The sequence below is a fragment of the Protomyctophum parallelum genome, assembly GCF_964188405.1.
Source record: "Protomyctophum parallelum genome assembly, chromosome: 18".
Classification (NCBI taxonomy): Eukaryota; Metazoa; Chordata; class Actinopteri; order Myctophiformes; family Myctophidae; genus Protomyctophum; species Protomyctophum parallelum.
The window spans coordinates 6,524,682-6,596,770 of NC_139716.1; positions in this window are offsets into that span (position 1 = coordinate 6,524,682).

Consider the following 72,089-nt stretch of genomic DNA (forward strand, 5'->3'; position numbering starts at 1 on the left):
AGCTTCATTGGCATGAGAAAGCATATGTTTGCAATGCCAAAGAAAGTGTGAAAATATAACTAAATACAGTTGACAATGGGGTAAGTTGGAGGGGGAACAGTGACCCATCATGATGGTAGAAGCTTACTGTAAAGTCGGGCCCTATGTCCCATGATGATGGTACTTAAAAGTAGACGGCCTAACAGAAAATTAATTTATTGATCTTCTGGTTGACATGGTACAAATGTAATTTACCCATTGTGCAACGTGAAAGGTTTTAACCCTGTTTTAAACATAGAATGGATGAGTTGTGTAATGTGGTTAAACATGATATATTAATCGTAGCCTTTGAGAGTAGTCATACGGTAATAATGCACAATGAATGGACTGATTGCTAGTAGTATGTTCAGAGCTACTTCCTCATTACAAAGTATGGACAGACAGACAGACAAACAGACAGACAGACAGACAGACAGACAGACAGACAGACAGACAGACAGACAGACAGACAGACAGACAGACAGACAGACAGACAGACAGACAGACAGACAGACAGACAGACAGACAGACAGACAGACAGACAGACAGACAGACAGACAATGAATTCAGGATACAAAGAAATCACAGCACAATACATACACAATACATAGAGAGATCACACCATACATTGACAATACTACACAGCTCCTCTTACAGAGAGCATGATGGAATAGGCTACCAGCCACAGTTCAACAGTCATCACATTACACATGTTATGCACAGAACTGAGATGTGGCCTGTTTGTTCACATCTTGTGTGGACAAATCACGTTGAAATGCTTTTTCAGGATTTCTCACTGACAGTATAGTGACCATTGCCAACCATTACTCTAAGTGACATTCACATGAATCACTAGTTGTTTCCACTCACTTTCATGTTAAGACTATACTTTCAGGGATCATTTCTATAGTTTTCAACTTGAGAGATGAGTTTCTAAAGTGTTTGGTCTCGCTGACCACAATGAAGAGTTGTGATATTCCCTTCTGAGCGTGAAGTTGGCAGTGAAAAATGATTTATTTCATATGTTTGCTGCCATTGATGACTGTTCTTAGCTTCCCAGTGTAGCCTTGAGTAAGGTAATGTTGTCAGAGTGGATCTCTAAAGACATGTCAAGCATGAAAACCGTGCAGGATCAGTTCATCTATGTTTTAATGTAAGGTAATCTGGGCTGCTGTCATGAAACATCCTATAGCATACACATAAAGTGTATTATTATCCAATTAAATTCAAATGAGCTTCATTGGCATGAGAAAGCATATGTTTGCAATGCCAAAGAAAGTGTGAAAATATAACTAAATACAGTTGACAATGGGGTAAGTTGGAGGGGGAACAGCGACCCATCATGATGGTAGAAGCTTACTGTAAAGTCGGGCCCTATGTCCCATGATGATGGTACTTAAAAGTAGACGGCCTAACAGATAATGAATTTATTGATCTTCTGGTTGACATTGTACAAATGTAATTTACCCATTGTGCAACGTGAAAGGTTTTAACCCTGTTTTAAACATAGAATGGATGAGTTGTGTAATGTGGTTAAACATGATATATTAATCGTAGCCTTTGAGAGTAGTCATACGGTAATAATGCACAATGAATGGACTGATTGCTAGTAGTATGTTCAGAGCTATTACACATTACACATGTTATGCACAGAACTGAGATGTGGCCTGTTTGTTCACATCTTGTGTGGACAAATCACGTTGAAATGCTTTTTCAGGATTTCTCACTGACAGTATAGTGACCATTGCCAACCATTACTCTAAGTGACATTCACATGAATCACTAGTTGTTTCCACTCACTTTTATGTTAAGACTATACTTTCAGGGATCATTTCTATAGTTTTCAACTTGAGAGATGAGTTTCTAAAGTGTTTGGTCTCGCTGACCACGATGAAGAGTTGTAATATTCCCTTCTGAGCGTGAAGCTGGCAGTGAAAAATGATTTATTTCATATGTTTGCTGCCATTGATGACTGTTCTTAGCTTCCCAGTGGAGCGTTGAGGAAGGGAATGTTGTCAGAGTGGATCTCTAAAGACATGTCAAACATGAAAGCCGTGCAGGATCAGTTCATCTATGTTTTAATGTAAAGTAATCTGGGCTGCTGTCATGAAACATGCTATAGCATACACATAAAGTGTATTATCATTATCCAATTAAATTCAAATGAGCTTCATTGGCATGAGAAAGCATATGTTTGCAATGCCAAAGAAAGTGTGAAAATATAACTAAATACAGTTGACAATGGGGTAAGTTGGAGGGGGAACAGCGACCCATCATGATGGTAGAAGCTTACTGTAAAGTAGGGCCCTATGTCCCATGATGATGATGGTACTTAAAAGTAGACGGCCTAACAGATAATGAATTTATTGATCTTCTGGTTGACATTGTACAAATGTAATTTACCCATTGTGCAACGTGAAAGTTTTTAACCCTGTTTTAAACATAGAATGGATGAGTTGTGTAATGTGGTTAAACATTATATATTAATCGTAGCCTTTGAGAGTAGTCATACGGTAATAATGCACAATGAATGGACTGATTGCTAGTAGTATGTTCAGAGCTATTACACATTACACATGTTATGCACAGAACTGAGATGTGGCCTGTTTGTTCACATCTTGTGTGGACAAATCACGTTGAAATGCTTTTTCAGGATTTCTCACTGACAGTATAGTGACCATTGCCAACCATTACTCTAAGTGACATTCACATGAATCACTAGTTGTTTCCACTCACTTTCATGTTAAGACTATATTTTCAGTGATCATTTCTATAGTTTTCAACTTGAGAGATGAGTTTCTAAAGTGTTTGGTCTCGCTAACCACAATGAAGAGTTGTGATATTCCCTTCTGAGTGTGAAGCTGGCAGTGAAAAATGATTTATTTCATTATGTTTGCTTCCATTGATGACTGTTCTTAGCTTCCCAGTGGAGCGTTGAGGAAGGGAATGTTGTCAGATTGGATCTCTAAAGACATGTCAAACATGAAAACCGTGCAGGATCAGTTCATCTATGTTTTAATGTAAAGTAATCTGGGCTGCTGTCATGAAACATCCTATAGCATACACATAAAGTGTATTATTATCCAATTAAATTCAAATGAGCTTCATTGGCATGATTAAGCATATGTTTGCAATGCCAAAGAAAGTGTGAAAATATAACTAAATACAGTTGACAATGGGGTAAGTTGGAGGGGGAACAGCGACCCATCATGATGGTAGAAGCTTACTGTAAAGTCGGGCCCTATGCCCCATGGTGATGGTACTTAAAAGTAGACGGCCTAACAGATAATGCATTTATTGATCTTCTGGTTGACATTGTACAAATGTAATTTACCCATTGTGCAACGTGAAAGGTTTTAACCCTGTTTTAAACATAGAATGGATGAGTTGTGTAATGTGGTTAAACATGATATATTAATCGTAGCCTTTGAGAGTAGTCATACGGTAATAATGCACAATGAATTGACTGATTGCTAGTAGTATGTTCAGAGCTACTTCCTCATTACAAATTATGGACAGACAGACAGACAGACAGACAGACAGACAGACAGACAGACAGACAGACAGACAGACAGACAGACAGACAGACAGACAGACAGACAGACAATGAATTCAGGATACAAAGAAATCACAGCACAATAAATACACAATACATAGAGAGATCACACCATACATTTGTAACCGGATTGAGCTCTGCGTTGTGTTTACATGGACAAGAGGACTCGGGATCGCTCTTTAGCCTTTGGCATATTTATTTCTGCACAGAAACAGAAAGACACACAGAATGCAGCAGGCATTAGTACAGCACACCTCTGCAACACCACACCAACTCTCTCAGAGCTGGCATCTAGCAAGAGCGCGTCAGCTAACAATGACTTACAGAGTTACACAAAACATACACAATACATCACAATTACAAATACACTTGAAATTAAATACACCATTGGCTAAACAGTATTTTCTATAAAAGTAAATAAAACACACTTAATACAGCATACAATAAATAATGGGAGCAACAAAAACATACCTGCACAGAAACAGAAAGACACACAGAATGCAGCAGGCATTAGTACAGCACACCTCTGCAACACCACACCAACTGCAATGAAGGACAATTGACAAATTGGCAATCAGCTGCCATGCTGCAGTCACTGATGTGTGTGTGTGTGTGTAAGAGTGCAGAGTCCTCACAAGTGCTGTTAAACAGAACTTCACTAAACAGTACATTAAAACACTTAAACCTTTGCAAAACAAACATATAGTAACATACAAAACTGAATTACAACATAGTTTTACCGTTTGCACTGGTTAAATGCACTTAAAACAACTTTAATGCAAAAATCTACTAAGAGCAGAAAACCAACCCACCTCTCTCAGAGCTGGCATCTAGCAAGAGAGAGAGGAGGAAGCAAACGCAGGTGAATGACGTCACAGCAGGAAGGAGTGAGGACTTCAAAATAAAACATTACATAGCTCCCAAAATGATAAATTGCACAAAACATTACAAAATAAAAGTGTCAATAAATAATATGGCATGTGAGGGATCTTTGGTGGAATGCATCCACTTGTATATCTTATATACCTGCTACATTCACCCCTCCTGAATTCCACCAAAATCCCGAGCGACTGACAGGACATACCACTGTTAGGGACAACACTTTGACAAAACTGGCACGGGTACACACAAAGATCAAATCCTCACTCAGCTAAAAGCTACCTGATGAACAGGTTCGGAGAAGGGTTGGCCAACCAGACCCTCCTAGAAATGCTCGGTGCCGTGTACACCAAGCTACCCGGCCTACTTGAGTCCCAAACCATACCGGTGAGCACATTCAGTAAGTACACCATACTACAATGACACAATGCAGAAGGAAAGAAAAAGAAAAAAAAAAACAGAGAAAAAGACAAGCAACATCTCATCTCAATGAAACAAAAATAACAAAATAAAACCCCTCTAGAACAGGGCAAGTGACTGGGAACCCTAACTGAATCAGTAGGCGAACCCCCCCATGCTAAGTGGTTTCTGAACCATTGTTTCTACCAACCGGTTGACTTTCTTAACAACCCTGCCAGCACGTGTCCTAACCACACCCTGAGTGTCTCCTTGTGTGGGTGCCTGCCTGACTCGACCCTGCTTTTTCTCAACTCTTGGTAGTGTGTCAGGAATAACTGGTGGAGGGTGGGCTGTGTGAACACTCGACACTGTGTCTGATATGTCAACTGCTGGCACTGTGACTGGTCTAAATGACTGGACACTACTTGCTTCAACCACTGATGCTGCATCAGGGGCAACTGACTGGTCTGACTCTGCGTCCGCATCAGACTCATCTTCGTCCGTATCAGCTTCATCACAGGATCGGTGACTGGCATTGTCTTCTGCCCCACTGAGTACCCATGCGCTCGTCCTATCCTTTGAATCCTCCTCCTCCAAAGAGTTGATGGAATCCTCCACTTGAGACTCGTCCTCTGAATCATCAAAACTGATCTCAGTATCCGACATGCCTCCATCAGCAGACTCTACAGGCAGGAAGCTGATATCCAGTATAAGGTTGCGATGTACCACCTTTCTTTTCCCGTTGTTATCCTCCAACTTGTAGATATGAGTCTGCGGATTGCTGTCCACGACAGTATAGACCGTCGGTTCCCACTTGTCTGCAAGTTTCTTCTTTCCCCTCTCGCCTTTGTTGGCGAGGAGTACTCTGTCTCCCACATTCAAACAAGTGCCCTTGACCTTCCGATTGTAACCCCTGGCTTGCTTGTCTTGCTCTTTGATGGCATGCCTCTGAGCGACATCCGCTGCCTCATGGAGGTAGGACATAAGCGTTGTCACATAGCTGCCATAGTCAACAACCACTGGGTCATGTAGAACCTGTTTGAACATCACATCAATGGGAAGTCTTGGAACCCGACCAAACATTAGGTGGAAAGGCGCGTATCCAGTTGTCTCATGCACCGTTGCATTGTATGCAAATGTCAGGGTCTGGATTTGCTGGGGCCACTTGGCCTTCTCTCTCAGCGGCAGTGAACGGAGCATGCTCCCCAAAGTTCTGTTAAATCTCTCAGTTCCTCCGTTCCCCATAGGGTGGTACGCTGTAGTGTGTGACTTGGAGACTCCTGATAGTTTGAGCAGTTCTGCAATGAGCTCACTCTCAAAATTGGCTCCCTGATCTGTGTGAATTCGTCCTGGAAATCCATACACACAGAAGACGTTATCCCACAACTTCTTAGCAACTTGCTTCGCCTGTTGATTGTTGCAGGGAAAGGCGTGAGCCAACTTTGTGAAGTGATCTGTTAGGACAAGAACATCTACTGAACGTTGCTTGTTATCCTCCGCACTCCAGAAATCCAAACACACTAGTTCCATAGGAGCGGAAGTCCTGATACTTTCAAGCGGAGCTCTGGCAGAAGGGTCCGGTGTCTTGGCCAGAATGCACCTTTGACAGCACTTCACATAGTCTTTGATCTGATGCTCCATCCTGGGCCAAAAGAACCGCTGTCTTGCCAGGTGAATCGTTCTTGCCTGTCCTTGATGTCCGGCCAAATCATGCACACCACGTAAGGCCTTTCCGATCAGATTCAGGGGCAAGACAAACTGGTGTCTCTTCTGTTTGCTCAAAGGGTCCTTGGCGACTCTATACAGCACTCCATCGATGACCTTAAGTCTCTCCCACTGCTTGATAAGCGCCAGAGCACATCTGTCTAGACCGTCTTTCTCTCGCCTTGAGGGTCTCCTCTGTCGACTCAGAAAAGGCATGACTTTAGAGATGCCAGGGTCAAGCTCTTGGCTTTGCCGGAGCTCTTCCAGGGAGAAGGCAGGAAGCAGATCTTGCCCAGGTGGAACAAGGTGTTGAATGGACTGAATCAGTTCTGTTGCCCTGGATTCTGCAGCTGCATTCCAGTGGTCATGAGAATCAAGGACAGCTTTCACCATGTCTTTACACAAGGGCTGGGGACAATGAGACATAGCACCCTGTTTTGTCTTCTTTGTCCGGTGACACTGGACTTTCAAACGAAAGGCATCCTGAACTCCATTCACGCCAACTCCATCAGACTCTGCAAGCAGATTGTTGTACGACTCTGAGACGAGTCTATGCCCAACTGTCTTGGCAAACGGGTCCCTACTGAGAGCATCAGCCACGACGTTCTTGGTTCCTGCTATGTGCTTCAGGCTGAAAGTGTAAGGAGCGAGCTTTGCGACCCATCGTTGTTCGCAGGCGTCGAGTTTGGGCTTAGTCATTATGTATGTGAGTGGATTGTTGTCCGTCCATACTGTGAAAGAAGTGCCTTTCAGCCAATGGCTGAACTTGTCACACACACTCCATTTCAGCGCCAAGAATTCAAGCCGATGAGCTGGATAATTCTTCTGAGAGCTGCTCAGGGTCTTACTTGCGAATGCTATGGGCCGTGCTTTACTTTCACCAGCTGGTATCTGTGACAACACTGCACCGAGCCCGTCCAAGGAAGCATCAGTTGACAGAATCAGGGGATGTGAGAAGTCGGGATGTGCAAGGACCACGCAGTTCAGCAGACTCTCTTTAAGACTGACGAAGGCAGTGTCACACTCTGGAGTCCAATCATCAGGTATGAGTTTCCTGAATGTTCCTGCCTTGACATTCACTTTCTTCTTCCCTCTTCTCTTTTGACCAGCAGTTAGAGCAAAGAGTGGCTTGGCGATGGCAGAGCAGTTAGGGATGAAGTGCTGGTAGAAAAACACCATACCCAAATACGATCTGATCCTCCGCACTGAGGGTGTACACCCGTCATCTTCCATGAGATCAGACTTCGACATATTGGATATCACTTCCACCTTCGCAGGATCCACAGCCACACCGCTGCCATCTATGATGTGTCCCAGAAACTTGACGGACGATCGCATCAGGTGACACTTTTTGGGACTCAACTTCAAGTTGTGGTCTCGCAGACGCTGGAAGACGACCTCTAGCCTCTGTAGGGCCTCCTCTTCAGATGATGCAAGAACAAGTAAATCGTCCAAGTAACATAACAGGCTGCTGAAGTTCAAATCTCCAAATATACTCAGCATCATGCGCATAAATGAAGCAGGACTATTGCACAGCCCCTGCGGCATCCTGTTATACTCATGCAGGCCCAGTGGTGTGGTGAAGGCTGTGTATTTTTTGTCATCTTCAGCCATGGGGATGTTATAGAAACCAGACGTTAAGTCCATCGTGCTGAAGTAGGTGTTCCCTCCCAAAGCAGCCAAGCAGTCTGACTGGTGTGGAAGAGGATGGGCATCCTTGAGTGTTCTCGCATTCAACCAACGGAAATCGGTGCAGATCCTCAGGTTTCCGTCCTTTTTCCATACCATCACCAGCGGTGAGGCATAATCACTCACAGACTTCCGAATTATCCCTTGCTCTTCCATGTCTGTCAGGACTTGGCGTAGTTTCTGGTAGTGAGCAGGGGGTACTCTTCGGTACGGAAGGCGGAACGGGCGTTCATCGGTCAGTCGAATGCGATGGACAAAGCCCTTTGCCTCACCGCAGTCCATTTCATGCTTGGAGAATACATCGTTGTAACGCTCGAGCAGCTGAACTAACTTCTCCTTCCCTGTTTGGCTAGTAAGACAAGGTCGTATGTCAAGTTTGTCAAGGCCGACATCCAGCAGTCTCTGTTCGAGATCTGAAGGACTGGTAGACGCCTGGTGCTTGGCTGGAACAGCCTTGTCGATCTGACTAGAGCCTTGAAGCAGCTCAAAATCTTCCACGGCCAAACAGGGGGACACATCTGCCAGCTTACAGTTCCTCTTCAGCGTAACTGGTCTATCAGACAGATTGGTGACCTTCATGGGGATCCACCTATCACCCCACAGAGGTGTCACGATACGGCCAACCATGATGTTACGTGGCTTGGACTTGGATGAGGTTGGTTCCACTATCACGGTGCTTCCTGGTGACATGGGAGTATCGTTAGGTAGCTTTCCCCAAACGAGGTACTCTTGCATAGCTAGAAGAGTGACCGACTGCTTGAGCTTGACTGTGCCGATTTTGTCCGGTAGCTCCTCACCCCTCCAACGGGATGTGTTTGCCATGAGTTCCAAGAACTGTTCACATTCTGGGGATGAAGACAGGCTGCAAACCGAGATAAGGCGCCAGTAATCATCACTGTTCTTCAACTTGTGCATGAGAAACTTGATGACATTTGTGCCAATAATTAGATCATCTCGCTGGCCTGGCACCACAAGGACTGGAACGATGCAGCTCTCCCCATACACCTTCAGTTCAACCTCGTACATGCACTTTGGTTTAGTAAGTTTTCCTCCACAGCCCACCAAAACCACTTCCTGAGTCATCGGTCTTCGTTCTGACAGTACTTTCTCACTCAGCATCTTTTCCTCTGCTTCTTCACTGAAAGTACAGGCCATGGAACCTGAATCAAGCATCCCCTGCATCTGGAATGCGTTATTCACATTGACTGGAGCATAGAATAACTCATCGTATGGCTCAATTCTCTGTGTGTTCTGTGCTATCACTTTCACACCAGCCGGTGCTGCACTGCACATTTTCACATAACACTGTTCAATTTCACTGTCACTTCTGAGGGTTTGTTTGTCCTCACCCGCACATTCCCTCTCCCAATGCGGGCCAGTCAGTTTAAAGGCTGCTGCTCACGAGGTGGATGTGTGGCCTGGTCCTCCCGTCCGGGAGTGTAACTAGGACAGAGTCTCTTGATATGTCCTGGCCTGTAGCAAGACAAACATAGGCGGTCCCGCCTGCAGTGTGCTAGAGTGGAGTGTTCCATAGACTTGCAAACCTTGCATTGTTTCCTCTGTGACTGGTCAGACGAATGCTGTCTATACATTGGCTGATTATTCTGAGCCATCGCCTGGCTGTTCTGAATGAGTGTGCGGTCAAGGAGACCAATCAGAGTCCTTAGACAATTATCATCAAACTGAGGAGCAGATGTGACACTGGCTTCAGCCTGGGCAGGGGGCATTGCAGGCTGGCTGGGCATAGATGCCTCCTCAGAAACGGATGCTTGAGTATGAGCGGTGACATGCCTCACTGGACCAGGACGGTTTTGTCTGGTGTTCAGCTGTTCTCTCGTCTCGATCTGATAACGGTCAACATGCTCCTGTATTTCACCAGCCGTCCATTTCTCTGGCGCTTTGAACCGCAGCACTGCAGCAAGGGAAGGATCAGGACAATATTTGACAAACATCATGGTCACCTCTCGACAGGGATCATCAATATGCCGCCCCTGTCTGCTCAGGCCCTCTTCAGCTGCATCAACAGCCTTGTTAAGGCGGATCCAGTACTCAACTGGGTTCTCTCCTGCTACAGGCACAGTGCTATAGAAGTCTGCAAGAGGCATACTGGAACATGACACATCGCTGAAATGCTGTTTCAGTATGTCAGTAATAACTTTTGGGTTCTCATGAGGCTTCAGCGATGGGTTACTACGAAGCGTAATCCTCACAATGTCTTTGGCTTTGCCCATTAGTCTAGACAACATTTCCTGATATTGCTCTCTCAGCTGTACGCTCCTCTTCCTCAAGTAGGTGTCCATGAGCTCCTCCCACTCATGCACTGAAAGCTTGTCAGACCCATCTCCTCTGTACACAGGGGGCTCTCTCACATCGGACTGCATGACTAACTTCACACCAGTCAGGTTAAGTGTAGAATCAACAAGTGACTGGCCTGCACCTGGGTTCTGAACCCGTACTTGACTGCCTTCATTTGTCTGACTCTCTACCTTTAACTGAGCTGATATAGAATGTCCTACTTCTAGGGCGATGTGTTTGATGAGATCACTCAAAGCTGTGCTACTCATGTCTGGAATGGCTGACAGTGAATCAGTAGATGTGGTTGTAATGGGTGGGTGGCTAGATAGACGGGTGGAGGTTAAAACTGGGGAACCTACATTGTCTGGAACACTAACTGGATGGGCAGATCTGGGTGCTCGTGACCTCACATCACCTGGTTTTGCATCTGGGGAATTAAACAGCTGTGCCCCTCTCCCAAGACCAGCAACCGAAGAGTTAAATAGCTGTGACCCCCTCCCGAAAGAGTTAAACAGCCGGGCGCCCCTCCCCAAACCAGAAACTGGAGTGTCAAATAACTGATCCCCTCTCCCTGAACCAGAACCAACAGTATGAACAGATTTCCCATTTACAACATTGGAATCCATATTTTTTTTGGTTTTCTTTCAAACAACTTGGTCAATGTAAGAAAAAAAAAAAAAAAAAAAATACTGATTCACAATAAACAATGAAAGTTACTTCCTTTCACTTCACACTTCACATTTCCGTTTCCAGGAAAAATAAATAAAAAAGAATAACCAAATCCCACAATGTCCTTATAACTGTGACAAAGTCACTTCAAAGTAACCTTCTTAAGGGAACCGTTAGTTTGTTGTTTTCGGATGACCCCTGGCGACCAAGCTGGCGTCGATCTTGATGCATCCGGGTCACGGCACCAATGTAACCGGATTGAGCTCTGCGTTGTGTTTACATGGACAAGAGGACTCGGGATCGCTCTTTAGCCTTTGGCATATTTATTTCTGCACAGAAACAGAAAGACACACAGAATGCAGCAGGCATTAGTACAGCACACCTCTGCAACACCACACCAACTCTCTCAGAGCTGGCATCTAGCAAGAGCGCGTCAGCTAACAATGACTTACAGAGTTACACAAAACATACACAATACATCACAATTACAAATACACTTGAAATTAAATACACCATTGGCTAAACAGTATTTTCTATAAAAGTAAATAAAACACACTTAATACAGCATACAATAAATAATGGGAGCAACAAAAACATACCTGCACAGAAACAGAAAGACACACAGAATGCAGCAGGCATTAGTACAGCACACCTCTGCAACACCACACCAACTGCAATGAAGGACAATTGACAAATTGGCAATCAGCTGCCATGCTGCAGTCACTGATGTGTGTGTGTGTGTGTGTAAGAGTGCAGAGTCCTCACAAGTGCTGTTAAACAGAACTTCACTAAACAGTACATTAAAACACTTAAACCTTTGCAAAACAAACATATAGTAACATACAAAACTGAATTACAACATAGTTTTACCGTTTGCACTGGTTAAATGCACTTAAAACAACTTTAATGCAAAAATCTACTAAGAGCAGAAAACCAACCCACCTCTCTCAGAGCTGGCATCTAGCAAGAGAGAGAGGAGGAAGCAAACGCAGGTGAATGACGTCACAGCAGGAAGGAGTGAGGACTTCAAAATAAAACATTACATAGCTCCCAAAATGATAAATTGCACAAAACATTACAAAATAAAAGTGTCAATAAATAATATGGCATGTGAGGGATCTTTGGTGGAATGCATCCACTTGTATATCTTATATACCTGCTACACATTGACAATACTACACAGCTCCTCTTACAGAGAGCATGATGGAATAGGCTACCAGCCACAGTTCAAGAGTCATCACATTACACATGTTATGCACAGAACTGAGATGTGGCCTGTTTGTTCACATCTTGTGTGGACAAATCACGTTGAAATGCTTTTTCAGGATTTCTCACTGACATTATAGTGACCATTGCCAACCATTACTCTAAGTGACATTCACATGAATCACTAGTTGTTTCCACTCACTTTCATGTTAAGACTATACTTTCAGGGATAATTTATATAGTTTTCAACTTGAGAGATGAGTTTCTAAAGTGTTTGGTCTCGCTGACCACAATGAAGAGTTGTGATATTCCCTTCTGAGCGTGAAGCTGGCAGTGAAAAATGATTTATTTCATATGTTTGCTGCCATTGATGACTGTTCTTAGCTTCCCAGTGGAGCCTTGAGTAAGGTAATGTTGTCAGAGTGGATCTCTAAAGACATGTCAAGCATGAAAACCGTGCAGGATCAGTTCATCTATGTTTTAATGTAAAGTAATCTGGGCTGCTGTCATGAAACATCCTATAGCATACACATAAAGTGTATTATTATCCAATTAAATTCAAATGAGCTTCATTGGCATGAGAAAGCATATGTTTGCAATGCCAAAGAAAGTGTGAAAATATAACTAAATACAGTTGACAATGGGGTAAGTTGGAGGGGGAACAGCGACCCATCATGATGGTAGAAGCTTACTGTAAAGTCGGGCCCTATGTCCCATGATGATGGTACTTAAAAGTAGACGGCCTAACAGATAATGAATTTATTGATCTTCTGGTTGACATTGTACAAATGTAATTTACCCATTGTGCAACGTGAAAGGTTTTAACCCTGTTTTAAACATAGAATGGATGAGTTGTGTAATGTGGTTAAACATGATATATTAATCGTAGCCTTTGAGAGTAGTCATACGGTAATAATGCACAATGAATGGACTGATTGCTAGTAGTATGTTCAGAGCTATTACACATTACACATGTTATGCACAGAACTGAGATGTGGCCTGTTTGTTCACATCTTGTGTGGACAAATCACGTTGAAATGCTTTTTCAGGATTTCTCACTGACAGTATAGTGACCATTGCCAACCATTACTCTAAGTGACATTCACATGAATCACTAGTTGTTTCCACTCACTTTTATGTTAAGACTATACTTTCAGGGATCATTTCTATAGTTTTCAACTTGAGAGATGAGTTTCTAAAGTGTTTGGTCTCGCTGACCACGATGAAGAGTTGTAATATTCCCTTCTGAGCGTGAAGCTGGCAGTGAAAAATGATTTATTTCATATGTTTGCTGCCATTGATGACTGTTCTTAGCTTCCCAGTGGAGCCTTGAGGAAGGGAATGTTTTCAGAGTGGATCTCTAAAGACATGTCAAACATGAAAGCCGTGCAGGATCAGTTCATCTATGTTTTAATGTAAAGTAATCTGGGCTGCTGTCATGAAACATGCTATAGCATACACATAAAGTGTATTGTCATTATCCAATTAAATTCAAATGAGCTTCATTGGCATGAGAAAGCATATGTTTGCAATGCCAAAGAAAGTGTGAAAATATAACTAAATACAGTTGACAATGGGGTAAGTTGGAGGGGGAACAGCGACCCATCATGATGGTAGAAGCTTACTGTAAAGTCGGGCCCTATGTCCCATGATGATGATGGTACTTAAAAGTAGACGGCCTAACAGATAATGAATTTATTGATCTTCTGGTTGACATTGTACAAATGTAATTTACCCATTGTGCAACGTGAAAGTTTTTAACCCTGTTTTAAACATAGAATGGATGAGTTGTGTAATGTGGTTAAACATTATATATTAATCGTAGCCTTTGAGAGTAGTCATACGGTAATAATGCACAATGAATGGACTGATTGCTAGTAGTATGTTCAGAGCTATTACACATTACACATGTTATGCACAGAACTGAGATGTGGCCTGTTTGTTCACATCTTGTGTGGACAAATCACGTTGAAATGCTTTTTCAGGATTTCTCACTGACAGTATAGTGACCATTGCCAACCATTACTCTAAGTGACATTCACATGAATCACTAGTTGTTTCCACTCACTTTCATGTTAAGACTATACTTTCAGTGATCATTTCTATAGTTTTCAACTTGGGAGATGAGTTTCTAAAGTGTTTGGTCTCGCTAACCACAATGAAGAGTTGTGATATTCCCTTCTGAGCGTGAAGCTGGCAGTGAAACATGATTTATTTCATTATGTTTGTGGCGCTGATTATGGCTCAGCGTTGGATTCCTATTAACACTAGCAAGGCTGAAAAAAAATCACTCCTACTCAGTCTGACTATATCGGCCCATTCGACCGCTCTCCCCCTTTATCCCCCCCACCCCCGCACCACTCGTTCACACCTCTGGAGCTGGAGACGTCATTGTTGCCTACACGCACTCACTTTTATTTTTTATTTTCTTCCCTCTCTTATGAATACATTATTATACACCCAATGAAAATGTACACTTCACGGATTATATATTTGGAATTAGGACAATCGGTAGAAAATTGGCCGAGAATAGCACAATAGCACATTAATTGTTGCCTAAATGTATACGCACTTTTCTGAAAATGGTTAATCTGCAAGCTGCCCCATTTCCTTTTCAACTTGATATGTTTCGTAGAGAGGGCATACACAAGCCAGAATTCCGTGGTTTACATGAGCAAAAAATAAGCGAGTTATGTAAAGAGGGGTGGAGGGAAAAAGGCGATTATTTGGCACAATCAATCAAATATATATTAATTACATCGCGTAGCCTATAATGTTTCCCCCTCTATATAATAGAGGGGGACAATATATAACTCTAATGTCGTATTTCGTCATGTATGTGAACTATATGCTGCTTGTAATACTGTTGGTCAAAGTAACTAGTAGTTGGACAGGCTAAATATAATAGTAGGCTATAAGCCCGTTTTCAGCTAAATGCTTTTTGTTCTCTTTTCTCCAGGCTCATACCCGCATCGAGATGAGCTAGCTCTGCGACAGCCGTGCTGTTTTCAATTAAATTACTTGCAGTATAATATTAATAAATACTACATCCTATATATATTGTTTGTCTGTCTAATCATTCAAATGTTTTTCTGCATGCATATTGCATAGTTTATGTAAGCCTGAATTAAAGTCTGATTACGGAGGCTTTTTCCCCGTCTCACAAACAACGAAGCCTATAAATATTGTCTGAGAAGTTGAGAATTGGTGTCATGCACATATATATGCACCACACATTCCTGCACCACGCGGTAAATAATGAATACTTTGTGTTAATTCAACCATGTTTATTTTTTCTTATTGTTCACAATATCAGAAAGCATGAAAGAAAGCAAATATAAAGCGGAATAAAATCAGGGAAAACACAAATCCTACGCATTAGTTTCTGTTGCTATACTTAGAGACACTTGACACATGTCATTGTAAATGTTCCCGTACATGTACCACATTGGCCATGTATTGCGTAAATCCACATCTTGCCTTGGATGGGAAGAGTTGCTCATCGACCGTGATGTTTCCTCCAGGCACATAGCAAGATATGCAGTTATCTGTGAACTGATTCCAAATGTCCGTTATTGCAGCAAACTTGTCTGTTTCTTTGCGTGCTTCTCTGGTGTCCTTGTCGTCAAATCGCAGGTATCGCATTATGGATTTGAAACGGTCACGAGACATTGTTTCTCTCACCGTCTCATTCCCCCATGCCCCTTTCGCCCACAGTTGATTCAATGGATAACCAGATGTCGACATCGCACGAATGAAAAACACGCTGATGAATGCTTTCAGTTCAGTAACAGACAGATCCCATTCTTGATTCTGTCCATCACTGCGGGCAAACTTCACTGTGCAGTCTTTGACGTTTTCCAACATGTCGGGGTCAAACATACACAAAAAACTGCTCAACTCGTCGTGGATTCTGACTTTGGCAAAAGCAGTAGGACCTGGCCTGGCATTTCCCCTCACTGTATATGTATCTTTATTCTTTTCCCTTTTTGCTTCCTATATGATTAATTCCTGTTCTACTGGCTGGTAGCCTATGTCTTGTATAGGGCCTTGTATATCTGTTTATTTTAAGCATGCCGCCGCATTCTGTCAGAGCAGAGACATATTTATTTAAAATAATCCTGTCTCGCACGGCACAGCGGCACGCCATCACTATATATACAAATGACAGGGAGAAGGTGTAATGGTTATTACAACGCAAAAATATATACATAATAGGCTTTGATGTAAAGACATTTTAAATGATTATTGATTATTAGAAAAGGAAAATAAATCACCTGCTGCGGTACTGGCCCTTTCCAAGGTATGGAAATCCATTCAGGAAGTATTTGCTGTCCAGGTCGGCAGCAATCCAGAACTTAATTCCAACAGCATGCAGGATGCATAATTCTCAACTTCTCAATATTTGCCTATATTTTACAGAACATAACTTAACATTAAATGCAGTCTATTAGTATTGACTATGCATAGTATATAACTTATAACGTAAGCCTAAAACGAATCTATAAACGAAAAATAAAATAAAGAAAGAAAACCTGCACTCTCAATGGGCACTATTTGGTCACATTCGATCATAAAAACATTTAGGCCTACATGGGACAAGCTATATATATATATATATATATTTCCCTATTTGTCTATTGGTATGTCTCTAAATGTTTTGATGAATTGAACAATGTGGACCCTGTTGTAAACAAGTGTAATGCTTCATTGGGTTAATATAGTATGTTTTTGAACGAATATTTGGGCCTAAGCAGTTTTTTGTGTGTGTGTGTGACCAGTGTTAGTCGACTCGGAATTGCAGCCATCCGTAGGTGCCCTTTGTGTCAGTGTGCGCCTGCCCAACCCCCCCAACCCCTGATGTGTGGCACCTATACGGATGGCTGCAATTCGAAGTGGCCTCTGTAAAACCTGAATCCCCCCCCCCCACCCCATTTCCCGAGTCGACGAGCAACACTGGTCACACACACACACACAAAAAACTGCTTAGGCCCAAATATTCGTTCAAAAACATACTATATTAACCCAATGAAGCATTACACTTGTTTACAACAGGGTCCACATTGTTCAATTCATCAAAACATTTAGAGACATACCAATAGACAAATAGGGAAATATATATATATATATATATATATATAGCTTGTCCCATGTAGGCCTAAATGTAGGCCCCCCCCCACCCCATTTCCCCTCACTGTATATGTATCTTTTCCCTTTTTGCTTCCTATATGATGAATTCCTGTTCTGTTATAGCGCATCATTATATCAAAACCAGGCCTATACTGAATGTATTACTTTTGTTTAAATCAACTGAACTAGACCAATAAAATAGTAGGCTAGTATTTATGTTTTTCGTTAATAATAATACATGCTGAGGGAATGTGCTCCGTTCATTGGCTCTATATAGGCCGTGCGAGACAGGATTATTTTAAATAAATATGTCTCTGCTCTGACAGAATGCGGCGGCATGCTTAAAATAAAAAGATATACAAGGCCCTATACAAGACATAGGCTACCAGCCAGTAGAACAGGAATTCATCATATAGGAAGCAAAAAGGGAAAAGAATAAAGATACATATACAGTGAGGGGAAATGCCAGGCCAGGTCCTACTGCTTTTGCCAAAGTCAGAATCCACGACGAGTTGAGCAGTTTTTTGTGTATGTTTGACCCCGACATGTTGGAAAACGTCAAAGACTGCACAGTGAAGTTTGCCCGCAGTGATGGACAGAATCAAGAATGGGATCTGTCTGTTACTGAACTGAAAGCATTCATCAGCGTGTTTTTCATTCGTGCGATGTCGACATCTGGTTATCCATTGAATCAACTGTGGGCGAAAGGGGCATGGGGGAATGAGACGGTGAGAGAAACAATGTCTCGTGACCGTTTCAAATCCATAATGCGATACCTGCGATTTGACGACAAGGACACCAGAGAAGCACGCAAAGAAACAGACAAGTTTGCTGCAATAACGGACATTTGGAATCAGTTCACAGATAACTGCATATCTTGCTATGTGCCTGGAGGAAACATCACGGTCGATGAGCAACTCTTCCCATCCAAGGCAAGATGTGGATTTACGCAATACATGGCCAATGTGGTACATGTACGGGAACATTTACAATGACATGTGTCAAGTGTCTCTAAGTATAGCAACAGAAACTAATGCGTAGGATTTGTGTTTTCCCTGATTTTATTCCGCTTTATATTTGCTTTCTTTCATGCTTTCTGATATTGTGAACAATAAGAAAAAATAAACATGGTTGAATTAACACAAAGTATTCATTATTCACCGCGTGGTGACAACAGCAGGAATGTGTGGTGCATATATATGTGCATGACACCAATTCTCAACTTCTCAGACAATATTTATAGGCTTCGTTGTTTGTGAGACGGGGAAAAAGCCTCCGTAATCAGACTTTAATTCAGGCTTACATAAACTATGCAATATGCATGCAGAAAAACATTTGAATGATTAGACAGACAAACAATATATATAGGATGTAGTATTTATTAATATTATACTGCAAGTAATTTAATTGAAAACAGCACGGCTGTCGCAGAGCTAGCTCATCTCGATGCGGGTATGAGCCTGGAGAAAAGAGAACAAAAAGCATTTAGCTGAAAACGGGCTTATAGCCTACTATTATATTTAGCCTGTCCAACTACTAGTTACTTTGACCAACAGTATTACAAGCAGCATATACTTCACATACATGACGAAATACGACATTAGAGTTATATATTGTCCCCCTCTATTATATAGAGGGGGAAACATTATAGGCTACGCGATGTAATTAATATATATTTGATTGATTGTGCCAAATAATCGCCTTTTTCCCTCCACCCCTCTTTACATAACTCGCTTATTTTTTGCTCATGTAAACCACGGAATTCTGGCTTGTGTATGCCCTCTCTACGAAACATATCAAGTTGAAAAGGAAATGGGGCAGCTTGCAGATTAACCATTTTCAGAAAAGTGCGTATACATTTAGGCAACAATTAATGTGCTATTGTGCTATTCTCGGCCAATTTTCTACCGATTGTCCTAATTCCAAATATATAATCCGTGAAGTGTACATTTTCATTGGGTGTATAATAATGTATTCATAAGAGAGGGAAGAAAATAAAAAATAAAAGTGAGTGCGTGTAGGCAACAATGACGTCTCCAGCTCCAGAGGTGTGAACGAGTGGTGCGGGGGTGGAGGGATAAAGGGGGAGAGCGGTCGAATGGGCCGATATAGTCAGACTGAGTAAGAGATATATGCCTAAAATCATATTTACAAAACGTTTCAAATGGGGAAAAAAACAGAGATGATTTCAATCGAATATTTAGACAAAGTCATGCAAGGGGAACTTTCTCTGGACTCCATGGGCTGAGAAAATAAACATTGAAATCTCAAATTCGGTCAGAACGGCTGCTCAGACTTCCTAGTGTTAATAAGATGTGCATTGCAAAATGTACCAATACATACTGTCACTTGTGATCCATATCCCAGAGCCCTGACCTGCTGAGTTAACATAGAGGTGTGAAGTGTAGGCACTTCTCTCTCTCAAAGGGAAGACAGTATACCAACTGTCGGTACACCAACTATTTCTACTACTAACAAGTTATAATAATCACTGGAATGTAATTATTGTAAAGCAGTAATGTCATGGGTTGAACTGCTTTTAATAGTGGAGTAAAGTCATACAGAGACTAGAGGTTATAATGTCCTGTCCCAACCCTGACACAGCAGGAGATCTGATAAGGTACCATCCTTTCAACTCACAGCGGGGGATGAGCACAAGAGCGCATGTTGAGCACACGGCGACCACATGTGTGCTCAATTCACTTCCTGGTATACCTCAGCCAAACGCTTCCTGGAGCTGCAAACAGCCAATCACAGGAAGAGCTGATGGCCGAAGGGGGTGGACACCCTGGAGGTAGGGCTAACAAAACAGAGGTTTTAAATAGCCTAGCCTGTGTTTTCTTGGGTCAGATTCTGTAAACCAACTAAGAGAATCCACATGCCTCGTGTACCTGCACGAAGAACCAAACCTGTGTATCAACAATGCACAGCAACTAAGCAGCCTCACACTGACCAATGGTAAATATGAATTCATGCAATATGAATAATGCTATCTGTGTGTTATGCTGTAAACCTGTAATGTACAATGACGAATGTATTATGTGTATTTGTCTCATATACAGGTTTTTTACCTAATCTAATAATGGTTACTAATCTAATCAAGGCCTGAACAAGGGCTAACAACTAACCCGATTTAAGACAGCTAGGCTCGTTGTGTTAAATGTATGTATGAAATCATATAATAAAAATATATATAATACAAGGAGTTACGTTATTTTAGATTGCGAATGGCCGAGATTCGAGTAAATACTTTGACCCTATGTGAAGCTGTAATCCTTTCAGAGGGGCTAGATAGCACGGTTAATGTTAAAACTAACTAGGAAACTGTAGCAAACTATAAATCTGAACAGTAAAAAACCAGCGGCGTAATTATTATCATGATTACGGTCGACTGTAACAAAACTCCATATAGTGGGGTTCCGTCTCCATGTTAAATTTAGTTGTCATTTACAACTCATGTAAAAGTTTCACTTTCAGTACTAATTTGAAGGTGAGGGTCTATAGAACCATTTTGGTTCGAGTGGCAATCACCAAAATAAAATAATTGGCCTATAGGGGGCGTAGTCAGGTGCCAACCCCCATCAGCCCTACCAAGATATGTAAACTGTTGTAACTTTTGATTACATTATCCAATCTGAACATATGAGATATGTATGGGTTCACAAGCAGGAGTAGCATTTGGTACTTAAACCTTATTACACAAATAATATTTATTTCCACCCAGTATTGGTGTATATCCACAAAAATAGCAGGAAAAACGAGCTAAAAACTAGTAATGGGGTCCCTAGACTGACCGTCATTTACAACTCAACAAAAGCTTAACTTTCACTTCTAATTTGTAGAGAATGACCTATAGAACAATTTTAGTTCGAGTGGCAAGTCTACAAATTAAAGAAATATATATTTTTGCCAAATTTCCAAAATGGCCAAAATCGGAATTATGTTTATTTGAAAAATGTCTTAATTTTCTTATATTGCTGTTTTTTCTTTGTTTTTCTTGCTATATCAAGTTACTCCTGTGTGAGGAATGAACTGGATTTCAAACATTAATGTTTTGAATAATCTGATATAGAAACAAAATAAAGATGGCTGCCAATGTACATTGAATTACTACATTACGCCTAACTTCTATCCTGTTGAACCTAGAATGGTGATGTTGGTGCCTATACCTATGTTATCATGAATGACTAATTGTATAAAAACAAAATACATATAATAGGACAATATATAATATTTCACACACATGAGACAATGCAGTACATATGTGGGGAACTAAATAGATATTGGAATATAATACACCACTCCTGTGTTATATTTGTTTATTTTATTTTATTAGTTATATGTACTGCCACTATAGGGGGCAGAGTAGCAGGTGTGTCTTAATTGTTCAGACTTGGTAGCTTTTTAGTTATAAAACTAAGCATACTGCAGAAGAGCATGAGCTGCACTGATTGCTCTCTTGTGGTATTGATATTTTGAAGGTAAGCAAAAAAGTAACACGTCATGAAGGATCCTAAAGTGTTTTTTATGAATATGGATCGTCATGGAGTGCCACGATACGGTCTTCTCCCAGCGCAACTGCCTTGTCGTTTATCTCTTGGGTGAGTTCTACCTTCTGGAATGAATGGTCTGCTGCATATGTTTCTTCACCACAAAAGAGATATTTATTACGATTAACAGGTGCACCAGTCCGGCATGATCTTCTTGCCAATGCCACAGCACCTCCAGAATGCCTTTTTTTGCACTGTCAAGTGCTGTTGCCCTGTAAAGATGCGGACAAGTTGTATGCCAGGATGCACGATTTAGCTTCATGGATTCTGCATCTGGAAGTTCAACGTCTGGGTGGGGAGAAGCGTCGATTGCTCTGAACTGACTTGCAAGGCCTATGATGTCTGTGTAGGCTCCTTCTCTACGACTGGCAACTGGATTTGCAAGAGGGCAAACAAGTCTTTCCTCAGTTTGCTTTTGGCACAAAATGCACAACTGCCATTTCGTTGTCCCAGCCATAACAGACAAATACTTTATCCAGGTTTAGTTTTCTGTTAGGTTCATATCATGACAAAATATTGAAAATATTATATTATTATATTACTATATTATTATATAACTTTTTTATTTAACAGTTTGCCTCAACATATTAATACAAGAAAACAGTCAGCAGTGCATATAGCTACATTCACATTTACCATAATAATGAAAATAATGAAAACACAATTTCTTCCTCAGCATAATTGCTATACTGTAGCTAGCCTTTAGTTTTAGTCTGTGCTATACCTACAGGCTACTTTGGTTAATGCTAGCTCATACTATTGGGATGTAGTACTTTGGCCACTTATCCCACATGACTATCCATATTCATAAAAAAACACTTTAGGATCCTTCAAGACGTGTTTAACTTTTTTGCTTACCTTCAAAATATCAATACCACAAGAGAGCAATCAGTGCAGCTCATGCTCTTCTGCAGTATGCTTAGTCTTATAACTAACAAGCTACCAAGTCTGAACAATTAAGACACACCTGCTACTCTGCCCCCTATAGTGGCAGTACATAGTATAACTAATAAAATAAAATAAACAAATATAACACAGGAGTGGTGTATTATATTCCAATATCTAACTTTAGTTCCCCACATATGTACTGCATTGTCTCATTTGTGTGAAATATTATATATTGTCCTATTATATGTATTTAGTTTTTATACAATTAGTCATTCATGATAACATAGGTAAAGGCACCAACATCACCATTCTAGGTTCAACAGGATAGAAGTTAGGCGTAATGTAGTCATTCAATGTACATTGGCAGCCATCTTTATTTTGTTTCTATATCAGATTATTCAAAACATTAATGTTTGAAATCCAGTTCATTCCTCACACAGGAGTAACTTGATATAGCAAGAAAAACAAAGAAAAAACAGCAATATAAGAAAATTAAGACATTTTTCAAATAAACATAATTCCGATTTTGGCCATTTTGGAAGTTTGGCAAAATATTTATATTTTTTAATTTGTAGACTTGCCACTCGAACTAAAATTGCTCTATAGGTCATTATCTACAAATTAGAAGTGAAAGTTAAACTTTTGTTGAGTTGTAAATGACGGTCTGTCTATGGACCCCACTACTAGTTTTTAGCTCGTTTTTCCTACTATTTTTGTGGATATACACCAATACTGGGTGGAAACAAATATTATATGTGTAATAAGGTTTAAGTACCAAATGCTACTGCTGATTGTGAATCCATACATATCTCATATGTTCAGATTGGATAATGTAATCAAAAGTTACAACAGTTTACATATTTTGGTAGGGCTGATGGGGGTTGGCACCTGACTACGCCCCCTATAGGCCAATTATTTTATTTTGGTGATTGCCACTCGAACCAAAATGGTTCTATAGACCCTCACCTTCAAATTAGTACTGAAAGTGAAACTTTTACATGAGTTGTAAATGACAACTAAATTTAACATGGAGACGGAACCCCACTAATAGGAGTAAAGAACCACGGAGTGTAGTTATTATTATAACTACGGTTCATTTTAAAACTCCATAACAGTAGAAAACCATAGATAGTAATTATTATCATAATTACGGTTGACTGTAAACAAACAAAAAGTTATAATGTAGAAATATCACAGCTAGACGCAAAGTCTCAAAGCATAGTTGGTAAATTGGCCTGGAGCTAAATCTACAAATAGGACTAAACAGCAAAAACAGTACAGCTAGAAATCCAATGTTTCGCACAGAGCTCCAGACAGAGAGCCAGCAAACTTAGATAGGGCGTTAAAGAACTGAGCTGAAAGTCATTATAACTAAAAAACTGGCGGACTAGTGATTTCGGTGCTCTTGGTTCCGATAACTACTCCAAACTCAAAGACTTATTAGCCTCTGGTTCAAAGCAAGCTAACAGTCATTGATCTGGGGTGGGTTGCTGTAACTAGGAACAAAGTAGTCATCAGGTCTATCTAAATTCTTGCTTTCAACAAGGGTAAAGATGGCCGCCAAAGCTAACTGCTAAAACTAGCAGCATATTGTCCTCAGAGCCTCCAACATTGGAACACCATACCCAGCTATAAGCGGGGGATGGGCAGTGATGGTTAACAGGCACTCTCAAGCTGAACACAGCAGAGGGAGGGGTCGGCAATAAAAAACCCCAAGTATGTTAATTGCAGGACCAAGAAACATGCATGTAACCAGGGGGTCCAGCACACAGGACTAGATTAAATGCTAAACACGAATTGATTGTAACAAATAAGGGAGCGGGTATTTAATCAATAGTTAGGAAACTATGAATACTTAAAGCTATCTCAATCTGGGACCGTTAAACAAACGCCATCCGGGTTAAACCTTGTCAAAGGGAGCGGGTATTAATCAATAGTTAGGAAACTATAAATACTTAAAGCTATCTCAATATGGGACCGTTAAACAAACGCCATCCGGGTTAAACCTTGTCAAAGGGAGCGGGTATTAATCAATAGTTAGGAAACTATAAATACTTAAAGCTATCTCAATCTGGGACCGTTAAACAGACGCCATCCGGGTTAAACTCTTTGTCAGAGCTAAAAAACTATAAAACCGTGGTGATAAATCCATTAAAATACTAAAATCCCAAAGATTCAGGCCAATCCTGATAGGTGAAGTAAAATGGCTGATTTATTAATCGACGAGTTAAAAGTTAAAAGCGAATTAGACCAATCAATATTCGATGAGTTAGCTACTAAGTGTCTGGTGTTGGATACAAACGCCAAAAAGGCAACCGCATTTGTGAACCTCAAAATAGCTTATGAAAACGTGGTGGATAGCTCCACGGATTATTCGGAAGGATTAATCAAAGCTAAATTGACACAAATCGCTGGAGAAGTGGAAGATCAAATTAAAATCTACACTAACAAATACCGAAATATGAGACAGTTTGTAAAGGCTGCGTTTTGGATAAAACTAGAGCCAAAGTGGACCGGGCTATCTGACAAATTACGCAAATTAATTTGTACAGGGTCGATGGCGATAAAAGAGCTAGAGAAAACTCTTAAAGTCTTACATTTATTAATGGAAGAAAATAAAACTCTCATAAGTCCGGAAAAAGCTATAAAAATGCTTGCCGACTACAAGATGTTCGTAAAAGAATTAAACAAATTCAAATTACTAACGAAAGACCACCAACTGGGATCAGTGGAGATCGGCAGCGGACAACCGACAGCTAACCCAGCAGGGGCGAAAGACCACCTGCTGGGACCAGTGGAGAGCGGGGGTCCACCGACACCGACAGCTGAGTCAGCGGGAGTCAAACACCACCAGCCAGTGGAGAACGGGGGACCGTCAGCTGGGGTGGGGGTCAAAGAGGAGGGACCGGAAGCTGCTGATGAGAGCGCCATCGGTGCCAGGCAGTTCGGCAACCTTCTCACACAAGATGAGTCTCTACGTGTGGCTAGCACGGAGGACATCAACGAAGCCTGCCACAGAGCCCAGCAGAGTCCCAACACGGAGCTAGGAAGCCCAGAGGACGCCAGGACAGCAGTGCTAAACCCAGAGGAGCACCAATCCTGCGCTGACCACGCAGAAGAATCAGCGCCCTCAACAGCCGTACAGGAAACAGTCGCCAGGAAGCGGCTGATCACGGCGCCACAGAGCCCAGCGGAACCTACGTCCGACGTGGGGTACCACAGGACGTCAACCGCCACGGAGCAGTGGCAAAACCCACAACGGGACCCCGACGCACCTGTCAGTCAAACAGAACTGGACAGAAGTGTCAGGGGTCAACCGGACATCAGTAGAAGGCATCACCCCGCTCTGAATTTCACCGGGGCGGAATCTGTGATGCCGGCCCTGCGGTGTCCCCCAGTAACCACCACTACAACGAAACTCCAAAGTGGCGGTCTGGGGATTCTAACTCCACAGCAGCTCAAACCGAGCGGGAGTTGGCAGAAGATCTGCAGAGCTTTATCGATCAGCCCTGCCGGTGAAAACATCACACCGGGGACGGACGTTCAGAGCAGAAAAGGAAAGGTCAAAATGAAGCCATGCAGTGACTGCGGAATCCGTCATGAATGAGCAGAGCTACATGACGCGCACACACACACATGACCCCCCCCCCCCTGCATTGATCCCCCTCCTGCATCGCATGAGGAAAGCCACACACACGCACACACACACATGACCCCCCCCCCCCCTGCATTGATCCAACGGAGCCAAAAGATGGCTGCTGAAGTCGCGCACACGCGCGCACACACGCACACACACACACACACACACAGCCCCCCTCCCCTGGAACAGGGAGAGGTTACCGAGGGTTACAGAGACATCGCAGTGCAGCTGTCGAGAACAGTGAGAGACAGTGCGATTGATTTGTGTAGTGTTTTAAAACAGTTGTATGGTGTAATTGTGTAAGTTGTGTAAACATTTAAAATTGTTCAATTGATGTGTCAAAACCTCTTCCTCCCGATACAGCATGGTGGGAGGAGAACGAGGGAACGATTTTGAATCCCATAAAGTTGCATGCCAGTTTGAGTGATCAAAAGGAGAGCTTGCTAAACTTAAACTAACAGAGAAGTAAAAAATCCAGGGGCCTTTTACATCAGTAAAAGTTAACCAAAAACCCCTTGTGATTATCTTATCTCCAATCAGCAAACAGGAAAAAGAGCTTAACCAACCTCTTATCACTGTTTAGAACATTGAGTTGTGTAGTGCTTCTCTTCTCTAAATAAAACCTTAAACAAATTAACTTTATTTAACAATATGGGATGTTAAATAAACTTAAAAAGGTTAAAATAGGGTTCCACCAAACGAAGAACAATGTTATAATTCCGCTAATGGTCAGTTCAAGGCTCATTGGGTGGTAAATAATTATAATGTTTATTTGGAAACCTCACTTTGCACAGATAAGTGTATTGATGTAAACTGAACCTTTATAACGTTATGAGAGAAAACCTCTCCATAAGTTTATGAATAGGTTTTGGTGGGAGGTGTGGCGCTGATTATGGCTCAGCGTTGGATTCCTATTAATAAGATGTGCATTGCAAAATGTACCAATACATACTGTCACTTGTGATCCATATCCCAGAGCCCTGACCTGCTGGGTTAACATAGAGGTGTGAAGTGTAGGCACTTCTCTCTCTCAAAGGGAAGACAGTATACCAACTGTCGGTACACCAACTATTTCTACTACTAACAAGTTATAATAATCACTGGAATGTAATTATTGTAAAGCAGTAATGTCATGGGTTGAACTGCTTTTAATAGTGGAGTAAAGTCATACAGAGACTAGAGGTTATAATGTCCTGTCCCAACCCTGACACAGCAGGAGATCTGATAAGGTACCATCCTTTCAACTCACAGCGGGGGATGAGCACAAGAGCGCATGTTGAGCACATGGCGACCACATGTGTGCTCAATTCACTTCCTGGTATACCTCAAGGACTGTCTAAAGAGGACAAGAAGCGAAGACCGTACGGGCGCTCACATGGTGCTCCATGGAAGGAAAGAAACATGCGCAGTTGCAGACCAAGGAAGCTGAACGCGGAAGTGTTGGCTGCATAAAGCCAATTGCGCATGTTTCTTTCCTTCCATGGAGCACCATGTGAGCAACATGGCGGCGCCCTTACGGTCTTCGCTTCCTGTCCTCTTTATACAGTCCTTGGTATACCTCAGCCAAACGCTTCCTGGAGCTGCAAACAGCCAATCACAGGAAGAGCTGATGGCCGAAGGGGGTGGACACCCTGGAGGTAGGGCTAACAAAACAGAGGTTTTAAATAGCCTAGCCTGTGTTTTCTTGGGTCAGATTCTGTAAACCAACTAAGATAATCCACATGCCTCGTGTACCTGCACGAAGAACCAAACCTGTGTATCAACAATGCACAGCAACTAAGCAGCCTCACACTGACCAATGGTAAATATGAATTCATGCAATATGAATAATGCTATCTGTGTGTTATGCTGTAAACCTGTAATGTACAATGACGAATGTATTATGTGTATTTGTCTCAGATACAGGTTTTTTACCTAATCTAATAATGGTTACTAATCTAATCAAGGCCTGAACAAGGGCTAACAACTAACCCGATTTAAGACAGCTAGGCTCGTTGTGTTAAATGTATGTATGAAATCATATAATAAAAATATATATAATACAAGGAGTTACGTTATTTTAGATTGCGAATGGCCGAGATTCGAGTAAATACTTTGACCCTATGTGAAGCTGTAATCCTTTCAGAGGGGCTAGATAGCACGGTTAATGTTAAAACTAACTAGGAAACTGTAGCAAACTATAAATCTGAACAATGTTTGCTTCCATTGATGACTGTTCTTAGCTTCCCAGTGGAGCGTTGAGGAAGGGAATGTTGTCAGAGTGGATCTCTAAAGACATGTCAAACATGAAAGCTGTGCAGGATCAGTTCATCTATGTTTTAATGTAAAGTATTCTGGGCTGCTGTCATGAAACATGCTATAGCATACACATAAAGTGTATTATCATTATCCAATTAAATTCAAATGAGCTTCATTGGCATGAGAAAGCATATGTTTGCAATGCCAAAGAAAGTGTGAAAATATAACTAAATACAGTTGACAATGGGGTAAGTTGTAGGGGGAACAGCGACCCATCATGATGGTAGAAGCTTACTGTAAAGTCGGGCCCTATGTCCCATGATGATGGTACTTAAAAGTAGACGGCCTAACAGATAATGAATTTATTGATCTTCTGGTTGACATTGTTCAAATGTAATTTACCCATTGTGCAACGTGGAAGGTTTTAACCCTGTTTTAATCATAGAATGGATGAGTTGTGTAATGTGGTTAAACATGATATATTAATCGTAGCCTTTGAGAGTAGTCATACGGTAATAATGCACAATGAATGGACTGATTGCTAGTAGTATGTTCAGAGCTATTACACATTACACATGTTATGCACAGAACTGAGATGTGGCCTGTTTGTTCACATCTTGTGTGGACAAATCACGTTGAAATGCTTTTTCAGGATTTCTCACTGACAGTATAGTGACCATTGCCAACCATTACTCTAAGTGACATTCACATGAATCACTAGTTGTTTCCACTCACTTTCATGTTAAGACTATACTTTCAGGGATCATTTCTATAGTTTTCAACTTGAGAGATGAGTTTCTAAAGTGTTTGGTCTCGCTGACCACAATGAAGAGTTGTGATATTCCCTTCTGAGCGTGAAGCTGGCAGTGAAAAATGATTTATTTCATATGTTTGCTGCCATTGATGACTGTTCTTAGCTTCCCAGTGGAGCGTTGAGGAAGGGAATGTTGTCAGAGTGGATCTCTAAAGACATGTCAAACATGAAAGCCGTGCAGGATCAGTTCATCTATGTTTTAATGTAAAGTAATCTGGGCTGCTGTCATGAAACATGCTATAGCATACACATAAAGTGTATTATCATTATCCAATTAAATTCAAATGAGCTTCATTGGCATGAGAAAGCATATGTTTGCAATGCCAAAGAAAGTGTGAAAATATAACTAAATACAGTTGACAATGGGGTAAGTTGTAGGGGGAACAGCAACCCATCATGATGGTAGAAGCTTACTGTAAAGTCGGGCCCTATGTCCCATGATGATGGTACTTAAAAGTAGACGGCCTAACAGATAATGAATTTATTGATCTTCTGGTTGACATTGTTCAAATGTAATTTACCCATTGTGCAACGTGAAAGGTTTTAACCCTGTTTTAAACATAGAATGGATGAGTTGTGTAATGTGGTTAAACATGATATATTAATCGTAGCCTTTGAGAGTAGTCATACGGTAATAATGCACAATGAATGGACTGATTGCTAGTAGTATGTTCAGAGCTATTACACATTACACATGTTATGCACAGAACTGAGATGTGGCCTGTTTGTTCACATCTTGTGTGGACAAATCACGTTGAAATGCTTTTTCAGGATTTCTCACTGACAGTATAGTGACCATTGCCAACCATTACTCTAAGTGACATTCACATGAATCACTAGTTGTTTCCACTCACTTTCATGTTAAGACTATACTTTCAGGGATCATTTCTATAGTTTTCAACTTGAGAGATGAGTTTCTAAAGTGTTTGGTCTCGCTGACCACAATGAAGAGTTGTGATATTCCCTTCTGAGCGTGAAGCTGGCAGTGAAAAATGATTTATTTCATATGTTTGCTGCCATTGATGACTGTTCTTAGCTTCCCAGTGGAGCCTTGAGTAAGGTAATGTTGTCAGAGTGGGTCTCTAAAGACATGTCAAGCATGAAAACCGTGCAGGATCAGTTCATCTATGTTTTAATGTAAAGTAATCTGGGCTGCTGTCATGAAACATCCTATAGCATACACATAAAGTGTATTATAATCCAATTAAATTCAAATGAGCTTCATTGGCATGAGAAAGCATATGTTTGCAATGCCAAAGAAAGTGTGAAAATATAACTAAATACAGTTGACAATGGGGTAAGTTGGAGGGGGAACAGCGACCCATCATGATGGTAGAAGCTTACTGTAAAGTCGGGCCCTATGTCCCATGATGATGATGGTACTTAAAAGTAGACGGCCTAACAGATAATGAATTTATTGATCTTCTGGTTGACATTGTACAAATGTAATTTACCCATTGTGCAACGTGAAAGTTTTTAACCCTGTTTTAAACATAGAATGGATGAGTTGTGTAATGTGGTTAAACATTATAATATTAATCGTAGCCTTTGAGAGTAGTCATACGGTAATAATGCACAATGAATGGACTGATTGCTAGTAGTATGTTCAGAGCTATTACACATTACACATGTTATGCACAGAACTGAGATGTGGCCTGTTTGTTCACATCTTGTGTGGACAAATCACGTTGAAATGCTTTTTCAGGATTTCTCACTGACAGTATAGTGACCATTGCCAACCATTACTCTAAGTGACATTCACATGAATCACTAGTTGTTTCCACTCACTTTTATGTTAAGACTATACTTTCAGGGATCATTTCTATAGTTTTCAACTTGAGAGATGAGTTTCTAAAGTGTTTGGTCTCGCTGACCACGATGAAGAGTTGTAATATTCCCTTCTGAGCGTGAAGCTGGCAGTGAAAAATGATTTATTTCATATGTTTGCTGCCATTGATGACTGTTCTTAGCTTCCCAGTGGAGCCTTGAGGAAGGGAATGTTGTCAGAGTGGATCTCTAAAGACATGTCAAACATGAAAGCCGTGCAGGATCAGTTCATCTATGTTTTAATGTAAAGTAATCTGGGCTGCTGTCATGAAACATGCTATAGCATACACATAAAGTGTATTGTCATTATCCAATTAAATTCAAATGAGCTTCATTGGCATGAGAAAGCATATGTTTGCAATGCCAAAGAAAGTGTGAAAATATAACTAAATACAGTTGACAATGGGGTAAGTTGGAGGGGGAACAGCGACCCATCATGATTGTAGAAGCTTACTGTAAAGTCGGGCCCTATGTCCCATGATGATGGTACTTAAAAGTAGACGGCCTAACAGATAATGAATTTATTGATCTTCTGGTTGACATTGTACAAATGTAATTTACCCATTGTGCAACGTGAAAGGTTTTAACCCTGTTTTAAACATAGAATGGATGAGTTGTGTAATGTGGTTAAACATGATATATTAATCGTAGCCTTTGAGAGTAGTCATACGGTAATAATGCACAATGAATGGACTGATTGCTAGTAGTATGTTCAGAGCTATTACACATGTTATGCACAGAACTGAGATGTGGCCTGTTTGTTCACATCTTGTGTGGACAAATCACGTTGAAATGCTTTTTCAGGATTTCTCACTGACAGTATAGTGACCATTGCCAACCATTACTCTAAGTGACATTCACATGAATCACTAGTTGTTTCCACTCACTTTCATGTTAAGACTATACTTTCAGGGATCATTTCTATAGTTTTCAACTTGAGAGATGAGTTTCTAAAGTGTTTGGTCTCGCTGACCACGATGAAGAGTTGTAATATTCCCTTCTGAGCGTGAAGCTGGCAGTGAAAAATGATTTATTTCATATGTTTGCTGCCATTGATGACTGTTCTTAGCTTCCCAGTGGAGCGTTGAGGAAGGGAATGTTGTCAGAGTGGATCTCTAAAGACATGTCAAACATGAAAGCCGTGCAGGATCAGTTCATCTATGTTTTAATGTAAAGTAATCTGGGCTGCTGTCATGAAACATGCTATAGCATACACATAAAGTGTATTATCATTATCCAATTAAATTCAAATGAGCTTCATTGGCATGAGAAAGCATATGTTTGCAATGCCAAAGAAAGTGTGAAAATATAACTAAATACAGTTGACAATGGGGTAAGTTGGAGGGGGAACAGCGACCCATCATGATGGTAGAAGCTTACTGTAAAGTCGGGCCCTATGTCCCATGATGATGGTACTTAAAAGTAGACGGCCTAACAGATAATGAATTTATTGATCTTCTGGTTGACATTGTACAAATGTAATTTACCCATTGTGCAACGTGAAAGGTTTTAACCCTGTTTTAAACATAGAATGGATGAGTTGTGTAATGTGGTTAAACATGATATATTAATCGTAGCCTTTGAGAGTAGTCATACGGTAATAATGCACAATGAATGGACTGATTGCTAGTAGTATGTTCAGAGCTATTACACATTACACATGTTATGCACAGAACTGAGATGTGGCCTGTTTGTTCACATCTTGTGTGGACAAATCACGTTGAAATACTTTTTCAGGATTTCTCACTGACAGTATAGTGACCATTGCCAACCATTACTCTAAGTGACATTCACATGAATCACTAGTTGTTTCCACTCACTTTCATGTTAAGACTATACTTTCAGGTATCATTTCTATAGTTTTCAACTTGAGAGATGAGTTTCTAAAGTGTTTGGTCTCGCTGACCACGATGAAGAGTTGTAATATTCCCTTCTGAGCGTGAAGCTGGCAGTGAAAAATGATTTATTTCATATGTTTGCTGCCATTGATGACTGTTCTTAGCTTCCCAGTGGAGCGTTGAGGAAGGGAATGTTGTCAGAGTGGATCTCTAAAGACATGTCAAACATGAAAGCCGTGCAGGATCAGTTCATCTATGTTTTAATGTAAAGTAATCTGGGCTGCTGTCATGAAACATGCTATAGCATACACATAAAGTGTATTATCATTATCCAATTAAATTCAAATGAGCTTCATTGGCATGAGAAAGCATATGTTTGCAATGCCAAAGAAAGTGTGAAAATATAACTAAATACAGTTGACAATGGGGTAAGTTGGAGGGGGAACAGCGACCCATCATGATGGTAGAAGCTTACTGTAAAGTTGGGCCCTATGTCCCATGATGATGATGGTACTTAAAAGTAGACGGCCTAACAGATAATGAATTTATTGATCTTCTGGTTGACATTGTACAAATGTAATTTACCCATTGTGCAACGTGAAAGTTTTTAACCCTGTTTTAAACATAGAATGGATGAGTTGTGTAATGTGGTTAAACATGATATATTAATCGTAGCCTTTGAGAGTAGTCATACGGTAATAATGCACAATGAATGGACTGATTGCTAGTAGTATGTTCAGAGCTATTACACATGTTATGCACAGAACTGAGATGTGGCCTGTTTGTTCACATCTTGTGTGGACAAATCACGTTGAAATGCTTTTTCAGGATTTCTCACTGACAGTATAGTGACCATTGCCAACCATTACTCTAAGTGACATTCACATGAATCACTAGTTGTTTCCACTCACTTTCATGTTAAGACTATACTTTCAGGGATCATTTCTATAGTTTTCAACTTGAGAGATGAGTTTCTAAAGTGTTTGGTCTCGCTGACCACGATGAAGAGTTGTAATATTCCCTTCTGAGCGTGAAGCTGGCAGTGAAAAATGATTTATTTCATATGTTTGCTGCCATTGATGACTGTTCTTAGCTTCCCAGTGGAGCGTTGAGGAAGGGAATGTTGTCAGAGTGGATCTCTAAAGACATGTCAAACATGAAAGCCGTGCAGGATCAGTTCATCTATGTTTTAATGTAAAGTAATCTGGGCTGCTGTCATGAAACATGCTATAGCATACACATAAAGTGTATTATCATTATCCAATTAAATTCAAATGAGCTTCATTGGCATGAGAAAGCATATGTTTGCAATGCCAAAGAAAGTGTGAAAATATAACTAAATACAGTTGACAATGGGGTAAGTTGGAGGGGGAACAGCGACCCATCATGATGGTAGAAGCTTACTGTAAAGTCGGGCCCTATGTCCCATGATGATGGTACTTAAAAGTAGACGGCCTAACAGATAATGAATTTATTGATCTTCTGGTTGACATTGTACAAATGTAATTTACCCATTGTGCAACGTGAAAGGTTTTAACCCTGTTTTAAACATAGAATGGATGAGTTGTGTAATGTGGTTAAACATGATATATTAATCGTAGCCTTTGAGAGTAGTCATACGGTAATAATGCACAATGAATGGACTGATTGCTAGTAGTATGTTCAGAGCTATTACACATGTTATGCACAGAACTGAGATGTGGCCTGTTTGTTCACATCTTGTGTGGACAAATCACGTTGAAATGCTTTTTCAGGATTTCTCACTGACAGTATAGTGACCATTGCCAACCATTACTCTAAGTGACATTCACATGAATCAATAGTTGTTTCCACTCACTTTCATGTTAAGACTATACTTTCAGGGATCATTTCTATAGTTTTCAACTTGAGAGATGAGTTTCTAAAGTGTTTGGTCTCGCTGACCACGATGAAGAGTTGTAATATTCCCTTCTGAGCGTGAAGCTGGCAGTGAAAAATGATTTATTTCATATGTTTGCTGCCATTGATGACTGTTCTTAGCTTCCCAGTGGAGCGTTGAGGAAGGGAATGTTGTCAGAGTGGATCTCTAAAGACATGTCAAACATGAAAGCCGTGCAGGATCAGTTCATCTATGTTTTAATGTAAAGTAATCTGGGCTGCTGTCATGAAACATGCTATAGCATACACATAAAGTGTATTATCATTATCCAATTAAATTCAAATGAGCTTCATTGGCATGAGAAAGCATATGTTTGCAATGCCAAAGAAAGTGTGAAAATATAACTAAATACAGTTGACAATGGGGTAAGTTGGAGGGGGAACAGCGACCCATCATGATGGTAGAAGCTTACTGTAAAGTCGGGCCCTATGTCCCATGATGATGGTACTTAAAAGTAGACGGCCTAACAGATAATGAATTTATTGATCTTCTGGTTGACATTGTACAAATGTAATTTACCCATTGTGCAACGTGAAAGGTTTTAACCCTGTTTTAAACATAGAATGGATGAGTTGTGTAATGTGGTTAAACATGATATATTAATCGTAGCCTTTGAGAGTAGTCATACGGTAATAATGCACAATGAATGGACTGATTGCTAGTAGTATGTTCAGAGCTATTACACATTACACATGTTATGCACAGAACTGAGATGTGGCCTGTTTGTTCACATCTTGTGTGGACAAATCACGTTGAAATGCTTTTTCAGGATTTCTCACTGACAGTATAGTGACCATTGCCAACCATTACTCTAAGTGACATTCACATGAATCACTAGTTGTTTCCACTCACTTTCATGTTAAGACTATACTTTCAGGGATCATTTCTATAGTTTTCAACTTGAGAGATGAGTTTCTAAAGTGTTTGGTCTCGCTGACCACGATGAAGAGTTGTAATATTCCCTTCTGAGCGTGAAGCTGGCAGTGAAAAATGATTTATTTCATATGTTTGCTGCCATTGATGACTGTTCTTAGCTTCCCAGTGGAGCCTAGAGGAAGGGAATGTTGTCAGAGTGGATCTCTAAAGACATGTCAAACATGAAAGCCGTGCAGGATCAGTTAATCTATGTTTTAATGTAAAGTAATCTGGGCTGCTGTCATGAAACATGCTATAGCATACACATAAAGTGTATTGTCATTATCCAATTAAATTCAAATGAGCTTCATTGGCATGAGAAAGCATATGTTTGCAATGCCAAAGAAAGTGTGAAAATATAACTAAATACAGTTGACAATGGGGTAAGTTGGAGGGGGAACAGCGACCCATCATGATGGTAGAAGCTTACTGTAAAGTCGGGCCCTATATCCCATGATGATGGTACTTAAAAGTAGACGGCCTAACAGATAATGAATTTATTGATCTTCTGGTTGACATTGTACAAATGTAATTTACCCATTGTGCAACGTGAAAGGTTTTAACCCTGTTTTAAACATAGAATGGATGAGTTGTGTAATGTGGTTAAACATGATATATTAATCGTAGCCTTTGAGAGTAGTCATACGGTAATAATGCACAATGAATGGACTGATTGCTAGTAGTATGTTCAGAGCTATTACACATGTTATGCACAGAACTGAGATGTGGCCTGTTTGTTCACATCTTGTGTGGACAAATCACGTTGAAATGCTTTTTCAGGATTTCTCACTGACAGTATAGTGACCATTGCCAACCATTACTCTAAGTGACATTCACATGAATCACTAGTTGTTTCCACTCACTTTCATGTTAAGACTATACTTTCAGGGATCATTTCTATAGTTTTCAACTTGAGAGATGAGTTTCTAAAGTGTTTGGTCTCGCTGACCACGATGAAGAGTTGTAATATTCCCTTCTGAGCGTGAAGCTGGCAGTGAAAAATGATTAATTTCATATGTTTGCTGCCATTGATTACTGTTCTTAGCTTCCCAGTGGAGCGTTGAGGAAGGGAATGTTGTCAGAGTGGATCTCTAAAGACATGTCAAACATGAAAGCCGTGCAGGATCAGTTCATCTATGTTTTAATGTAAAGTAATCTGGGCTGCTGTCATGAAACATGCTATAGCATACACATAAAGTGTATTATCATTATCCAATTAAATTCAAATGAGCTTCATTGGAATGAGAAAGCATATGTTTGCAATGCCAAAGAAAGTGTGAAAATATAACTAAATACAGTTGACAATGGGGTAAGTTGGAGGGGGAACAGCGACCCATCATGATGGTAGAAGCTTACTGTAAAGTCGGGCCCTATGTCCCATGATGATGGTACTTAAAAGTAGACGGCCTAACAGATAATGAATTTATTGATCTTCTGGTTGACATTGTACAAATGTAATTTACCCATTGTGCAACGTGAAAGGTTTTAACCCTGTTTTAAACATAGAATGGATGAGTTGTGTAATGTGGTTAAACATGATATATTAATCGTAGCCTTTGAGAGTAGTCATACGGTAATAATGCACAATGAATGGACTGATTGCTAGTAGTATGTTCAGAGCTATTACACATGTTATGCACAGAACTGAGATGTGGCCTGTTTGTTCACATCTTGTGTGGACAAATCACGTTGAAATGCTTTTTCAGGATTTCTCACTGACAGTATAGTGACCATTGCCAACCATTACTCTAAGTGACATTCACATGAATCAATAGTTGTTTCCACTCACTTTCATGTTAAGACTATACTTTCAGGGATCATTTCTATAGTTTTCAACTTGAGAGATGAGTTTCTAAAGTGTTTGGTCTCGCTGACCACGATGAAGAGTTGTAATATTCCCTTCTGAGCGTGAAGCTGGCAGTGAAAAATGATTTATTTCATATGTTTGCTGCCATTGATGACTGTTCTTAGCTTCCCAGTGGAGCGTTGAGGAAGGGAATGTTGTCAGAGTGGATCTCTAAAGACATGTCAAACATGAAAGCCGTGCAGGATCAGTTCATCTATGTTTTAATGTAAAGTAATCTGGGCTGCTGTCATGAAACATGCTATAGCATACACATAAAGTGTATTATCATTATCCAATTAAATTCAAATGAGCTTCATTGGCATGAGAAAGCATATGTTTGCAATGCCAAAGAAAGTGTGAAAATATAACTAAATACAGTTGACAATGGGGTAAGTTGGAGGGGGAACAGCGACCCATCATGATGGTAGAAGCTTACTGTAAAGTCGGGCCCTATGTCCCATGATGATGGTACTTAAAAGTAGACGGCCTAACAGATAATGAATTTATTGATCTTCTGGTTGACATTGTACAAATGTAATTTACCCATTGTGCAACGTGAAAGGTTTTAACCCTGTTTTAAACATAGAATGGATGAGTTGTGTAATGTGGTTAAACATGATATATTAATCGTAGCCTTTGAGAGTAGTCATACGGTAATAATGCACAATGAATGGACTGATTGCTAGTAGTATGTTCAGAGCTATTACACATTACACATGTTATGCACAGAACTGAGATGTGGCCTGTTTGTTCACATCTTGTGTGGACAAATCACGTTGAAATGCTTTTTCAGGATTTCTCACTGACAGTATAGTGACCATTGCCAACCATTACTCTAAGTGACATTCACATGAATCACTAGTTGTTTCCACTCACTTTCATGTTAAGACTATACTTTCAGGGATCATTTCTATAGTTTTCAACTTGAGAGATGAGTTTCTAAAGTGTTTGGTCTCGCTGACCACGATGAAGAGTTGTAATATTCCCTTCTGAGCGTGAAGCTGGCAGTGAAAAATGATTTATTTCATATGTTTGCTGCCATTGATGACTGTTCTTAGCTTCCCAGTGGAGCCTAGAGGAAGGGAATGTTGTCAGAGTGGATCTCTAAAGACATGTCAAACATGAAAGCCGTGCAGGATCAGTTAATCTATGTTTTAATGTAAAGTAATCTGGGCTGCTGTCATGAAACATGCTATAGCATACACATAAAGTGTATTGTCATTATCCAATTAAATTCAAATGAGCTTCATTGGCATGAGAAAGCATATGTTTGCAATGCCAAAGAAAGTGTGAAAATATAACTAAATACAGTTGACAATGGGGTAAGTTGGAGGGGGAACAGCGACCCATCATGATGGTAGAAGCTTACTGTAAAGTCGGGCCCTATATCCCATGATGATGGTACTTAAAAGTAGACGGCCTAACAGATAATGAATTTATTGATCTTCTGGTTGACATTGTACAAATGTAATTTACCCATTGTGCAACGTGAAAGGTTTTAACCCTGTTTTAAACATAGAATGGATGAGTTGTGTAATGTGGTTAAACATGATATATTAATCGTAGCCTTTGAGAGTAGTCATACGGTAATAATGCACAATGAATGGACTGATTGCTAGTAGTATGTTCAGAGCTATTACACATGTTATGCACAGAACTGAGATGTGGCCTGTTTGTTCACATCTTGTGTGGACAAATCACGTTGAAATGCTTTTTCAGGATTTCTCACTGACAGTATAGTGACCATTGCCAACCATTACTCTAAGTGACATTCACATGAATCACTAGTTGTTTCCACTCACTTTCATGTTAAGACTATACTTTCAGGGATCATTTCTATAGTTTTCAACTTGAGAGATGAGTTTCTAAAGTGTTTGGTCTCGCTGACCACGATGAAGAGTTGTAATATTCCCTTCTGAGCGTGAAGCTGGCAGTGAAAAATGATTTATTTCATATGTTTGCTGCCATTGATTACTGTTCTTAGCTTCCCAGTGGAGCGTTGAGGAAGGGAATGTTGTCAGAGTGGATCTCTAAAGACATGTCAAACATGAAAGCCGTGCAGGATCAGTTCATCTATGTTTTAATGTAAAGTAATCTGGGCTGCTGTCATGAAACATGCTATAGCATACACATAAAGTGTATTATCATTATCCAATTAAATTCAAATGAGCTTCATTGGAATGAGAAAGCATATGTTTGCAATGCCAAAGAAAGTGTGAAAATATAACTAAATACAGTTGACAATGGGGTAAGTTGGAGGGGGAACAGCGACCCATCATGATGGTAGAAGCTTACTGTAAAGTCGGGCCCTATGTCCCATGATGATGGTACTTAAAAGTAGACGGCCTAACAGATAATGAATTTATTGATCTTCTGGTTGACATTGTACAAATGTAATTTACCCATTGTGCAACGTGAAAGGTTTTAACCCTGTTTTAAACATAGAATGGATGAGTTGTGTAATGTGGTTAAACATGATATATTAATCGTAGCCTTTGAGAGTAGTCATACGGTAATAATGCACAATGAATGGACTGATTGCTAGTAGTATGTTCAGAGCTATTACACATTACACATGTTATGCACAGAACTGAGATGTGGCCTGTTTGTTCACATCTTGTGTGGACAAATCACGTTGAAATGCTTTTTCAGGATTTCTCACTGACAGTATAGTGACCATTGCCAACCATTACTCTAAGTGACATTCACATGAATCACTAGTTGTTTCCACTCACTTTCATGTTAAGACTATACTTTCAGGGATCATTTCTATAGTTTTCAACTTGAGAGATGAGTTTCTAAAGTGTTTGGTCTCGCTGACCACGATGAAGAGTTGTAATATTCCCTTCTGAGCGTGAAGCTGGCAGTGAAAAATGATTTATTTCATATGTTTGCTGCCATTGATGACTGTTCTTAGCTTCCCAGTGGAGCCTTGAGGAAGGGAATGTTGTCAGAGTGGATCTCTAAAGACATGTCAAACATGAAAGCCGTGCACATGTGCACATTCTCACATGTCTCCCCCCTGCTCCGCTCCCTCCACTGGCTCCCGGTCGCTGCCCGCACAGAATACAAAACTCTGATGCTGGCATTCAAAGCAACCAAAGGTATGGCTCCCCCATATCTTACAAGTATGATTGAACCCTACAAACCCTCCCGCGCACTCAGATCAGCCAACGCAGGGAAACTGGAAGTACCCTCACTAAAAACGCCGGGACAACGCTCCACACTTCCCAAACTCTTCTCCCTTCTGGCTCCAAAACTGTGGAATGCACTTCCCATTGCAGTCAGAACTGCAGCATCACTCCCAATCTTCCGCCGTAGCCTGAAAACCCACCTTTTCAGACTCCATCATGGCCCATAGCACTTACCCTAACCCCTTACATAGCATTTCTGTTGGCTTAGATAGCATTTGACACAGACTTATAGCATGTTATGTAGACAGCACTATAATTGTATTGTATATAGTCATAGCACGCCATAGTACATATGTATAGCATAGTAGTGAATATGTATAGTTTATTATGTATAGTGTATGTATAGTTTCATCATATAGATATTCCACTGTTACCTTCTTATCTTACGCATGTTTCATGATAAATGCTTTTATGTGATGTATTCCCATGCTTTTGTTCTTGCCTAAATGTAAGTCGCTCTGGATTAAGAGCGTCTGCTAAATGCCTAAATTGTAAATTGTAATTGTAAATTGTGCAGGATCAGTTAATCTATGTTTTAATGTAAAGTAATCTGGGCTGCTGTCATGAAACATGCTATAGCATACACATAAAGTGTATTGTCATTATCCAATTAAATTCAAATGAGCTTCATTGGCATGAGAAAGCATATGTTTGCAATGCCAAAGAAAGTGTGAAAATATAACTAAATACAGTTGACAATGGGGTAAGTTGGAGGGGGAACAGCGACCCATCATGATGGTAGAAGCTTACTGTAAAGTCGGGCCCTATATCCCATGATGATGGTACTTAAAAGTAGACGGCCTAACAGATAATGAATTTATTGATCTTCTGGTTGACATTGTACAAATGTAATTTACCCATTGTGCAACGTGAAAGTTTTTAACCCTGTTTTAAACATAGAATGGATGAGTTGTCTAATGTGGTTAAACATGATATATTAATCGTAGCCTTTGAGAGTAGTCATACGGTAATAATGCACAATGAATGGACTGATTGCTAGTAGTATGTTCAGAGCTATTACACATGTTATGCACAGAACTGAGATGTGGCCTGTTTGTTCACATCTTGTGTGGACAAATCACGTTGAAATGCTTTTTCAGGATTTCTCACTGACAGTATAGTGACCATTGCCAACCATTACTCTAAGTGACATTCACATGAATCACTAGTTGTTTCCACTCACTTTCATGTTAAGACTATACTTTCAGGGATCATTTCTATAGTTTTCAACTTGAGAGATGAGTTTCTAAAGTGTTTGGTTTCGCTGACCATGATGAAGAGTTGTAATATTCCCTTCTGAGCGTGAAGCTGGCAGTGAAAAATGATTTATTTCATATGTTTGCTGCCATTGATGACTGTTCTTAGCTTCCCAGTGGAGCGTTGAGGAAGGGAATGTTGTCAGAGTGGATCTCTAAAGACATGTCAAACATGAAAGCCGTGCAGGATCAGTTCATCTATGTTTTAATGTAAAGTAATCTGGGCTGCTGTCATGAAACATGCTATAGCATACACATAAAGTGTATTATCATTATCCAATTAAATTCAAATGAGCTTCATTGGCATGAGAAAGCATATGTTTGCAATGCCAAAGAAAGTGTGAAAATATAACTAAATACAGTTGACAATGGGGTAAGTTGGAGGGGGAACAGCGACCCATCATGATGGTAGAAGCTTACTGTAAAGTCGGGCCCTATGTCCCATGATGATGGTACTTAAAAGTAGACGGCCTAACAGATAATGAATTTATTGATCTTCTGGTTGACATTGTACAAATGTAATTTACCCATTGTGCAACGTGAAAGGTTTTAACCCTGTTTTAAACATAGAATGGATGAGTTGTGTAATGTGGTTAAACATGATATATTAATCGTAGCCTTTGAGAGTAGTCATACGGTAATAATGCACAATGAATGGACTGATTGCTAGTAGTATGTTCAGAGCTATTACACATGTTATGCACAGAACTGAGATGTGGCCTGTTTGTTCACATCTTGTGTGGACAAATCACGTTGAAATGCTTTTTCAGGATTTCTCACTGACAGTATAGTGACCATTGCCAACCATTACTCTAAGTGACATTCACATGAATCACTAGTTGTTTCCACTCACTTTCATGTTAAGACTATACTTTCAGGGATCATTTCTATAGTTTTCAACTTGAGAGATGAGTTTCTAAAGTGTTTGGTCTCGCTGACCACGATGAAGAGTTGTAATATTCCCTTCTGAGCGTGAAGCTGGCAGTGAAAAATGATTTATTTCATATGTTTGCTGCCATTGATGACTGTTCTTAGCTTCCCAGTGGAGCCTTGAGGAAGGGAATGTTGTCAGAGTGGATCTCTAAAGACATGTCAAACATGAAAGCCGTGCAGGATCAGTTAATCTATGTTTTAATGTAAAGTAATCTGGGCTGCTGTCATGAAACATGCTATAGCATACACATAAAGTGTATTGTCATTATCCAATTAAATTCAAATGAGCTTCATTGGCATGAGAAAGCATATGTTTGCAATGCCAAAGAAAGTGTGAAAATATAACTAAATACAGTTGACAATGGGGTAAGTTGGAGGGGGAACAGCGACCCATCATGATGGTAGAAGCTTACTGTAAAGTCGGGCCCTATATCCCATGATGATGGTACTTAAAAGTAGACGGCCTAACAGATAATGAATTTATTGATCTTCTGGTTGACATTGTACAAATGTAATTTACCCATTGTGCAACGTGAAAGGTTTTAACCCTGTTTTAAACATAGAATGGATGAGTTGTGTAATGTGGTTAAACATGATATATTAATCGTAGCCTTTGAGAGTAGTCATACGGTAATAATGCACAATGAATGGACTGATTGCTAGTAGTATGTTCAGAGCTATTACACATTACACATGTTATGCACAGAACTGAGATGTGGCCTGTTTGTTCACATCTTGTGTGGACAAATCACGTTGAAATGCTTTTTCAGGATTTCTCACTGACAGTATAGTGACCATTGCCAACCATTACTCTAAGTGACATTCACATGAATCACTAGTTGTTTCCACTCACTTTCATGTTAAGACTATACTTTCAGGGATCATTTCTATAGTTTTCAACTTGAGAGATGAGTTTCTAAAGTGTTTGGTCTCGCTGACCACGATGAAGAGTTGTAATATTCCCTTCTGAGCGTGAAGCTGGCAGTGAAAAAAGATTTATTTCATATGTTTGCTGCCATTGATGACTGTTCTTAGCTTCCCAGTGGAGCCTTGAGGAAGGGAATGTTGTCAGAGTGGATCTCTAAAGACATGTCAAACATGAAAGCCGTGCAGGATCAGTTCATCTATGTTTTAATGTAAAGTAATCTGGGCTGCTGTCATGAAACATGCTATAGCATACACATAAAGTGTATTATCATTATCCAATTCAATTCAAATGAGCTTCATTGGCATGAGAAAGCATATGTTTGCAATGCCAAAGCAAGTGTGAAAATATAACTAAATAGGCCTACAGTTGACAATGGGGTAAGTTGGAGAGGGAACAGCGACCCATCATGATGGTAGAAGCTTACTGTAAAGTCGGGCCCTATGTCCCATGATGATGGTACTTAAAAGTAGACGGCCTAACAGATAATGAATTTATTGATCTTCTGGTTGACATTGTACAAATGTAATTTACCCATTGTGCAACGTGAAAGGTTTTAACCCTGTTTTAAACATAGAATGGATGAGTTGTGTAATGTGGTTAAACATGATATATTAATCGTAGCCTTTGAGAGTAGTCATACGGTAATAATGCACAATGAATGGACTGATTGCTAGTAGTATGTTCAGAGCTATTACACATTACACATGTTATGCACAGAACTGAGATGTGGCCTGTTTGTTCACATCTTGTGTGGACAAATCACGTTGAAATGCTTTTTCAGGATTTCTCACTGACAGTATAGTGACCATTGCCAACCATTACTCTAAGTGACATTCACATGAATCACTAGTTGTTTCCACTCACTTTCATGTTAAGACTATACTTTCAGGGATCATTTCTATAGTTTTCAACTTGAGAGATGAGTTTCTAAAGTGTTTGGTCTCGCTGCCCACGATGAAGAGTTGTAATATTCCCTTCTGAGCGTGAAGCTGGCAGTGAAAAATGATTTATTTCATATGTTTGCTGCCATTGATGACTGTTCTTAGCTTCCCAGTGGAGCGTTGAGGAAGGGAATGTTGTCAGAGTGGATCTCTAAAGACATGTCAAACATGAAAGCCGTGCAGGATCAGTTCATCTATGTTTTAATGTAAAGTAATCTGGGCTGCTGTCATGAAACATGCTATAGCATACACATAAAGTGTATTATCATTATCCAATTAAATTCAAATGAGCTTCATTGGCATGAGAAAGCATATGTTTGCAATGCCAAAGAAAGTGTGAAAATATAACTAAATACAGTTGACAATGGGGTAAGTTGGAGGGGGAACAGCGACCCATCATGATGGTAGAAGCTTACTGTAAAGTTGGGCCCTATGTCCCATGATGATGATGGTACTTAAAAGTAGACGGCCTAACAGATAATGAATTTATTGATCTTCTGGTTGACATTGTACAAATGTAATTTACCCATTGTGCAACGTGAAAGTTTTTAACCCTGTTTTAAACATAGAATGGATGAGTTGTGTAATGTGGTTAAACATGATATATTAATCGTAGCCTTTGAGAGTAGTCATACGGTAATAATGCACAATGAATGGACTGATTGCTAGTAGTATGTTCAGAGCTATTACACATGTTATGCACAGAACTGAGATGTGGCCTGTTTGTTCACATCTTGTGTGGACAAATCACGTTGAAATGCTTTTTCAGGATTTCTCACTGACAGTATAGTGACCATTGCCAACCATTACTCGAAGTGACATTCACATGAATCACTAGTTGTTTCCACTCACTTTCATGTTAAGACTATACATTCAGGGATCATTTCTATAGTTTTCAACTTGAGAGATGAGTTTCTAAAGTGTTTGGTCTCGCTGACCACGATGAAGAGTTGTAATATTCCCTTCTGAGCGTGAAGCTGGCAGTGAAAAATGATTTATTTCATATGTTTGCTGCCATTGATGACTGTTCTTAGCTTCCCAGTGGAGCGTTGAGGAAGGGAATGTTGTCAGAGTGGATCTCTAAAGACATGTCAAACATGAAAGCCGTGCAGGATCAGTTCATCTATGTTTTAATGTAAAGTAATCTGGGCTGCTGTCATGAAACATGCTATAGCATACACATAAAGTGTATTATCATTATCCAATTCAATTCAAATGAGCTTCATTGGCATGAGAAAGCATATGTTTGCAATGCCAAAGCAAGTGTGAAAATATAACTAAATAGGCCTACAGTTGACAATGGGGTAAGTTGGAGGGGGAACAGCGACCCATCATGATGGTAGAAGCTTACTGTAAAGTCGGGCCCTATGTCCCATGATGATGGTACTTAAAAGTAGACGGCCTAACAGATAATGAATTTATTGATCTTCTGGTTGACATTGTACAAATGTAATTTACCCATTGTGCAACGTGAAAGGTTTTAACCCTGTTTTAAACATAGAATGGATGAGTTGTGTAATGTGGTTAAACATGATATATTAATCGTAGCCTTTGAGAGTAGTCATACGGTAATAATGCACAATGAATGGACTGATTGCTAGTAGTATGTTCAGAGCTATTACACATTACACATGTTATGCACAGAACTGAGATGTGGCCTGTTTGTTCACATCTTGTGTGGACAAATCACGTTGAAATGCTTTTTCAGGATTTCTCACTGACAGTATAGTGACCATTGCCAACCATTACTCTAAGTGACATTCACATGAATCACTAGTTGTTTCCACTCACTTTCATGTTAAGACTATACTTTCAGGGATCATTTCTATAGTTTTCAACTTGAGAGATGAGTTTCTAAAGTGTTTGGTTTCGCTGACCACGATGAAGAGTTGTAATATTCCCTTCTGAGCGTGAAGCTGGCAGTGAAAAATGATTTATTTCATATGTTTGCTGCCATTGATGACTGTTCTTAGCTTCCCAGTGGAGCGTTGAGGAAGGGAATGTTGTCAGAGTGGATCTCTAAAGACATGTCAAACATGAAAGCCGTGCAGGATCAGTTCATCTATGTTTTAATGTAAAGTAATCTGGGCTGCTGTCATGAAACATGCTATAGCATACACATAAAGTGTATTATCATTATCCAATTAAATTCAAATGAGCTTCATTGGCATGAGAAAGCATATGTTTGCAATGCCAAAGAAAGTGTGAAAATATAACTAAATACAGTTGACAATGGGGTAAGTTGGAGGGGGAACAGCGACCCATCATGATGGTAGAAGCTTACTGTAAAGTTGGGCCCTATGTCCCATGATGATGATGGTACTTAAAAGTAGACGGCCTAACAGATAATGAATTTATTGATCTTCTGGTTGACATTGTACAAATGTAATTTACCCATTGTGCAACGTGAAAGTTTTTAACCCTGTTTTAAACATAGAATGGATGAGTTGTGTAATGTGGTTAAACATGATATATTAATCGTAGCCTTTGAGAGTAGTCATACGATAATAATGCACAATGAATGGACTGATTGCTAGTAGTATGTTCAGAGCTATTACACATGTTATGCACAGAACTGAGATGTGGCCTGTTTGTTCACATCTTGTGTGGACAAATCACGTTGAAATGCTTTTTCAGGATTTCTCACTGACAGTATAGTGACCATTGCCAACCATTACTCGAAGTGACATTCACATGAATCACTAGTTGTTTCCACTCACTTTCATGTTAAGACTATACATTCAGGGATCATTTCTATAGTTTTCAACTTGAGAGATGAGTTTCTAAAGTGTTTGGTCTCGCTGACCACGATGAAGAGTTGTAATATTCCCTTCTGAGCGTGAAGCTGGCAGTGAAAAATGATTTATTTCATATGTTTGCTGCCATTGATTACTGTTCTTAGCTTCCCAGTGGAGCGTTGAGGAAGGGAATGTTGTCAGAGTGGATCTCTAAAGACATGTCAAACATGAAAGCCGTGCAGGATCAGTTCATCTATGTTTTAATGTAAAGTAATCTGGGCTGCTGTCATGAAACATGCTATAGCATACACATAAAGTGTATTATCATTATCCAATTAAATTCAAATGAGCTTCATTGGCATGAGAAAGCATATGTTTGCAATGCCAAAGAAAGTGTGAAAATATAACTAAATACAGTTGACAATGGGGTAAGTTGGAGGGGGAACAGCGACCCATCATGATGGTAGAAGCTTACTGTAAAGTCGGGCCCTATGTCCCATGATGATGGTACTTAAAAGTAGACGGCCTAACAGATAATGAATTTATTGATCTTCTGGTTGACATTGTACAAATGTAATTTACCCATTGTGCAACGTGAAAGGTTTTAACCCTGTTTTAAACATAGAATGGATGAGTTGTGTAATGTGGTTAAACATGATATATTAATCGTAGCCTTTGAGAGTAGTCATACGGTAATAATGCACAATGAATGGACTGATTGCTAGTAGTATGTTCAGAGCTATTACACATTACACATGTTATGCACAGAACTGAGATGTGGCCTGTTTGTTCACATCTTTTCAACTTGATAGATGAGTTTCTAAAGTGTTTGGTCTCGCTGACCACGATGAAGAGTTGTAATATTCCCTTCTGAGCGTGAAGCTGGCAGTGAAAAATGATTTATTTCATATGTTTGCTGCCATTGATGACTGTTCTTAGCTTCCCAGTGGAGCCTTGAGGAAGGGAATGTTGTCAGAGTGGATCTCTAAAGACATGTCAAACATGAAAGCCGTGCAGGATCAGTTCATCTATGTTTTAATGTAAAGTAATCTGGGCTGCTGTCATGAAACATGCTATAGCATACACATAAAGTGTATTGTCATTATCCAATTAAATTCAAATGAGCTTCATTGGCATGAGAAAGCATATGTTTGCAATGCCAAAGAAAGTGTGAAAATATAACTAAATACAGTTGACAATGGGGTAAGTTGGAGGAGGAACAGCGACCCATCATGATGGTAGAAGCTTACTGTAAAGTCGGGCCCTATGTCCCATGATGATGGTACTTAAAAGTAGACGGCCTAACAGATAATGAATTTATTGATCTTCTGGTTGACATTGTACAAATGTAATTTACCCATTGTGCAACGTGAAAGGTTTTAACCCTGTTTTAAACATAGAATGGATGAGTTGTGTAATGTGGTTAAACATGATATATTAATCGTAGCCTTTGAGAGTAGTCATACGGTCATAATGCACAATGAATGGACTGATTGCTAGTAGTATGTTCAGAGCTATTACACATGTTATGCACAGAACTGAGATGTGGCCTGTTTGTTCACATCTTGTGTGGACAAATCACGTTGAAATGCTTTTTCAGGATTTCTCACTGACAGTATAGTGACCATTGCCAACCATTACTCTAAGTGACATTCACATGAATCACTAGTTGTTTCCACTCACTTTCATGTTAAGACTATACTTTCTGGGATCATTTCTATAGTTTTCAACTTGAGAGATGAGTTTCTAAAGTGTTTGGTCTCGCTGACCACGATGAAGAGTTGTAATATTCCCTTCTGAGCGTGAAGCTGGCAGTGAAAAATGATTTATTTCATATGTTTGCTGCCATTGATGACTGTTCTTAGCTTCCCAGTGGAGCGTTGAGGAAGGGAATGTTGTCAGAGTGGATCTCTAAAGACATGTCAAACATGAAAGCCGTGCAGGATCAGTTCATCTATGTTTTAATGTAAAGTAATCTGGGCTGCTGTCATGAAACATGCTATAGCATACACATAAAGTGTATTATCATTATCCAATTAAATTCAAATGAGCTTCATTGGCATGAGAAAGCATATGTTTGCAATGCCAAAGAAAGTGTGAAAATATAACTAAATACAGTTGACAATGGGGTAAGTTGGAGGGGGAACAGCGACCCATCATGATGGTAGAAGCTTACTGTAAAGTCGGGCCCTATGTCCCATGATGATGGTACTTAAAAGTAGACGGCCTAACAGATAATGAATTTATTGATCTTCTGGTTGACATTGTACAAATGTAATTTACCCATTGTGCAACGTGAAAGGTTTTAACCCTGTTTTAAACATAGAATGGATGAGTTGTGTAATGTGGTTAAACATGATATATTAATCGTAGCCTTTGAGAGTAGTCATACGGTAATAATGCACAATGAATGGACTGATTGCTAGTAGTATGTTCAGAGCTATTACACATTACACATGTTATGCACAGAACTGAGATGTGGCCTGTTTGTTCACATCTTGTGTGGACAAATCACGTTGAAATGCTTTTTCAGGATTTCTCACTGACAGTATAGTGACCATTGCCAACCATTACTCTAAGTGACATTCACATGAATCACTAGTTGTTTCCACTCACTTTCATGTTAAGACTATACTTTCAGGGATCATTTCTATAGTTTTCAACTTGAGAGATGAGTTTCTAAAGTGTTTGGTCTCGCTGACCACGATGAAGAGTTGTAATATTCCCTTCTGAGTGTGAAGCTGGCAGTGAAAAATGATTTATTTCATATGTTTGCTGCCATTGATGACTGTTCTTAGCTTCCCAGTGGAGCGTTGAGGAAGGGAATGTTGCCAGAGTGGATCTCTAAAGACATGTCAAACATGAAAGCCGTGCAGGATCAGTTCATCTATGTTTTAATGTAAAGTAATCTGGGCTGCTGTCATGAAACATGCTATAGCATACACATAAAGTGTATTGTCATTATCCAATTAAATTCAAATGAGCTTCATTGGCATGAGAAAGCATATGTTTGCAATGCCAAAGAAAGTGTGAAAATATAACTAAATACAGTTGACAATGGGGTAAGTTGGAGGGGGAACAGCGACCCATCATGATGGTAGAAGCTTACTGTAAAGTCGGGCCCTATGTCCCATGATGATGGTACTTAAAAGTAGACGGCCTAACAGATAATGAATTTATTGATCTTCTGGTTGACATTGTACAAATGTAATTTACCCATTGTGCAACGTGAAAGGTTTTAACCCTGTTTTAAACATAGAATGGATGAGTTGTGTAATGTGGTTAAACATGATATATTAATCGTAGCCTTTGAGAGTAGTCATACGGTAATAATGCACAATGAATGGACTGATTGCTAGTAGTATGTTCAGAGCTATTACACATGTTATGCACAGAACTGAGATGTGGCCTGTTTGTTCACATCTTGTGTGGACAAATCACGTTGAAATGCTTTTTCAGGATTTCTCACTGACAGTATAGTGACCATTGCCAACCATTACTCTAAGTGACATTCACATGAATCACTAGTTGTTTCCACTCACTTTCATGTTAAGACTATACTTTCAGGGATCATTTCTATAGTTTTCAACTTGAGAGATGAGTTTCTAAAGTGTTTGTTCTCGCTGACCACGATGAAGAGTTGTAATATTCCCTTCTGAGCGTGAAGCTGGCAGTGAAAAATGATTTATTTCATATGTTTGCTGCCATTGATGACTGTTCTTAGCTTCCCAGTGGAGCGTTGAGGAAGGGAATGTTGTCAGAGTGGATCTCTAAAGACATGTCAAACATGAAAGCCGTGCAGGATCAGTTCATCTATGTTTTAATGTAAAGTAATCTGGGCTGCTGTCATGAAACATGCTATAGCATACACATAAAGTGTATTATCATTATCCAATTAAATTCAAATGAGCTTCATTGGCATGAGAAAGCATATGTTTGCAATGCCAAAGAAAGTGTGAAAATATAACTAAATACAGTTGACAATGGGGTAAGTTGGAGGGGGAACAGCGACCCATCATGATGGTAGAAGCTTACTGTAAAGTCGGGCCCTATGTCCCATGATGATGGTACTTAAAAGTAGACGGCCTAACAGATAATGAATTTATTGATCTTCTGGTTGACATTGTACAAATGTAATTTACCCATTGTGCAACGTGAAAGGTTTTAACCCTGTTTTAAACATAGAATGGATGAGTTGTGTAATGTGGTTAAACATGATATATTAATCGTAGCCTTTGAGAGTAGTCATACGGTAATAATGCACAATGAATGGACTGATTGCTAGTAGTATGTTCAGAGCTATTACACATTACACATGTTATGCACAGAACTGAGATGTGGCCTGTTTGTTCACATCTTGTGTGGACAAATCACGTTGAAATGCTTTTTCAGGATTTCTCACTGACAGTATAGTGACCATTGCCAACCATTACTCTAAGTGACATTCACATGAATCACTAGTTGTTTCCACTCACTATCATGTTAAGACTATACTTTCAGGGATCATTTCTATAGTTTTCAACTTGAGAGATGAGTTTCTAAAGTGTTTGGTCTCGCTGACCACGATGAAGAGTTGTAATATTCCCTTCTGAGCGTGAAGCTGGCAGTGAAAAATGATTTATTTCATATGTTTGCTGCCATTGATGACTGTTCTTAGCTTCCCAGTGGAGCCTTGAGGAAGGGAATGTTGTCAGAGTGGATCTCTAAAGACATGTCAAACATGAAAGCCGTGCAGGATCAGTTCATCTATGTTTTAATGTAAAGTAATCTGGGCTGCTGTCATGAAACATGCTATAGCATACACATAAAGTGTATTGTCATTATCCAATTAAATTCAAATGAGCTTCATTGGCATGAGAAAGCATATGTTTGCAATGCCAAAGAAAGTGTGAAAATATAACTAAATACAGTTGACAATGGGGTAAGTTGGAGGAGGAACAGCGACCCATCATGATGGTAGAAGCTTACTGTAAAGTCGGGCCCTATGTCCCATGATGATGGTACTTAAAAGTAGACGGCCTAACAGATAATGAATTTATTGATCTTCTGGTTGACATTGTACAAATGTAATTTACCCATTGTGCAACGTGAAAGGTTTTAACCCTGTTTTAAACATAGAATGGATGAGTTGTGTAATGTGGTTAAACATGATATATTAATCGTAGCCTTTGAGAGTAGTCATACGGTAATAATGCACAATGAATGGACTGATTGCTAGTAGTATGTTCAGAGCTATTACACATGTTATGCACAGAACTGAGATGTGGCCTGTTTGTTCACATCTTGTGTGGACAAATCACGTTGAAATGCTTTTTCAGGATTTCTCACTGACAGTATAGTGACCATTGCCAACCATTACTCTAAGTGACATTCACATGAATCACTAGTTGTTTCCACTCACTTTCATGTTAAGACTATACTTTCAGGGATCATTTCTATAGTTTTCAACTTGAGAGATGAGTTTCTAAAGTGTTTGGTCTCGCTGACCACGATGAAGAGTTGTAATATTCCCTTCTGAGTGTGAAGCTGGCAGTGAAAAATGATTTATTTCATATGTTTGCTGCCATTGATGACTGTTCTTAGCTTCCCAGTGGAGCGTTGAGGAAGGGAATGTTGTCAGAGTGGATCTCTAAAGACATGTCAAACATGAAAGCCGTGCAGGATCAGTTCATCTATGTTTTAATGTAAAGTAATCTGGGCTGCTGTCATGAAACATGCTATAGCATACACATAAAGTGTATTGTCATTATCCAATTAAATTCAAATGAGCTTCATTGGCATGAGAAAGCATATGTTTGCAATGCCAAAGAAAGTGTGAAAATATAACTAAATACAGTTGACAATGGGGTAAGTTGGAGGGGGAACAGCGACCCATCATGATGGTAGAAGCTTACTGTAAAGTCGGGCCCTATGTCCCATGATGATGGTACTTAAAAGTAGACGGCCTAACAGATAATGAATTTATTGATCTTCTGGTTGACATTGTACAAATGTAATTTACCCATTGTGCAACGTGAAAGTTTTTAACCCTGTTTTAAACATAGAATGGATGAGTTGTGTAATGTGGTTAAACATGATATATTAATCGTAGCCTTTGAGAGTAGTCATACGGTAATAATGCACAATGAATGGACTGATTGCTAGTAGTATGTTCAGAGCTATTACACATGTTATGCACAGAACTGAGATGTGGCCTGTTTGTTCACATCTTGTGTGGACAAATCACGTTGAAATGCTTTTTCAGGATTTCTCACTGACAGTATAGTGACCATTGCCAACCATTACTCTAAGTGACATTCACATGAATCACTAGTTGTTTCCACTCACTTTCATGTTAAGACTATACTTTCATGGATCATTTCTATAGTTTTCAACTTGAGAGATGAGTTTCTAAAGTGTTTGGTCTCGCTGACCACGATGAAGAGTTGTAATATTCCCTTCTGAGCGTGAAGCTGGCAGTGAAAAATGATTTATTTCATATGTTTGCTGCCATTGATGACTGTTCTTAGCTTCCCAGTGGAGCGTTGAGGAAGGGAATGTTGTCAGAGTGGATCTCTAAAGACATGTCAAACATGAAAGCCGTGCAGGATCAGTTCATCTATGTTTTAATGTAAAGTAATCTGGGCTGCTGTCATGAAACATGCTATAGCATACACATAAAGTGTATTATCATTATCCAATTAAATTCAAATGAGCTTCATTGGCATGAGAAAGCATATGTTTGCAATGCCAAAGAAAGTGTGAAAATATAACTAAATACAGTTGACAATGGGGTAAGTTGGAGGGGGAACAGCGACCCATCATGATGGTAGAAGCTTACTGTAAAGTCGGGCCCTATGTCCCATGATGATGGTACTTAAAAGTAGACGGCCTAACAGATAATGAATTTATTGATCTTCTGGTTGACATTGTACAAATGTAATTTACCCATTGTGCAACGTGAAAGGTTTTAACCCTGTTTTAAACATAGAATGGATGAGTTGTGTAATGTGGTTAAACATGATATATTAATCGTAGCCTTTGAGAGTAGTCATACGGTAATAATGCACAATGAATGGACTGATTGCTAGTAGTATGTTCAGAGCTATTACACATTACACATGTTATGCACAGAACTGAGATGTGGCCTGTTTGTTCACATCTTGTGTGGACAAATCACGTTGAAATGCTTTTTCAGGATTTCTCACTGACAGTATAGTGACCATTGCCAACCATTACTCTAAGTGACATTCACATGAATCACTAGTTGTTTCCACTCACTTTCATGTTAAGACTATACTTTCAGGGATCATTTCTATAGTTTTCAACTTGAGAGATGAGTTTCTAAAGTGTTTGGTCTCGCTGACCACGATGAAGAGTTGTAATATTCCCTTCTGAGCGTGAAGCTGGCAGTGAAAAATGATTTATTTCATATGTTTGCTGCCATTGATGACTGTTCTTAGCTTCCCAGTGGAGCCTTGAGGAAGGGAATGTTGTCAGAGTGGATCTCTAAAGACATGTCAAACATGAAAGCCGTGCAGGATCAGTTCATCTATGTTTTAATGTAAAGTAATCTGGGCTGCTGTCATGAAACATGCTATAGCATACACATAAAGTATTGTCATTATCCAATTAAATTCAAATGAGCTTTATTGGCATGAGAAAGCATATGTTTGCAATGCCAAAGAAAGTGTGAAAATATAACTAAATACAGTTGACAATGGGGTAAGTTGGAGGGGGAACAGCGACCCATCATGATGGTAGAAGCTTACTGTAAAGTCGGGCCCTATGTCCCATGATGATGGTACTTAAAAGTAGACGGCCTAACAGATAATGAATTTATTGATCTTCTGGTTGACATTGTACAAATGTAATTTACCCATTGTGCAACGTGAAAGGTTTTAACCCTGTTTTAAACATAGAATGGATGAGTTGTGTAATGTGGTTAAACATGATATATTAATCGTAGCCTTTGAGAGTAGTCATACGGTAATAATGCACAATGAATGGACTGATTGCTAGTAGTATGTTCAGAGCTATTACACATGTTATGCACAGAACTGAGATGTGGCCTGTTTGTTCACATCTTGTGTGGACAAATCACGTTGAAATGCTTTTTCAGGATTTCTCACTGACAGTATAGTGACCATTGCCAACCATTACTCTAAGTGACATTCACATGAATCACTAGTTGTTTCCACTCACTTTCATGTTAAGACTATACTTTCAGGGATCATTTCTATAGTTTTCAACTTGAGAGATGAGTTTCTAAAGTGTTTGGTCTCGCTGACCACGATGAAGAGTTGTAATATTCCCTTCTGAGCGTGAAGCTGGCAGTGAAAAATGATTTATTTCATATGTTTGCTGCCATTGATGACTGTTCTTAGCTTCCCAGTGGAGCGTTGAGGAAGGGAATGTTGTCAGAGTGGATCTCTAAAGACATGTCAAACATGAAAGCCGTGCAGGATCAGTTCATCTATGTTTTAATGTAAAGTAATCTGGGCTGCTGTCATGAAACATGCTATAGCATACACATAAAGTGTATTATCATTATCCAATTAAATTCAAATGAGCTTCATTGGCATGAGAAAGCATATGTTTGCAATGCCAAAGAAAGTGTGAAAATATAACTAAATACAGTTGACAATGGGGTAAGTTGGAGGGGGAACAGCGACCCATCATGATGGTAGAAGCTTACTGTAAAGTCGGGCCCTATGTCCCATGATGATGGTACTTAAAAGTAGACGGCCTAACAGATAATGAATTTATTGATCTTCTGGTTGACATTGTACAAATGTAATTTACCCATTGTGCAACGTGAAAGGTTTTAACCCTGTTTTAAACATAGAATGGATGAGTTGTGTAATGTGGTTAAACATGATATATTAATCGTAGCCTTTGAGAGTAGTCATACGGTAATAATGCACAATGAATGGACTGATTGCTAGTAGTATGTTCAGAGCTATTACACATTACACATGTTATGCACAGAACTGAGATGTGGCCTGTTTGTTCACATCTTGTGTGGACAAATCACGTTGAAATGCTTTTTCAGGATTTCTCACTGACAGTATAGTGACCATTGCCAACCATTACTCTAAGTGACATTCACATGAATCACTAGTTGTTTCCACTCACTTTCATGTTAAGACTATACTTTCAGGGATCATTTCTATAGTTTTCAACTTGAGAGATGAGTTTCTAAAGTGTTTGGTCTCGCTGACCACGATGAAGAGTTGTAATATTCCCTTCTGAGCGTGAAGCTGGCAGTGAAAAATGATTTATTTCATATGTTTGCTGCCATTGATGACTGTTCTTAGCTTCCCAGTGGAGCCTTGAGGAAGGGAATGTTGTCAGAGTGGATCTCTAAAGACATGTCAAACATGAAAGCCGTGCAGGATCAGTTCATCTATGTTTTAATGTAAAGTAATCTGGGCTGCTGTCATGAAACATGCTATAGCATACACATAAAGTATTGTCATTATCCAATTAAATTCAAATGAGCTTTATTGGCATGAGAAAGCATATGTTTGCAATGCCAAAGAAAGTGTGAAAATATAACTAAATACAGTTGACAATGGGGTAAGTTGGAGGGGGAACAGCGACCCATCATGATGGTAGAAGCTTACTGTAAAGTCGGGCCCTATGTCCCATGATGATGGTACTTAAAAGTAGACGGCCTAACAGATAATGAATTTATTGATCTTCTGGTTGACATTGTACAAATGTAATTTACCCATTGTGCAACGTGAAAGGTTTTAACCCTGTTTTAAACATAGAATGGATGAGTTGTGTAATGTGGTTAAACATGATATATTAATCGTAGCCTTTGAGAGTAGTCATACGGTAATAATGCACAATGAATGGACTGATTGCTAGTAGTATGTTCAGAGCTATTACACATGTTATGCACAGAACTGAGATGTGGCCTGTTTGTTCACATCTTGTGTGGACAAATCACGTTGAAATGCTTTTTCAGGATTTCTCACTGACAGTATAGTGACCATTGCCAACCATTACTCTAAGTGACATTCACATGAATCACTAGTTGTTTCCACTCACTTTCATGTTAAGACTATACTTTCAGGGATCATTTCTATAGTTTTCAACTTGAGAGATGAGTTTCTAAAGTGTTTGGTCTCGCTGACCACGATGAAGAGTTGTAATATTCCCTTCTGAGCGTGAAGCTGGCAGTGAAAAATGATTTATTTCATATGTTTGCTGCCATTGATGACTGTTCTTAGCTTCCCAGTGGAGCGTTGAGGAAGGGAATGTTGTCAGAGTGGATCTCTAAAGACATGTCAAACATGAAAGCCGTGCAGGATCAGTTCATCTATGTTTTAATGTAAAGTAATCTGGGCTGCTGTCATGAAACATGCTATAGCATACACATAAAGTGTATTATCATTATCCAATTAAATTCAAATGAGCTTCATTGGCATGAGAAAGCATATGTTTGCAATGCCAAAGAAAGTGTGAAAATATAACTAAATACAGTTGACAATGGGGTAAGTTGGAGGGGGAACAGCGACCCATCATGATGGTAGAAGCTTACTGTAAAGTCGGGCCCTATGTCCCATGATGATGGTACTTAAAAGTAGACGGCCTAACAGATAATGAATTTATTGATCTTCTGGTTGACATTGTACAAATGTAATTTACCCATTGTGCAACGTGAAAGGTTTTAACCCTGTTTTAAACATAGAATGGATGAGTTGTGTAATGTGGTTAAACATGATATATTAATCGTAGCCTTTGAGAGTAGTCATACGGTAATAATGCACAATGAATGGACTGATTGCTAGTAGTATGTTCAGAGCTATTACACATTACACATGTTATGCACAGAACTGAGATGTGGCCTGTTTGTTCACATCTTGTGTGGACAAATCACGTTGAAATGCTTTTTCAGGATTTCTCACTGACAGTATAGTGACCATTGCCAACCATTACTCTAAGTGACATTCACATGAATCACTAGTTGTTTCCACTCACTTTCATGTTAAGACTATACTTTCAGGGATCATTTCTATAGTTTTCAACTTGAGAGATGAGTTTCTAAAGTGTTTGGTCTCGCTGACCACGATGAAGAGTTGTAATATTCCCTTCTGAGCGTGAAGCTGGCAGTGAAAAATGATTTATTTCATATGTTTGCTGCCATTGATGACTGTTCTTAGCTTCCCAGTGGAGCCTTGAGGAAGGGAATGTTGTCAGAGTGGATCTCTAAAGACATGTCAAACATGAAAGCCGTGCAGGATCAGTTCATCTATGTTTTAATGTAAAGTAATCTGGGCTGCTGTCATGAAACATGCTATAGCATACACATAAAGTGTATTGTCATTATCCAATTAAATTCAAATGAGCTTCATTGGCATGAGAAAGCATATGTTTGCAATGCCAAAGAAAGTGTGAAAATATAACTAAATACAGTTGACAATGGGGTAAGTTGGAGGAGGAACAGCGACCCATCATGATGGTAGAAGCTTACTGTAAAGTCGGGCCCTATGTCCCATGATGATGGTACTTAAAAGTAGACGGCCTAACAGATAATGAATTTATTGATCTTCTGGTTGACATTGTACAAATGTAATTTACCCATTGTGCAACGTGAAAGGTTTTAACCCTGTTTTAAACATAGAATGGATGAGTTGTGTAATGTGGTTAAACATGATATATTAATCGTAGCCTTTGAGAGTAGTCATACGGTCATAATGCACAATGAATGGACTGATTGCTAGTAGTATGTTCAGAGCTATTACACATGTTATGCACAGAACTGAGATGTGGCCTGTTTGTTCACATCTTGTGTGGACAAATCACGTTGAAATGCTTTTTCAGGATTTCTCACTGACAGTATAGTGACCATTGCCAACCATTACTCTAAGTGACATTCACATGAATCACTAGTTGTTTCCACTCACTTTCATGTTAAGACTATACTTTCTGGGATCATTTCTATAGTTTTCAACTTGAGAGATGAGTTTCTAAAGTGTTTGGTCTCGCTGACCACGATGAAGAGTTGTAATATTCCCTTCTGAGCGTGAAGCTGGCAGTGAAAAATGATTTATTTCATATGTTTGCTGCCATTGATGACTGTTCTTAGCTTCCCAGTGGAGCGTTGAGGAAGGGAATGTTGTCAGAGTGGATCTCTAAAGACATGTCAAACATGAAAGCCGTGCAGGATCAGTTCATCTATGTTTTAATGTAAAGTAATCTGGGCTGCTGTCATGAAACATGCTATAGCATACACATAAAGTGTATTGTCATTATCCAATTAAATTCAAATGAGCTTCATTGGCATGAGAAAGCATATGTTTGCAATGCCAAAGAAAGTGTGAAAATATAACTAAATACAGTTGACAATGGGGTAAGTTGGAGGGGGAACAGCGACCCATCATGATGGTAGAAGCTTACTGTAAAGTCGGGCCCTATGTCCCATGATGATGGTACTTAAAAGTAGACGGCCTAACAGATAATGAATTTATTGATCTTCTGGTTGACATTGTACAAATGTAATTTACCCATTGTGCAACGTGAAAGTTTTTAACCCTGTTTTAAACATAGAATGGATGAGTTGTGTAATGTGGTTAAACATGATATATTAATCGTAGCCTTTGAGAGTAGTCATACGGTAATAATGCACAATGAATGGACTGATTGCTAGTAGTATGTTCAGAGCTATTACACATGTTATGCACAGAACTGAGATGTGGCCTGTTTGTTCACATCTTGTGTGGACAAATCACGTTGAAATGCTTTTTCAGGATTTCTCACTGACAGTATAGTGACCATTGCCAACCATTACTCTAAGTGACATTCACATGAATCACTAGTTGTTTCCACTCACTTTCATGTTAAGACTATACTTTCATGGATCATTTCTATAGTTTTCAACTTGAGAGATGAGTTTCTAAAGTGTTTGGTCTCGCTGACCACGATGAAGAGTTGTAATATTCCCTTCTGAGCGTGAAGCTGGCAGTGAAAAATGATTTATTTCATATGTTTGCTGCCATTGATGACTGTTCTTAGCTTCCCAGTGGAGCGTTGAGGAAGGGAATGTTGTCAGAGTGGATCTCTAAAGACATGTCAAACATGAAAGCCGTGCAGGATCAGTTCATCTATGTTTTAATGTAAAGTAATCTGGGCTGCTGTCATGAAACATGCTATAGCATACACATAAAGTGTATTATCATTATCCAATTAAATTCAAATGAGCTTCATTGGCATGAGAAAGCATATGTTTGCAATGCCAAAGAAAGTGTGAAAATATAACTAAATACAGTTGACAATGGGGTAAGTTGGAGGGGGAACAGCGACCCATCATGATGGTAGAAGCTTACTGTAAAGTCGGGCCCTATGTCCCATGATGATGGTACTTAAAAGTAGACGGCCTAACAGATAATGAATTTATTGATCTTCTGGTTGACATTGTACAAATGTAATTTACCCATTGTGCAACGTGAAAGGTTTTAACCCTGTTTTAAACATAGAATGGATGAGTTGTGTAATGTGGTTAAACATGATATATTAATCGTAGCCTTTGAGAGTAGTCATACGGTAATAATGCACAATGAATGGACTGATTGCTAGTAGTATGTTCAGAGCTATTACACATTACACATGTTATGCACAGAACTGAGATGTGGCCTGTTTGTTCACATCTTGTGTGGACAAATCACGTTGAAATGCTTTTTCAGGATTTCTCACTGACAGTATAGTGACCATTGCCAACCATTACTCTAAGTGACATTCACATGAATCACTAGTTGTTTCCACTCACTTTCATGTTAAGACTATACTTTCAGGGATCATTTCTATAGTTTTCAACTTGAGAGATGAGTTTCTAAAGTGTTTGGTCTCGCTGACCACGATGAAGAGTTGTAATATTCCCTTCTGAGCGTGAAGCTGGCAGTGAAAAATGATTTATTTCATATGTTTGCTGCCATTGATGACTGTTCTTAGCTTCCCAGTGGAGCCTTGAGGAAGGGAATGTTGTCAGAGTGGATCTCTAAAGACATGTCAAACATGAAAGCCGTGCAGGATCAGTTCATCTATGTTTTAATGTAAAGTAATCTGGGCTGCTGTCATGAAACATGCTATAGCATACACATAAAGTATTGTCATTATCCAATTAAATTCAAATGAGCTTTATTGGCATGAGAAAGCATATGTTTGCAATGCCAAAGAAAGTGTGAAAATATAACTAAATACAGTTGACAATGGGGTAAGTTGGAGGGGGAACAGCGACCCATCATGATGGTAGAAGCTTACTGTAAAGTCGGGCCCTATGTCCCATGATGATGGTACTTAAAAGTAGACGGCCTAACAGATAATGAATTTATTGATCTTCTGGTTGACATTGTACAAATGTAATTTACCCATTGTGCAACGTGAAAGGTTTTAACCCTGTTTTAAACATAGAATGGATGAGTTGTGTAATGTGGTTAAACATGATATATTAATCGTAGCCTTTGAGAGTAGTCATACGGTAATAATGCACAATGAATGGACTGATTGCTAGTAGTATGTTCAGAGCTATTACACATGTTATGCACAGAACTGAGATGTGGCCTGTTTGTTCACATCTTGTGTGGACAAATCACGTTGAAATGCTTTTTCAGGATTTCTCACTGACAGTATAGTGACCATTGCCAACCATTACTCTAAGTGACATTCACATGAATCACTAGTTGTTTCCACTCACTTTCATGTTAAGACTATACTTTCAGGGATCATTTCTATAGTTTTCAACTTGAGAGATGAGTTTCTAAAGTGTTTGGTCTCGCTGACCACGATGAAGAGTTGTAATATTCCCTTCTGAGCGTGAAGCTGGCAGTGAAAAATGATTTATTTCATATGTTTGCTGCCATTGATGACTGTTCTTAGCTTCCCAGTGGAGCCTTGAGGAAGGGAATGTTGTCAGAGTGGATCTCTAAAGACATGTCAAACATGAAAGCCGTGCAGGATCAGTTCATCTATGTTTTAATGTAAAGTAATCTGGGCTGCTGTCATGAAACATGCTATAGCATACACATAAAGTATTGTCATTATCCAATTAAATTCAAATGAGCTTTATTGGCATGAGAAAGCATATGTTTGCAATGCCAAAGAAAGTGTGAAAATATAACTAAATACAGTTGACAATGGGGTAAGTTGGAGGGGGAACAGCGACCCATCATGATGGTAGAAGCTTACTGTAAAGTCGGGCCCTATGTCCCATGATGATGGTACTTAAAAGTAGACGGCCTAACAGATAATGAATTTATTGATCTTCTGGTTGACATTGTACAAATGTAATTTACCCATTGTGCAACGTGAAAGGTTTTAACCCTGTTTTAAACATAGAATGGATGAGTTGTGTAATGTGGTTAAACATGATATATTAATCGTAGCCTTTGAGAGTAGTCATACGGTAATAATGCACAATGAATGGACTGATTGCTAGTAGTATGTTCAGAGCTATTACACATGTTATGCACAGAACTGAGATGTGGCCTGTTTGTTCACATCTTGTGTGGACAAATCACGTTGAAATGCTTTTTCAGGATTTCTCACTGACAGTATAGTGACCATTGCCAACCATTACTCTAAGTGACATTCACATGAATCACTAGTTGTTTCCACTCACTTTCATGTTAAGACTATACTTTCAGGGATCATTTCTATAGTTTTCAACTTGAGAGATGAGTTTCTAAAGTGTTTGGTCTCGCTGACCACGATGAAGAGTTGTAATATTCCCTTCTGAGCGTGAAGCTGGCAGTGAAAAATGATTTATTTCATATGTTTGCTGCCATTGATGACTGTTCTTAGCTTCCCAGTGGAGCGTTGAGGAAGGGAATGTTGTCAGAGTGGATCTCTAAAGACATGTCAAACATGAAAGCCGTGCAGGATCAGTTCATCTATGTTTTAATGTAAAGTAATCTGGGCTGCTGTCATGAAACATGCTATAGCATACACATAAAGTGTATTATCATTATCCAATTAAATTCAAATGAGCTTCATTGGCATGAGAAAGCATATGTTTGCAATGCCAAAGAAAGTGTGAAAATATAACTAAATACAGTTGACAATGGGGTAAGTTGGAGGGGGAACAGCGACCCATCATGATGGTAGAAGCTTACTGTAAAGTCGGGCCCTATGTCCCATGATGATGGTACTTAAAAGTAGACGGCCTAACAGATAATGAATTTATTGATCTTCTGGTTGACATTGTACAAATGTAATTTACCCATTGTGCAACGTGAAAGGTTTTAACCCTGTTTTAAACATAGAATGGATGAGTTGTGTAATGTGGTTAAACATGATATATTAATCGTAGCCTTTGAGAGTAGTCATACGGTAATAATGCACAATGAATGGACTGATTGCTAGTAGTATGTTCAGAGCTATTACACATTACACATGTTATGCACAGAACTGAGATGTGGCCTGTTTGTTCACATCTTGTGTGGACAAATCACGTTGAAATGCTTTTTCAGGATTTCTCACTGACAGTATAGTGACCATTGCCAACCATTACTCTAAGTGACATTCACATGAATCACTAGTTGTTTCCACTCACTTTCATGTTAAGACTATACTTTCAGGGATCATTTCTATAGTTTTCAACTTGAGAGATGAGTTTCTAAAGTGTTTGGTCTCGCTGACCACGATGAAGAGTTGTAATATTCCCTTCTGAGCGTGAAGCTGGCAGTGAAAAATGATTTATTTCATATGTTTGCTGCCATTGATGACTGTTCTTAGCTTCCCAGTGGAGCCTTGAGGAAGGGAATGTTGTCAGAGTGGATCTCTAAAGACATGTCAAACATGAAAGCCGTGCAGGATCAGTTCATCTATGTTTTAATGTAAAGTAATCTGGGCTGCTGTCATGAAACATGCTATAGCATACACATAAAGTGTATTGTCATTATCCAATTAAATTCAAATGAGCTTCATTGGCATGAGAAAGCATATGTTTGCAATGCCAAAGAAAGTGTGAAAATATAACTAAATACAGTTGACAATGGGGTAAGTTGGAGGAGGAACAGCGACCCATCATGATGGTAGAAGCTTACTGTAAAGTCGGGCCCTATGTCCCATGATGATGGTACTTAAAAGTAGACGGCCTAACAGATAATGAATTTATTGATCTTCTGGTTGACATTGTACAAATGTAATTTACCCATTGTGCAACGTGAAAGGTTTTAACCCTGTTTTAAACATAGAATGGATGAGTTGTGTAATGTGGTTAAACATGATATATTAATCGTAGCCTTTGAGAGTAGTCATACGGTCATAATGCACAATGAATGGACTGATTGCTAGTAGTATGTTCAGAGCTATTACACATGTTATGCACAGAACTGAGATGTGGCCTGTTTGTTCACATCTTGTGTGGACAAATCACGTTGAAATGCTTTTTCAGGATTTCTCACTGACAGTATAGTGACCATTGCCAACCATTACTCTAAGTGACATTCACATGAATCACTAGTTGTTTCCACTCACTTTCATGTTAAGACTATACTTTCTGGGATCATTTCTATAGTTTTCAACTTGAGAGATGAGTTTCTAAAGTGTTTGGTCTCGCTGACCACGATGAAGAGTTGTAATATTCCCTTCTGAGCGTGAAGCTGGCAGTGAAAAATGATTTATTTCATATGTTTGCTGCCATTGATGACTGTTCTTAGCTTCCCAGTGGAGCGTTGAGGAAGGGAATGTTGTCAGAGTGGATCTCTAAAGACATGTCAAACATGAAAGCCGTGCAGGATCAGTTCATCTATGTTTTAATGTAAAGTAATCTGGGCTGCTGTCATGAAACATGCTATAGCATACACATAAAGTGTATTATCATTATCCAATTAAATTCAAATGAGCTTCATTGGCATGAGAAAGCATATGTTTGCAATGCCAAAGAAAGTGTGAAAATATAACTAAATACAGTTGACAATGGGGTAAGTTGGAGGGGGAACAGCGACCCATCATGATGGTAGAAGCTTACTGTAAAGTCGGGCCCTATGTCCCATGATGATGGTACTTAAAAGTAGACGGCCTAACAGATAATGAATTTATTGATCTTCTGGTTGACATTGTACAAATGTAATTTACCCATTGTGCAACGTGAAAGGTTTTAACCCTGTTTTAAACATAGAATGGATGAGTTGTGTAATGTGGTTAAACATGATATATTAATCGTAGCCTTTGAGAGTAGTCATACGGTAATAATGCACAATGAATGGACTGATTGCTAGTAGTATGTTCAGAGCTATTACACATTACACATGTTATGCACAGAACTGAGATGTGGCCTGTTTGTTCACATCTTGTGTGGACAAATCACGTTGAAATGCTTTTTCAGGATTTCTCACTGACAGTATAGTGACCATTGCCAACCATTACTCTAAGTGACATTCACATGAATCACTAGTTGTTTCCACTCACTTTCATGTTAAGACTATACTTTCAGGGATCATTTCTATAGTTTTCAACTTGAGAGATGAGTTTCTAAAGTGTTTGGTCTCGCTGACCACGATGAAGAGTTGTAATATTCCCTTCTGAGTGTGAAGCTGGCAGTGAAAAATGATTTATTTCATATGTTTGCTGCCATTGATGACTGTTCTTAGCTTCCCAGTGGAGCGTTGAGGAAGGGAATGTTGCCAGAGTGGATCTCTAAAGACATGTCAAACATGAAAGCCGTGCAGGATCAGTTCATCTATGTTTTAATGTAAAGTAATCTGGGCTGCTGTCATGAAACATGCTATAGCATACACATAAAGTGTATTGTCATTATCCAATTAAATTCAAATGAGCTTCATTGGCATGAGAAAGCATATGTTTGCAATGCCAAAGAAAGTGTGAAAATATAACTAAATACAGTTGACAATGGGGTAAGTTGGAGGGGGAACAGCGACCCATCATGATGGTAGAAGCTTACTGTAAAGTCGGGCCCTATGTCCCATGATGATGGTACTTAAAAGTAGACGGCCTAACAGATAATGAATTTATTGATCTTCTGGTTGACATTGTACAAATGTAATTTACCCATTGTGCAACGTGAAAGGTTTTAACCCTGTTTTAAACATAGAATGGATGAGTTGTGTAATGTGGTTAAACATGATATATTAATCGTAGCCTTTGAGAGTAGTCATACGGTAATAATGCACAATGAATGGACTGATTGCTAGTAGTATGTTCAGAGCTATTACACATGTTATGCACAGAACTGAGATGTGGCCTGTTTGTTCACATCTTGTGTGGACAAATCACGTTGAAATGCTTTTTCAGGATTTCTCACTGACAGTATAGTGACCATTGCCAACCATTACTCTAAGTGACATTCACATGAATCACTAGTTGTTTCCACTCACTTTCATGTTAAGACTATACTTTCAGGGATCATTTCTATAGTTTTCAACTTGAGAGATGAGTTTCTAAAGTGTTTGGTCTCGCTGACCACGATGAAGAGTTGTAATATTCCCTTCTGAGTGTGAAGCTGGCAGTGAAAAATGATTTATTTCATATGTTTGCTGCCATTGATGACTGTTCTTAGCTTCCCAGTGGAGCGTTGAGGAAGGGAATGTTGCCAGAGTGGATCTCTAAAGACATGTCAAACATGAAAGCCGTGCAGGATCAGTTCATCTATGTTTTAATGTAAAGTAATCTGGGCTGCTGTCATGAAACATGCTATAGCATACACATAAAGTGTATTGTCATTATCCAATTAAATTCAAATGAGCTTCATTGGCATGAGAAAGCATATGTTTGCAATGCCAAAGAAAGTGTGAAAATATAACTAAATACAGTTGACAATGGGGTAAGTTGGAGGGGGAACAGCGACCCATCATGATGGTAGAAGCTTACTGTAAAGTCGGGCCCTATGTCCCATGATGATGGTACTTAAAAGTAGACGGCCTAACAGATAATGAATTTATTGATCTTCTGGTTGACATTGTACAAATGTAATTTACCCATTGTGCAACGTGAAAGGTTTTAACCCTGTTTTAAACATAGAATGGATGAGTTGTGTAATGTGGTTAAACGTGATATATTAATCGTAGCCTTTGAGAGTAGTCATACGGTAATAATGCACAATGAATGGACTGATTGCTAGTAGTATGTTCAGAGCTATTACACATGTTATGCACAGAACTGAGATGTGGCCTGTTTGTTCACATCTTGTGTGGACAAATCACGTTGAAATGCTTTTTCAGGATTTCTCACTGACAGTATAGTGACCATTGCCAACCATTACTCTAAGTGACATTCACATGAATCACTAGTTGTTTCCACTCACTTTCATGTTAAGACTATACTTTCAGGGATCATTTCTATAGTTTTCAACTTGAGAGATGAGTTTCTAAAGTGTTTGGTCTCGCTGACCACGATGAAGAGTTGTAATATTCCCTTCTGAGTGTGAAGCTGGCAGTGAAAAATGATTTATTTCATATGTTTGCTGCCATTGATGACTGTTCTTAGCTTCCCAGTGGAGCGTTGAGGAAGGGAATGTTGTCAGAGTGGATCTCTAAAGACATGTCAAACATGAAAGCCGTGCAGGATCAGTTCATCTATGTTTTAATGTAAAGTAATCTGGGCTGCTGTCATGAAACATGCTATAGCATACACATAAAGTGTATTGTCATTATCCAATTAAATTCAAATGAGCTTCATTGGCATGAGAAAGCATATGTTTGCAATGCCAAAGAAAGTGTGAAAATATAACTAAATACAGTTGACAATGGGGTAAGTTGGAGGGGGAACAGCGACCCATCATGATGGTAGAAGCTTACTGTAAAGTCGGGCCCTATGTCCCATGATGATGGTACTTAAAAGTAGACGGCCTAACAGATAATGAATTTATTGATCTTCTGGTTGACATTGTACAAATGTAATTTACCCATTGTGCAACGTGAAAGTTTTTAACCCTGTTTTAAACATAGAATGGATGAGTTGTGTAATGTGGTTAAACATGATATATTAATCGTAGCCTTTGAGAGTAGTCATACGGTAATAATGCACAATGAATGGACTGATTGCTAGTAGTATGTTCAGAGCTATTACACATGTTATGCACAGAACTGAGATGTGGCCTGTTTGTTCACATCTTGTGTGGACAAATCACGTTGAAATGCTTTTTCAGGATTTCTCACTGACAGTATAGTGACCATTGCCAACCATTACTCTAAGTGACATTCACATGAATCACTAGTTGTTTCCACTCACTTTCATGTTAAGACTATACTTTCAGGGATCATTTCTATAGTTTTCAACTTGAGAGATGAGTTTCTAAAGTGTTTGGTCTCGCTGACCACGATGAAGAGTTGTAATATTCCCTTCTGAGCGTGAAGCTGGCAGTGAAAAATGATTTATTTCATATGTTTGCTGCCATTGATGACTGTTCTTAGCTTCCCAGTGGAGCGTTGAGGAAGGGAATGTTGTCAGAGTGGATCTCTAAAGACATGTCAAACATGAAAGCCGTGCAGGATCAGTTCATCTATGTTTTAATGTAAAGTAATCTGGGCTGCTGTCATGAAACATGCTATAGCATACACATAAAGTGTATTATCATTATCCAATTAAATTCAAATGAGCTTCATTGGCATGAGAAAGCATATGTTTGCAATGCCAAAGAAAGTGTGAAAATATAACTAAATACAGTTGACAATGGGGTAAGTTGGAGGGGGAACAGCGACCCATCATGATGGTAGAAGCTTACTGTAAAGTCGGGCCCTATGTCCCATGATGATGGTACTTAAAAGTAGACGGCCTAACAGATAATGAATTTATTGATCTTCTGGTTGACATTGTACAAATGTAATTTACCCATTGTGCAACGTGAAAGGTTTTAACCCTGTTTTAAACATAGAATGGATGAGTTGTGTAATGTGGTTAAACATGATATATTAATCGTAGCCTTTGAGAGTAGTCATACGGTAATAATGCACAATGAATGGACTGATTGCTAGTAGTATGTTCAGAGCTATTACACATTACACATGTTATGCACAGAACTGAGATGTGGCCTGTTTGTTCACATCTTGTGTGGACAAATCACGTTGAAATGCTTTTTCAGGATTTCTCACTGACAGTATAGTGACCATTGCCAACCATTACTCTAAGTGACATTCACATGAATCACTAGTTGTTTCCACTCACTTTCATGTTAAGACTATACTTTCAGGGATCATTTCTATAGTTTTCAACTTGAGAGATGAGTTTCTAAAGTGTTTGGTCTCGCTGACCACGATGAAGAGTTTTAATATTCCCTTCTGAGCGTGAAGCTGGCAGTGAAAAATGATTTATTTCATATGTTTGCTGCCATTGATGACTGTTCTTAGCTTCCCAGTTGTCAGAGTGGATCTCTAAAGACATGTCAAACATGAAAGCCGTGCAGGATCAGTTCATCTATGTTTTAATGTAAAGTAATCTGGGCTGCTGTCATGAAACATGCTATAGCATACACATAAAGTGTATTGTCATTATCCAATTAAATTCAAATGAGCTTCATTGGCATGAGAAAGCATATGTTTGCAATGCCAAAGAAAGTGTGAAAATATAACTAAATACAGTTGACAATGGGGTAAGTTGGAGGGGGAACAGCGACCCATCATGATGGTAGAAGCTTACTGTAAAGTCGGGCCCTATGTCCCATGATGATGGTACTTAAAAGTAGACGGCCTAACAGATAATGAATTTATTGATCTTCTGGTTGACATTGTACAAATGTAATTTACCCATTGTGCAACGTGAAAGGTTTTAACCCTGTTTTAAACATAGAATGGATGAGTTGTGTAATGTGGTTAAACATGATATATTAATCGTAGCCTTTGAGAGTAGTCATACGGTAATAAAGCACAATGAATGGACTGATTGCTAGTAGTATGTTCAGAGCTATTACACATTACACATGTTATGCACAGAACTGAGATGTGGCCTGTTTGTTCACATCTTGTGTGGACAAATCACGTTGAAATGCTTTTTCAGGATTTCTCACTGACAGTATAGTGACCATTGCCAACCATTACTCTAAGTGACATTCACATGAATCACTAGTTGTTTCCACTCACTTTCATGTTAAGACTATACTTTCAGGGATCATTTCTATAGTTTTCAACTTGAGATATGAGGTTCTAAAGTGTTTGGTCTCGCTGACCACGATGAAGAGTTGTAATATTCCCTTCTGAGCGTGAAGCTGGCAGTGAAAAATGATTTATTTCATATGTTTGCTGCCATTGATGACTGTTCTTAGCTTCCCAGTGGAGCGTTGAGGAAGGGAATGTTGTCAGAGTGGATCTCTAAAGACATGTCAAACATGAAAGCCGTGCAGGATCAGTTCATCTATGTTTTAATGTAAAGTAATCTGGGCTGCTGTCATGAAACATGCTATAGCATACACATAAAGTGTATTATCATTATCCAATTAAATTCAAATGAGCTTAATTGGCATGAGAAAGCATATGTTTGCAATGCCAAAGAAAGTGTGAAAATATAACTAAATACAGTTGACAATGGGGTAAGTTGGAGGGGGAACAGCGACCCATCATGATGGTAGAAGCTTACTGTAAAGTCGGGCCCTATGTCCCATGATGATGGTACTTAAAAGTAGACGGCCTAACAGATAATGAATGTATTGATCTTCTGGTTGACATTGTACAAATGTAATTTACCCATTGTGCAACGTGAAAGGTTTTAACCCTGTTTTAAACATAGAATGGATGAGTTGTGTAATGTGGTTAAACATGATATATTAATCGTAGCCTTTGAGAGTAGTCATACGGTAATAATGCACAATAAATGGACTGATTGCTAGTAGTATGTTCAGAGCTATTACACATTACACATGTTATGCACAGAACTGAGATGTGGCCTGTTTGTTCACATCTTGTGTGGACAAATCACGTTGAAATGCTTTTTCAGGATTTCTCACTGACAGTATAGTGACCATTGCCAACCATTACTCTAAGTGACATTCACATGAATCACTAGTTGTTTCCACTCACTTTCATGTTAAGACTATACTTTCAGGGATCATTTCTATAGTTTTCAACTTGAGAGATGCGTTTCTAAAGTGTTTGTTCTTGCTGACCACGATGAAGAGTTGTAATATTCCATTCTGAGCGTGAAGC